The sequence below is a fragment of the Nicotiana tabacum genome, chromosome 8 (assembly GCF_000715075.1).
Source record: "Nicotiana tabacum cultivar K326 chromosome 8, ASM71507v2, whole genome shotgun sequence".
In the NCBI taxonomy this organism is placed as follows: domain Eukaryota; kingdom Viridiplantae; phylum Streptophyta; class Magnoliopsida; order Solanales; family Solanaceae; genus Nicotiana; species Nicotiana tabacum.
Genome location: NC_134087.1, coordinates 851,638 through 923,726, shown reverse-complemented (window position 1 = coordinate 923,726; position 72,089 = coordinate 851,638). Strand labels below are relative to the sequence as shown.

The 72,089-nt window shown below is 37.7% G+C and overlaps 1 protein-coding gene across 1 annotated transcript; it reads right to left on the bottom strand.

Annotated features, from left to right (window-relative positions):
* Nucleotides 1–41,484: 41,484 nt before the first annotated feature.
* LOC107760879 (uncharacterized) lies at nt 41,485–43,640 on the bottom strand. Its single transcript, XM_016578987.2, has 2 exons — nt 42,402–43,640; nt 41,485–41,946 (listed from the first exon to the last, which is right to left on the bottom strand). The coding sequence occupies exons 1-2, from the start codon at nt 43,545–43,547 to the stop codon at nt 41,620–41,622; spliced, it is 1,473 nt and encodes a 490-aa protein (XP_016434473.1). The 5' UTR covers nt 43,548–43,640; the 3' UTR covers nt 41,485–41,619.
* Nucleotides 43,641–72,089: the final 28,449 nt, after the last annotated feature.

Below are 72,089 nucleotides of genomic sequence, written 5' to 3'. Positions count from 1 at the left end.
AAGGATTCGTATCAATGAATTTGGTTTCAGTATATTTGTAATCCTTGTTTACCTTCTCAGCTGCCTGTCTGATCCTTGGGCTTTGATTTGGTGAGGAGTAACTTCCCAATATGACCTACTCATACCATTAGAGTAACTTCCCTGTTTGACTGAGTGTGAATCAATAAATGAAGGAATTGGTTGTAGCTGTAGAACTGTAAGCTAACCTGAAACCAATCTTAGGAGTTAAGTCTATATAGACTATAACCTCAAACCTCTAAGCTTAAGGGTAATACAATAAATCACAGGAGTTTCAAGGGTATTCTAGGGTTTTAAAGATTCTGAATTGCTTAAAGGCAAGTGAGCTGACAGTAAGTTACTAAAATATTAATTAAACTAATGAAGTTAATTGACCAATAGTGGGATTGATGGTATGTTAAGCACCTTTAGCAGCTGGAAATCAGTAACAACATGGGCTTGATGATAAAAAGCTGAAAATGCACATGAGAATAGTAGTGGAACCTGCTGTACAGTAGGATATCCACTGCATTTCTGAATTTCAGCAGTTTAAAGTAGAAGAAAACCCCATGCCTAGACAATCCTAAGTGGAGATGACAGCCTTTAAGGCTTATTTTAAGCCCTGGGCAGCCTGTCTTTAAAGGCAGGTTCTTCCTTTCTATAGGGGGATAAAAAAGGGGGTCAGACATCAAGAGTAAAGAGAAGAAGAGAACATAAATAAAAGGGGAGAGAAACTAGAAGGGGGAGAGCATTGTAGATCAGTTTTGGAATCAGTCTGGAGGGGTTCAAAAACAGAAAAGTTTAAGGTTTTGAGAGCTAAAGAGAAAAGCACCATTTCATTGCCTCTTCTTCTGAGTTTGTTTCCAATTTCTAAACTGAATTTCAATTCCAACATCTCTCAAAAGAACAAAAGCATAGTTTGGAATAGGCTATCCTGTCCATTACTTGTAGTTTGAAGCTATTGGATTCATTTGAACATTAGTAGCGAGATATTCGATTCGTTTTTCTGTTTCGTTTGGGTTCAACTGTAATTGCTGGATTCATTGTTGAGCATATTTGGTTTCGATTAATTCCAAGTGTTTCGGGGCCATATTTCGATTTCCTGGGCTTTGGTCGCGTTGCTGTTGGTTTGCTGTTGCTGCTGCCATTTTTGCTGCTGCTGATTTTCTACTTTCTTTTTCTTCTTCTTGTGTTTCAACATCCAGGTCCATACTTCGAATCACCTTGATGTAACTTGAATTAAAGTTGAAACGGGATTACACAGCGAATCTGTACATTTGGATGCTATTTATCGTCTTCAATTTCATAGATGTCAAATGAAGTAGATTCATCTAATATTAGTTCTGTTTTATATTTTGTATGAATATTGGAAACATGACTGTTTAATTGAAACTGTTAGGTGTGTAGATTTCTGTGACAGAAATGTAAATTATGTAGATAGTTTATAAAGGTCATATCCCGTAGTTGTTGATTTGAAAAATAAACATGTTAAATTTTGACGCAAAACTAGTAGGACATTAAGCGAGTAATTTCGCAGAATCGTTAAGTCTGCCGTATTTGAAGTTTTATTCGATGCAGCAAGGCTAAGGTTATGAACTTAATAGGCATGGGTTGTTTTCGAACATGGTTTGTCAGAGTTTCTTTCAAAGGTAATAGATTTTCAAAGTGTCGATTAAGTTTAACAACTTTCGAATGTGTTGGTAGTCAAGTTTGGTCCGTTTTCAAATAATAAAAATTAGTTCCAATGGTTCAATTTGTCTAATAATGTGAGGTTTAAACTCGTTAAAGAATAATTGGTTTGTTTTGGCGATAGCGTTTGTCAATTCTATATCTTATTTATAATTTCATTTTCTTTTAGTAATGTTCAATTATAGAATAAGGCATGAAACAATTTCCTTTTGAGTAAATTCGATTGCGATTTTGCGTTTAGCATTTTTTGTAACCCAATAATTGATAAAAGGCTCAAACTTGCCAAGCTCGTAATTTAATTAGCGAATATTTTTCTTTCTTTCATTTTAGAGACAAACATAATAGAAAATGTAGTCGTTGTAGGTTTATCCTTTCAAAAAATGAGACGAGTCTCGCCAAATAAAAATACAAATTGCGGAGCCCTCAATAACTGGTCATAATAAAATACTTAGAATTTGGGATGGACTGTTTAGTGAATTTCACTACTCTCCCCAACGCGTTATACTCTTTAGGCGCGACTTAATTAAATTACATTCTTAAATTCGGGTGCGCATTTATGTGACCCAAATTCAAATCTCAACGGAGTCGGAATGTATTAACAACCACGGGTGCATTGATTGTGACGTGGTTCGAGATGCATTTTCACAACGTTGCAATTCTATTGAAAAATAATAATAAAAGCGGGTTAAACTTAATAAAAGCACATAAGTAATAACATGTATTAAATCAGATATTTAGCCATTATAACAATTTAAGCGACCGTGCTAGAACCACGGGATTCGAGGGTGCCTAACACCTTCCCTCGGGTCAACAGAATTCCTTACTTAGAATTTCTGGTTCGCAGACTTCATTTGGAAAGTCGAATATTTTCCTCGATTTGGGATTCAAGATAAACCGATGACTTGAGATATCAAAAGCCAAACCTTTCCCAAGTGGCGACTCTGAATTAAATAAATAATCCCATTTCGAATATTGTCACTTAAATTGGAAAAACTCCCTCACGCATTTACCCTTCGGGATAGGCGCGCAAAAAGGAGGTGTGACATTAATAAACAAGTTACTTTATTTAAAATCAAGGATGTCCTTCTCCCTAATTCTCATTTGACTTTCTTTTAATGTAGTCATCACTTTGGGTGGAGATCCCCTCCAGTAAAGTTCATTATTGCTCAATACACTTACGGATTTGTGCCGTGTATCTACTCAATTAATTTAATGTTGAGATTCAATAAGTTAATAAAATAATTAAAAATGGTAATGCACTTTCAAACAAAAAAAAATTGCAAAAGAACCTAGTACTAACGGCATCCGTCTGTTACACTATTTCTTTCACTCAAATACAATAGGTAGAAACATGATAAAAAGAATCTCTTCATATTTTTCTTTTAACATATTATTATATAAAGTTCTTCTATTGTTAAAAATAATTGTAAAAAATATTTGTGTAGTTGCGTAATGTGAGAAACCAGATGATGTTACAACGGTTAAATAGACGGATTAGAGGTAATTCTAAAGTTGAATAAATGTTACAACAAAAAATAATACAAAACCCAAACAATTCAAAAATTCCAGTCGTTATAAGTTGGCACAAATTCCGTAAGTTTATTGAGCATCGTATCTGCTCAAATTCCAAACACTTACTGATTTGTGCCATGTATCTTACTCAATTAATTCAAGACCGGATTTCTTTAGCGACGACATAATTCCGGTCATTATTCATACTTTTTCACGACAGGATTTTCCCCTCCTAATTTGTTATTCGGTCATTAAAAGTCTTTAATGACAACAATGTATTATGTCAAGTCAAATGCTTTTAGCGACCGATATTTCCTTCGTTAATTATATAATTACTTTTAACAACCAAAATTCTCTTCGTTAATAGTCATTGATCTGTTTGAGAAACCTGTGAAAGAGTTTTAATGACCACATTTTTCTTCACTAATATAAAAATGTAATAAATATAATTAAGAAATTCAAATTACATGAATAGTAATGATTATTTATATGCTTTCATGCATGCTCAACAACATTGGAAAATAAACAAAATACTTGATATCTTGTTAATACAAAAGACTAAAGTATTATATTTACCAGAACCAATCCAAATTGTATGAAAACCATCTTACTAAAACAATGAAAAATAAAAATAATGCAAACCCAGCCAAGAGACAACCGGAAGCATAAAGTGAGATGAGTTAAACATCATGTTTAACAATTCCTAAAAAAGAGAAAAAGTAAAATTGCAGCATATATATGTACATACGACAGTGTCTTTAAAAAATCACGGACGAACCAAAAACCTCTTGTACTTCAACTTGCTCTACACTTTCTTCAAGGATAGGTTCTTCGGACTTCAAATTTTTGATCTGTTAAAATAACAAATTTATGTCAGTTTAGTAATAAAGAAAAACTAAAGAAGAAAAATCAGATCCATTAAAGGCTACACTGATGGCTATAAATGAGAAAGTGAAAAAATACAAAGATCATATGACATAACGGTAGATAGTATAGTAGCAAGAATACAACACATTAAATTTTCTATATCTGTAGATGATGATCATAAGACGACTAAATGATAGTTCTACATCACCCAATCTGCACAATGAGTGCGACTTTTGGGAAGCAAATCCCATTAAGGGTGGGAGTTCGGTACTTCATTTTGGTATTTAAGAACTTATGTTCGGTATTTCGGTGTTCGATTTAATAATTGTGTATACCAAATACCGTAACAAAGTAGCTCAGTACGGTTCAGTATGTCTTATTTGGTTCGGCACGGTTTCAGTTTATCAATTTACATAACAGATTTGCATGACAAATTTCCATAAATAATGCAGCAGCAAGTGCATTTAACGAGCAGCAACAACAAATTGTTGTCCGTTTTCATATAGCAATCACACCAAATTCATACAGTAAAATGAAAGCAAGGTAACAATAAGACAACATCTGGTAAATCAACGCATTATATAAACTCACAAAATGGAAGATTCAATTGAGAAAAGAAAATGATATAATTTGCCTCTGTTTAATACTTGTCGCGACTAATTGTACACTTTGACTTTTTGTTGTTGGTGCTCTCTTGCTCAAAGGATTGAAAATTCCTATGACATTGTGCAGGATATGTTTTATAGGAAAGAAGATGAAAGTATAACTCCATTAGTCCATTTATGAGAACTTAAACCATAAACTGTAAGCTTGCCAGCACAATGTTGTATAAGTGTTGGTTGTATCATCATGTTTCAGATATTTTATAAGAGCATGTTCTATTCAATCTGTAGTGTATGTTGAATTTCATTAATAAAATACTACATAACCAGCATACAAATTTATGAAGGACAAGAGGTCTTTCTGGTTTGGACTCCATATCAAAGTGAAAAATTCTCTTGTAAATCTGCTAGGAGAACTTTAAGGAAGTTCAAATCAGTTACTCTCACAACTATGAAAAGTTGGCATCCTAAACTCCCTTTAAAAGTTTGCTTTTTTATGTAAGAATGTTAGCTTACATATTACCTACTGATGATATTTTATGTAGGTTCAAAGTATTTGGGCCCTCTAGATGCTATTGTTGCAGAATTTACCAAGCAACAGTTTTAATAAATGGCTATGAAATCATACCTTAAATTTTCAGTAAAAAAATGCTCCTTGACCAGCCATTCCCACTCTCTCTTGTCTACCCCATTTGGCACATCTTTTAGAGCATAACGAAATGGCTTAGACTTAATATTCTTGTGCATCGATCCTCTCCAATTGTTCCATAACTTTCAAATATGTTTCAAGACATGATCACGTTGATGTCCTACAATATTTCACAAGTATCATTAAATATGAAATTTATCTTATAAACTAGAAAATAAAAATTTAACTGTGTATCAAATAAAAATATCGTTTTCCATGGAAGTGAGTAATAACCAGAACAGATAGCGCCACTATATTAAATGAGACAAACCAAATTTTATCAAGTAAATGCCCCCTAGTAGGAACCAAACATGGGAATAAGAATACAATAAATATCATACAGATCCATTCGGATGTTAACAAATTAAGAGAGAATAGAAGGGAGCACAGTGCAGTACATTAACAGAGAATGAGCTATCCCGGAACTTTGATGTATATCGGATCTTTATTTTCAATCTACAATCACTACTTCATGTCACACCTCCTTTTTGCGCGCCCGCCCCGAAGGGTAAGATGCGCGAGGGAGTTTTTTCCAATTTAAGTGACAATATTCGAAATGGGATTATTTATTTAATTCAGAGTCGCCACTTGGGAAAGGTTTGGCTTTTGGTGTCCCAAGTCACCGGTTTATCTTGAATCTCAAATCGAGGAAAATATTCGACTTTCCAAATGAAGTCTGCGAACCAGAAATTCTAAGTAAGGAATTCTGTTGACCCGAGGGAAGGTGTTAGGCACCCTCGAATCCCGTGGTTCTAGCACGGTCGCTTAAATTGTTATAATGGCTAGATATTTGATTTAATACATGTTATTACTTATGTGCTTTCATTAAGTTTAAAACCGCTCTTATTATTATCATTTTAATAGAATTGCAACGTCGTGAAAATGCGTCTCGAACCACATCACAGTCAATGCACCCATGGTTGTTAATACATTCCGACTCCGTTGAGAATTGAATTTGGGTCACATAAATGCGCACCCGAGTTTAAGAATATAATTTAATTAAGTCGCGCCTAAAGAGTCTAACGCGTTTATTGTCTTTGGGGAAGACAGTGAAATTCATTAAACAGCCCATCCCAAATTCTAAGTATTTTATTGTGACCAGTTATTGAGGGCCCCGCAATTTGCATTGTTTTATTTGGTAGACTCGTCTCATTTTATGAAAGGATAAACCTATAATGACTACATTTTCTATTATGTCTCTATAAAATGAAAGAGAAAAGGTCTTAATTTATTTACATGCTTGAGTTGTTATAGTTGGGTTTCGAATATGATTCATAAATTCTGAAAATGATGCAAGCAGGGAAGTCCGTTGCCAATGCGGGCTCAGGCCCAACGTTTATGATATAAAACTAGACCTGGGTCGTCTTATTCACATGTTACTACCTAGTTACATTATACTAGGCAAGTTCTCAGTTTGTCAAATTAAAAAAAAACTTAGCAATCTAATTTTAATCCTAAACCAATTACATGCTGAAATTAACCAATATTATTTAACTAAACAACATTCCTACAAATTCCGAAATGGCCTATTCGTTTGATTTTTAACTAGACGGAGTTGCTACACCATTCATTTATTTTTAGGCAATATATATAGATAGTTCATCCGTTAAGCTATCGTCAGATGTTCCACTATATATATTAAATAGCTACATGATTCTGATTTTTGTAAGCTAAATAATTTACATATACAAATAAGATTCAGAAAATAATAAAAATAAATTTAGAACTTTAACTCTTCATTTTTTCGTATTCATGCTTCCTGTTTCAGTTTACAATAATCAGCGTGTCAGTTGTGTACCTGACATTAGAAGCAAAAGAAAAGAGAGATCAGCAGAAATTTAGTAGCATACAACAACAGCAACCCCAGCAACCAGTAACAACCAGCAACGAGAAACTTAGTGACAGATTTTAAAATCAAGACAAAATCCAGAAACAACAACAGTTAACGGACAGAAGCAAAGGGAATCTTTTCAGATTTTGAAAGACTAGTTAGTGTTTAACCCTTAATTTCTGAATCCGTATATCAGAATATTTGGATTGTATATCAGGTGTATACTCTTCTTCTTTTGAGTTTCCAGAATGTTTTTCTTTTTATTTTTCTAAATTCTTAGTATCTTTCGAAATTTTCTCTCTATTAAAATTTTCTTCTGTATTCTATCCTCAAAATCTGATCAAGTTCCTCATTTATATCTCATCCCAAACCCTTTAATTCATTAATAAAACCATCATTTTCTCCTACCAAATCCACTATCTTCCCACTCATCCCCCACTACATTAAACAAATATATCAACTTCACCCCATTACATTTTGTCCCCCATGCCTAACATAAACAATTACCATATTCCCCTCCACTACAATTTGTCTTGTCCCCCATTTATATTAAACAATTATATCACCTACACCCCATTACATTTTGTCCCCCATGCTTAACATAAAGAATTATTCAAAATGTTCAATAACTACCCCTCCGACCTTATTGCAATTACCATTTTACCCCTGAACGTACTGCAAATTACCAAACTACCCCCATCAGCTATAACCAATTCACCTAATCAATCTTAACCAAAATATAGCCAATATGATCAATTTCTAACAATGTTCAACAACAAATTCAAACTAAATGATGAACAACAAAGAAACAACTAAAATTATCTTGATTGAACAAAATCTTTAACAAAAAACAAACCTACTTTCAGATTCAACAACAATAACAACAAACAAATATATTCAGATTTCTAAATTCAATAATCATTTGAACTTAAAATCTAACAACTTTACAACCAACAATTCCTATATTAAAACTAAACAAAATCATGAAGCAAACTGAAGAAATAATAAAAAATGATAATCAACAAACAAGAAGATCAAACTATACTAATTTCGGATTCAATATCAATCAAACAAAGTATGAACATAAATGAAAAGATTCAACAACAATAACAAACAAGTTTTATTCAACTTTGAATTAAACTTAAACAAAACAAATAAACATATTCAAATCACTAATCTTCAAATAATCAATTAATCTTTTTAAATTAAATCCAACAAAATTATAACAAAGATATATGATCCAAAAATTAAAAACCAAAATATAACTTCACATTAAATCACTGAATTAAAAACGAACATAAAAAAAATGAATACGAATTAAATCTATGTTAACAACAAACAACGGATTCAAACGATTTAAGCTAACACTTTTCTATATTAAAACTAAATCCTCTTAAAATTAATAAAACAAACTGAAAAATAATTTAATTGAATCTTCAACTTAAATCTATCAACAATATAATTAATCAAACTAACAATTTCTGCAAAAACAAACAAGAAAAACAAAACAACTAAATAAAAATCAAGAACAAGAATCAAACATTTAATGATTTCATATCCGAAAAATATCAAACAAATTACGGATGGGAACGAAACTTAAACCAACTAACCAGATCGGAACGATGATGAACTCGAACAAAAACAAATCTGCCCGGAAACAAATATTGCACCAAAACCATTTGACGCCGAAGACGATCACGAACGGACAAACGAAGAACTTGAAGGAGAAGTAACGGACAGCAGCAGCGCGGGCAGCAACGAGAAGCAGTGGCGCAGGAAGCAGCAATAGGAAGCAGCGCAGGCAGTAGCGTACGAAGAGAAAAAGACGCAGCAACAGTGTTGCTATTCATCGAGGGAGGCAGCCATGGGAGCTCGAGCTCGAGCTCGACGAAGACGAAGAAGATGAAGCAGAAAACGCAGCAACAGTGGTGTTGGACGAAGCAGTCACGCAGCAGCCATAGCAGAAGTGTGAGCAGCCAGCAGCAGCAATGGCGGGACGCAAGGAGGAGGAAGGAGGAGTCGTTCATGGATGGTGAAGCCGCGGGTGTGTGTGTGTTACATCGTCGTAGTTGTGTGTTGTCGACGTGGTTGTGTGTGTGGCGTGGGGATGAAGGGAACGGGAGAGGGGCAGCCATGGGAGGGGCTTTGAGCTCTTTTGGAGAAGAAGGAGAAGAGAGAAAGAGAGGGGGGGGCGGATGAGTTTAGTCTAGGGTTTTCTTTTTTTTTTTTGTTTTGTAAAAAATGAAAAAATGAAAATGAAGAGGGGGAGTTGGGTTGTTGGTACTGGACTGGGTCGACCCGGTTTGGAATGGACCGGGTCATAGGGAAGGTTGGGCCATTTTTTGGGCCTGTGACTTGAAATTGAAGAAGAGGCCCAATTCCGACTTTCTTTATATTTTTGCTCTCTTTTCTTCTTTTATTTTTCTAAAACTAAATTCTAAAACTCCTTAAATTATTATTAAGACTAAATTAAGTTATAAAAGTGCAAATTAACTCCCAATAACAATTAACGCATAATTAAGTAATAATTAAGCATAAAATTGTATATTTGGACATTAAATGCTAAAAATGCACAAGATGCCTATTTTTGTAATTTTTAATTTTTGTAAAACAAACTTAATTACTAACAATTGTAGGATTAAATCCTAAATGCAAAAATGCGACATATTGTTTTGTATTTTTTATTAATTTAACAAATAAACATGCACAAACAAATACAAATAATTATCCAAAAATGTCACAGAATTCTCAAAATTGCACACCAAGAAAAAATCATTTTATTTTTAATTTTTTGGGAGTAATTCTTTCATAGGGCAAAAATCACGTGCTTACAGCTGCCCCTCTTTGCCCGAAGACACGAAGGGTTTTCGTGCAAAGATAAAGTGAGCGATTTTTGCCCATCCGAGTACTCCGTGTGAAGCATTTTTTTTTTGAAAAAGATTTGACCGAACCTTTGCTTCAAAGGTTTCCTACATATCCCTGGCTAAACAGGAATCAGGTCAATGTAGTTCGGAAAACTTTGGTAGCTGGGACTACCCTGGGATTGCGATATTTGCTGTTACTGCTGTTGATTTACTGATCGCCTTATTACAACCAAAGGAAAATTGAAATTGAACTAACTACTTATGCGTGTCAATTGCTAGTTACAAGATCCCTATCTATAATTCCTTTGCAACTTGATCTTGGGTCTTAGCTGATTCTGCTTGTAGACTTCGATCTGAATCTTGATGCTTGCAAGTTGTAGGCGCCTGTTTATTTCTGCGGTATTGAGTGAGACGGGATTGGCAAAACTCGGGACTTTGATCAAAATTTGGAGCGACCCGCCGTCTGTTTGTTCTAGTATTTGGGGACATCTTCTCCTTTTGTCCTTTTCTTCTTTTCATTATTCAAGATTGAGACTCATCCCGTAGGTCATCTTGATCAATGCGCCTCGAGGTCAAACCTGCTGAGACAAACAAAACAAACGAACGAAATTTTTCTGCCCCAGTTTCACTAGGAAAATTTCGTGAGTTAATTGCCATAATAATCTACAGCACTGATGCGGGGATTGGAAAAACCCCTAGTCTATGAAGCGCAACTCAGGGATTGGAGCCCTAATGTCGGAAAAGGTAAAAATGCACAACTTAGGGATTGGAACCCTAATGTCGGCTTAATAGAAAAACGCTCAGTTCAGGGATTGGAGCCCTAAGGCTGGCTAAACAGAAGAACGCTCAGTTCAGGGAGTGGAGCTCTAATGCTGGCTAAATGGAAACTTGCTCAACTTAGGGATCGGAGCCCTAAATTTGGAGGATTGCTAGGTTATGTTGGAAAAGGTCCACAGGTTATGCCGGGGAAGTCATCGGGTTATGCCAGAAAATTCACCGGGTTATGTCGGAGAACTCATCGGGTTATGCCGGAAAAGGGAAAGAGGTCCCTGGGTTATGCCAGGGAGGTCCACGAGTTATGCCGGGAAAGGGAAAGAGTCCTCGTGTTATGCCGGGGAAGTCATCGGGTTATGCCGGAAAAGGGAGAGAGTCCTCGGGTTATGCCGGGGAAATCATCGGGTTATGCCGGAAAAGTCCACGGGTTATGCCGGGAAGATTCATCGGGTTATGCCGGAAAAGGGAAAAAGTCCTCGAGTTATGCCGAAAGAGTCCTCGGGTTATGCCGGGGAAGTCATCGGGTTATGCCAGAAAAGGGAGAGAGTCCTCGGGTTATGCCGGGGAAATCATCGAGTTATGCCGGAAAAGGAAAAAAGTCCTCAGGTTATGTAGGGGAAGTCATCGGGTTATGCGGAAAAGGGAAAGAGGTCCCTAGGTTATGCCAGGAAGGTCCATGGGTTATGCCGGGAAAGGGAAAGAGTCCTCGGGTTATGCCGGGGAAATCATCAGGTTATGCCGGAAAAGGGAAAAAGTCCTCGGGTTATGCCGGGGAAATCATCGGGTTATGCCGGAAAAGGGAAAGAGGTCCCTGGGTTATGCCAGGGAGTTCCACGGGTTATGCCGGGAAAAGGAAAGAGTCATCGGGTTATGCCGGGGAAGTCATCGGGTTATGCCGGAAAAGGGAGAGAGTCCTCGGGTTATGCCGGGGAAAAAGTCCTCGGGTTATGCCGGAAAAGGGAAAAAGTCCTCGGGTTATGCCGGGGAAATCATTGGGTTAGGAAAAAAAATGTAGGAAAGAATCGGGAGGAGACTTCCCTTTTGGGTTGATTATTCAGGAAACAAAAATGTAGGAAAGAATCGGGAGGAGACTTCCCTTTTGAGTTGATTATTGCAGCATAGCCATTTCTAATCCTTGCGCATTTCCTTTTGGCTGCACCTGCCTCTCGCAGGGTTGTACCTGCTTCCTGCTTAGTTCGTTTTGTATTGCAACTGCTTCAACTTCAAACAAAGGAAAATTGTTAGTTTGAAATTGTGGTCGGTTTTGTGGCCTTCATTGTTTTTCTTGGTCCCAAGCCTCATTTCTGTTGAGAAAATTCGCCATTGATTGGCTTCCAAGGCGACCTCCTTTCAAACTGATAAGACTCAATATTTCAGGATTTCACGATGATTTGCGCGTGTAAGGCTCTGTTTCTTCCGTCTCAATCTGCTTGGGGATTTTGAGGTAATCAAACGCCACGATCAGCCGGGATTGGACTGACGCATCACTGAGGCCGGGTATGTTCTCCACCTCTTGCCAGACAGAGCCCTGTGAAACCGGTCCTGCCACCTTTTCTTTCTAGCATGTTTTGGGGCTTAGGGTTAAACCGAAAAGGAATCCAAAGAAAGGTAAACAAAGAGAGAGAAAATGAATTTAAAAGAGAAGCGTCCTTTTCGGGGAAAAGAAAGACTTATCTGAGGTGCATACTGGCTTTAAATTGACATGACCTGCTTTTTGGACTGGATGCCCGACTCTTACGAACCTACATTTTCTCACGAACCAAACGGATCTATGTTTCCAAACCAGGGAACCTTGCCAGAACCTTCTGTGGTGAAATCCTCTTTTCGGCCGACAGCGCCCTTTGCGAGTTTTCGCTAGCCGACCTCTCTCATTTCTCTTCTTACCGTCGCTTTATAGTGCTCGTCATGAGTTTCCACTAACAAGACTCTCTCATTTTTATTTCTCTGCTTGCCATCGCCTTATGGTGCCTGTAGGTTTTCACCAATAAGACTCTCTCATTTTATTTCTCTCATCCTGACTGCGTCGGATCCGAGCAACTGCGTCCTTTGATTTTGAAGAAACTTTTGTCGATTGATCGGAAGGACTTGCAACAGGTTTGTGGTCAAAAGAACTTGGATCGAATTACAACTTTGGAACCGTCCAGGCGGGATTATCACCGCCATGGCCAGTTGAGGTCGACTTGATGCACTTGCTGAGGCTGGGTGCCTTTTGCACATTAGCGTGTATCAAATGAAAGCCTTGTAAATCAGTCTTGCCATCCTTTCTTTGTCTTGGTTTTGGAAGAGTGTTAGACTAAAAGGATCCAAAGAGAAATAAATAATTGAATGGAGAATGAGTTTAAAAACTAGAAGTGTCCTTTTCGGGGAAAGTAGAGAAGGACTTATCTGGAGTACATGCGGACTTCAATGAACATGACATGCCTTTTGGACTGGATGCCTGATCTGTGTAAACCGTCCGACTCTCAAAAATTTATCACAACTTTGCCTTGAATACCGAGGAACCTTGCTAGGACTTTGTTGATGCTGATGGATGTGAGGATCTTATTTTCGATCATGGGCGCCCTTTGTGGGTTTTCACGAGCGGGCATTTTTCATCTCATTTCTTACCATCTCCTTATAGTGCCTGTGTGGGTTTTCACTAAAAAGACTCTCATTTGATTTCCTCTGCTTACTGTCGCCTTACGGTGCCCGTGTGGGTTTTCACCAATAAGGCTCTCTCATTTCATTCCTCTCATTTTGTTGTATCAGACCCAAATAACTCCATCCTCCCATTTTGAACCACTTTGCCGATTGATCAGAAGGACTTGAACAAGGTTTGGGGTGAAAAGAATTTGGATTGAACTACAACTTTGGAACCTTTTAGGCGGGATCATTGCTGAACCGTTATAACTTCTGCCCCAGTTTCACTTTTGGGGGACTTTGGATTTTTATTTTGGTGTGACTGAACCCCAAGGAGAGGCTGCCTACGTATCCTTTCGGAATCAAGTCAGACGTAGTTCAGACCAATCAATGTTTTTTTTTGGATTTTTTTTTCTGCTTTGCTTTTGTTTTTCACTTTCTTCTTCCCTTCCGTTTTTTTTTCCATCATTTTTCTTTTTCATTTCAATTTCTTTCTTTTTTTACTTTATTTTATTTTTCAATAATATTTTCAGGTTTCAAAGAGGGTAATCAAAGAAGAGTAACCAGTTCAAATGGGTTTGCAAAGGGTTGATAGTGTTTGGGTAGCGAGAATGAAAGCCTTCGTCATCTCAATCGAAAAATATTAGAACTATATGTAGGATCCAACATAGTACATTTTGACTGCATTTGCATTGACAGTTATTTCAAGGGTATTTCCTTCGATGTGTCCCAAGTACAACGCACTTTTTTGGCAGTACTCTTGTTGCAATGTATGTAACTTTCCAATCTGGATCCAATTTTCTTTCAACTTTTCTAACTCTTTGTTTTATTTTCTTAAACGTATTCTTCATTGCGACCCAATTCTTGATTCATTCTTTCGAGGTCTGACAGAGTTTTAAGATCCGGGCATGAAGTCCCTAAGCATGTCATATTATTGAAACATGCATTTAACAGAACTAAAAGAGAATGAGAAAATTGACAAGATTTAAGAAAAGAGACATTCCGGGAAAATGAAATATCAATTTCATTTGATTTTTTTTCTTTTTTTTAAAATTTTTTTTTTGAAGATAGAAGGGTTTACATCGGAAAGTAAGACAATAAAGTAAAACATCTGGATCACACCCTGAGGTAATCCAGATGCAGAAAGGATAGCAAGACTAGCTACCGAGACTCCCGTCTGATGGGGAACTTTCAGGCTTGGCAATCGTTTTTTGGCTTTTCTTCTGTCTCGGCAATGGCTGCAATAGCCTTCAGTGCCGGATCAAATTCCTCAGCTTCACAGATCATTCCGTCTATTGGCCCGTTTGTGAGAGTAGACAGGGGAATGTTCATCATATTAGGAACCTTTTCGTCCCGGAGAACGATTCTTTCAGCTTCAATCAAGCCTTCAACTGCCATTTTGAGGGTCCAATGACCAACAGTCCTTTGTACCGTGCCCCACTGCTCCAGAGTGGTATTCACATCTAGTATCAGCTCGATGCGGGGAGGGAGGACTCGGTGTTTGGCCGATTTGGGGCCACTTGCTGCAGCAAACTTCGCCTGACTAGCTTTTGGAACAAGCCTGAGTATGATTCACCAATAGGGGTGAACTGATTCCTTTTGAAAGACTCTCTTGGGTGAGGATTGTACTGAGGAACATTTGATTGGGGACTATATGGAGCTTGGTAAGGATGGGCATTTCTGGGAGGTGGAGCTCAGTTTTGTGTATAATGTTGTGGCCGCGTGCAAGGCTGCATGTTCATCACCGCATACCAACAAAACCAATCACCTGAACAGAACCTGGCTAATTTACTCACACACACAACTTTGTTAGTTTTGAGGCATTTAACATATAGGAAATCGCACGTTGGGATGCAATGCACCTAAACAGTTAAACGCTTCTACCATGTGTTTGAACGGGTTGCATGTTTCATCCCGGCCTTAAACTAGTCCTCTTCACTATGTACCTCTTTTCTTTTATTCCTGCCTCTCTTTAACCACTCTTGATCTTGTTTTTGCCGCTCGTTTATTTTTTGCACTTTTTATTTTTTATTTTGTCACTCTTTTTCTTTTTTTCACTATTTTTCTTTCTCTTTTTCACTCAATTTTCTTTCTCCTTTTCTTTCAGTTTATTTTTTCACTCAATTTATATTATAGCTATGATCGAATCCGATGGAGATTGCGTACGTATCATGACCCCGCATGAATCAGATCTTGCGTAGTTCGGGACAAACAAGTGCAAAAATAAAGAAACAAGTGTTCATTTTGCATTGTGCTCATCCTGCACATTTATTAAGGTGATTTAAGCAAAAATGATTTGACTCGAAAAATGATTTGACTATTTCTTAGAAAAGAGAGATCCGATTTTCGAACACGGCCTTTCAGCACTTCGGGGATGAAGATTTTAAGGCTGTGAGGGTCAATCGATCCAGACTCTACAGGATGATCGAAAGTGGTCGTTTATGCAAAGTCAGCCTTCCGTCGTCCCTTTCGAGAATATTTGGCTATTTTTGACAAAAATAACATCACTTGATTTATTTATGACTCTTTTTTTTCAGAATGGTGACCCGACATTGGGAACATGGCCTCGCAGAGCCTCGGGGACGAGGATCCTAAGGCCATTGGGCAATTTGGTCAAAAGTTTTAAAAATGACAAAAAATGGCTGTTTATGCAAAGTCAGCCTTCTGGCGTCCCTTTCGGGAACATTCGGCTATTCTTGACAAAACAGCATCACCTGACTCATAAATTAAAATTCTGCCGTTTTGGCCATTTCTGAAGAAAGGGGAGGTTGGACCCGATGAGGGTTGCCTACGTATCTCACACCCTATAAGAATCAAACTGGCGTAGTTCGGGCGATCGTGAATAGAGTAAGTAAACTAACTTTTTTTGGAATTTTTTTTTTAAAAAAAAATGCTTTAAAAGAATAAAGGTTTTTTTTTGGATTTTTGTTTCTTTTGGATTTTTCTAAAAAACAATGCTTTAAAAGAAGAAAAGGATATTTATTTTTTGGATTTTTGAATTTGACTCTATTTTTATTTTTGAAAGATAGACTTCTAAAAATTCCTTTTCTTTTGATTGGAACTTCGAGAATTTTAGAAGTTACAAAAAAGAAAATATTTTTGTTTGAATTTTCATTTGTTCTCTCTTTTTCTAAATTAAAAAAAAATATTTTCTTTGGATTTTGGCTGTCGCCTCTGAATTTTCGAAAGAGGCACTTTTAAGAAAATATTTTGGATTTTCGAGTTTTTTTTTTTTTGAACCTTACAAAAGTATTTCTAAAGAAAAAAAATGAAAATATTTTCAGACTTTTAATTTTTAATTCAATGACATTTATGAAAGAAAGACTTTAAAGAAGGAAAGTCTTTAAAAGAACGAATATATATATATATATATATATATATATTGATTCTCTTTTTTCTGATTTTTTTTGATTTTTTGGGAAAAATACTTCAAAATAAAGGAAACCCGTATTTTGGATTTTGAGATGACTGAACCTCAGAGAGCGGAGCATTGTATCTGGGTGATATTGAGGGAAATGATCCTGAAACAGCGGTGAATGCGGATGCAGTCAAAAGGTACTATGTCTGAGTTATACTCCAGTGGTCCTGACACATTTGAAATGATGAAGGTTTTATTCCCACTACCCCAAACATTATCAACTCTCTCTACAAGCCCTTTGAGCCGGTTACATTTCTTTGGCTACCTATCAAAAAACAAAAAAAAAGAGAAAAAAAGAAGAAAACAAAACATTGATTGAGCCTGAACTACGTCTGACTTGATTCCGAAAGGATACGTAGGCAGCCTCTCTCTGAGGTTCAGTCACACCAACAACAAAATCCCATTTACCCTGAAATCGAAACCGGGGCACACCGAACGGCTTAGAAGTTGTAGTGTCATCCGCCATTCTTTACCAAGCACAAGTGCTTCGGATCAATTACCAAAGGTAGGGGAGCCGAGAGATATCATGATTGAAGGCCGGTACATTCAGAATTGAGAGAAATAAAATGAGAGAGTCTTGTCGGTGAAAACCTTCGGGCATCGCTAGGCGACGGGAGTAGAGAAACCAAAATAAGAGAGCTTGTTTAGTAAAAACTCGCAAAGAATGCTATCAAGCGACGACAAGAAGAGAAATGAGAGAGGTCAACTAGCGAAAACCCGCAAAGGGCGCTGTCGGCCGAAAGGATGGCTCCACCTCTGGAAGTCTCGGCAAAGTTCCACCAGTTTGGAAACATAGATCCATTTTGGTTCATGAGGAAAGTCAAGCTTATTAAAGGTCAGGTGTCCAGTCCAAAAAGCATGTCATGTCAATTTAAAGTCAGCATGTTTCCATCAGAAAAGTCCTTCTTGTCCCGAAAGGGACACCTCTCTTCTAAATTTGCTTTCTCCGTTCTTCGTTTTACTTTTCTTAGAATCCCTTCCATTTTTAACTCCAAGTTCCAGATATACCAGGAAAGAATAGGTGGCAGGACCGGTTTCACAAAATTCCGTTTCGTAAGAAGTAAAAACCCTGCTTCAGTGGTACGTTTGTCCAAACCCGATGGATCATGATGTTGGCTGCATTCGAAGTAGAGCCACACCCATATATATATATATTAAAAAAAAGATATATAAAAAAAAGAGAGAGAGAGAGAGAGAGAGACAAATCCCCACAGGATTTCACTTTGTAAAAATCTCCATAGAGCCTCCCTTTGTAAAAATTCCCCAAAGAGTCCGCCCAGCAAATCCCCAGCGAATCTGCTTTGTAAAAAATCCCCACAGAGTTCCCTTTAGACAAATCCCCACAGAGCCTCCCCTTGTACAAATCCCCAGCAGAGTCGCCAGAGCTGTCAAACCTCCTTTTTGCGCGCCCGCCCCGAAGGGTAAGATGCGCGAGGGAGTTTTTTTCCAATTTAAGTGACAATATTCGAAATGGGATTATTTATTTAATTCAGAGTCGCCACTTGGGAAAGGTTTGGCTTTTGGTGTCCCAAGTCACCGGTTTATCTTGAATCCCAAATCGAGGAAAATATTCGACTTTCCAAATGAAGTCTGCGAACCAGAAATTCTAAGTAAGGAATTCTGTTGACCCGAGGGAAGGTGTTAGGCACCCTCGAATCCCGTGGTTCTAGCACGGTCGCTTAAATTGTTATAATGGCTAGATATCTGATTTAATACATGTTATTACTTATGTGCTTTCATTAAGTTTAAAACCGCTCTTATTATTATCATTTTTATAGAATTGCAACGTCGTGAAAATGCGTCTCGAACCACGTCACAGTCAATGCACCCATGGTTGTTAATACATTCCGACTCCGTTGAGAATTGAATTTGGGTCACATAAATGCGCACCCGAGTTTAAGAATATAATTTAATTAAGTCGCGCCTAAAGAGTCTAACGCGTTTATTGTCTTTGGGGAAGGCAGTGAAATTCATTAAACAGTCCATCCCAAATTCTAAGTATTTTATTGTGACCAGTTATTGAGGGCCCCGCAATTTGCATTGTTTTATTTGGTGAGGCTCGTCTCATTTTATGAAAGGATAAACCTACAATAACTACATTTTCTATTATGTCTCTATAAATGAAAGAGAAAAGGTCTTAATTTATTTACATGCTTGAATTGTTATAGTTGGGTTTCGAATATGATTCATAAATTCTGAAAATGATGCAAGCAGGGTAGTCCGTTGTCAATGCGGGCCCAGGCTCAACGTTTATGACATAAAACTAGACCTGGGCCGTCTTATTCACATGTTACTACCTAGTTACATTATACTAGGCAAGTTCTCAGTTTGTCAAATTAAAAAAAAAATTAGCAATCTAATTTTAATCCTAAACCTATTACATGCTGAAATTAACCAATATTATTTAACTAAACAACATTCCTACAAATTCCGAAATGGCCTATTCGTTTGATTTTTAACTAGACGGAGTTGCTACACCATTCATTTATTTTTAGGCAATATATATAGATAGTTCATCCGTTAAGCTATCGTCAGATGTTCCACTATATATATTAAATAGCTACATGATTCTGATTTTGTAAGCTAAATAATTTACATATATAAATAAAATTCAGAAAATAATAAAAATAAATTTAGAACTTCAACTCTTCATTTTTTCGTATTCATGCTTCCTGTTTCAGTTTACAATAATCAGCGTGTCAGTTGTGTACCTGATATTGGAAGCAAAAGAAAAGGGAGATCAACAGAAATTCTGTAGCATACAACAACAACAACCCCAGCAACCAGTAACAACCAGCAACGAGAAACTTAGTGACAGATTTTAAAATCAAGACAAAAATCCAGAAACAACAACAACAGTCAACTGACAGAAGCAAAGGGAATCTTTTCAGATTTTGAAAGACTAGTTAGTGTTTAACCCTTAATTTCTGAATCCGTATATCAGAATATTTGGATTGTATATCAGGTGTATACTCTTCTTCTTTTGAGTTTCCAGAATGTTTTTCTTTTTATTTTTCTAAATTCTTAGTATCTTTCGAAATTTTCTCTCTCTTAAAATTTTCTTCTGTATTCTGTCCTCAAAATCTGATAAAGTTCCCCATTTATATCTCATCCCAAACCCTTTAATCCATTAATAAAACCATCATTTTCTCCTGCCAAACCCACTATCTTCCCACTCATCCCCCACTACATTAAACAAATATATCAACTTCACCCCATTACATCTTGTCCCACATGCCTAACATAAACAATTACCATATTCCCCTCCACTACATTATGTCTTATCCCCCATTTATATTAAACAATTATATCACCCACACCCCATTACATTTTGTCCTACATACTTAACATAAAGAATTATTCAAAATGTTCAATTCCCAAATTACCCCTCCGACCCTATTGCAATTACCATTTTACCCCTGAACGTACTGCAAATTACCAAACTACCCCCATCAGCTATAACCAATTCATCTAATCAATCTTAACCAAAATATAGCCAATATGATCAATTTCTAACAATGTTCAACAACAAATTCAAACTAAATGATGAACAACAAAGAAACAACTAAAATTATCTTGATTGAACAAAATCTTTAACAAAAAACAAACCTACTTTCAGATTCAACAACAATAACAACAAACAAATATATTCAGATTTCTAAATTCAATAATCATTTGAACTTAAAATCTAACAACTTTACAACCAACAATTTCTATATTAAAACTAAACAAAATCATGAAGCAAACTGAAGAAATAATCAAAAATGATAATCAACAAACAAGAAGATTAAACTATACTAATTTCGGATTCAATATCAATCAAACAAAGTATGAACATAAATGAAAAGATTCAACAACAATAACAAACAAGCTTTATTCAACTATGAATTAAACTTAAACAAAACAAATAAACATATTCAAATCACTAATCTTCAAATAATCAATTAATCTTTTTAAATTAAATCCAACAAAATTATAACAAAGATATAATTTCCAAAAATTAAAAACCAAAACATAACTTCACATTAAATCACTAAATTAAAAACGAACTTCAAAAAAAATGAATACAAATTAAATCTATATTAACAACAAACAACGGATTCAAACGATTTAAGCTAACACTTTTCTATATTAAAACTAAATCCTCTTAAAATTAATAAAACAAACTGAAAAATAATTTAATTGAATCTTCAACTTAAATCTATCAACAATATAATTAATCAAACTAACAATTTCTACAAAAACAAACAAGAAAAACAAAACAACTAAATAAAAATCAAGAACAAGAATCAAACATTTAATGATTTCATATCCGAAAAATATCAAACAAATTACGGATGGGAACGAAACTTAAACCAACTAACCGGATCGGAACGATGATGAACTCGAACGAAAACAAATCTGCCCAGAAACAAATATTGCACCAAAACCATTTGACGCCGAAGATGATCACGAACGGACAAACGAAGAACTTGAAGGAGAAGTAACGGACAGCAGCAGCGCAGGCAGCAGTGAGCAGCAGTGGCGCAGGCAGCAGCGACAGGCAGCAGCGCAGGCAGCAGCGTACGAAGAGAAAAAGATGCAGCAACAGTGGTGTTGTTCATCGAGGGAGGCAGCCATGGGAGAAGTGTGAGCAGCCAGCAGCAGCAATGGCGGGACGCAAGGAGGAGGAAGGAGGAGTCGTTCATGGATGGTCGTTCATGTTGGTGAAGCCGCGGGTGTGTGTGTATTACGTCGCCGTGGTTGTGTGTGTGTGTGTTGTCGACGTGGTTGTGTGTGTGGCGTGGGGATGAAGGGAACGGGAGAGGGGCAGCCATGGGAGGGGCTTTGAGCTCTTTTGGAGAAGAAGGAGAAGAGAGAAAGAGAGGGGGGGATGAGTTTAGTCTAGGGTTTTCTCTCTTCTTTTTTTTTTTGTTTTTGTTTTGTAAAAAATGAAAAAATGAAAATGAAGAGGGGGAGTTGGGTTGTTGGTACTGGACTGGGTCGACCCGGTTTGGAATGGATCGGGTCATAGGGAAGGTTGGGCCATTTTTTGGGCTTGTGGCTTGAAATTGAAGAAGAGGCTCAATTCCGACTTTCTTTATATTTTTGCTCTCTTTTCTTCTTTTATTTTTCTAAAACTAAATTCTAAAACTCCTTAAATTATTATTAAGACTAAATTAAGTTATAAAAGCGCAAATTAACTCCCAATAACAATTAACGCATAATTAAGTAATAATTAAGCATAAAATTGTATATTTGGACATTAAATGCTAAAAATGCACAAGATGCCTATTTTTGTAATTTTTAATTTTTGTAAAACAAACTTAATTACTAACAATTGTAGGATTAAATCCTAAATGCAAAAATGCGACATATTTTTTTGTATTTTTTATTAATTTAACAAATAAACATGCACAAACAAATACAAATAATTATCCAAATATGTCACAGAATTCTCAAAATTGCACACCAAGAAAAAATTATTTTATTTTAAATTTTTTGGGAGTAATTCTTTCATAGGGCAAAAATCACGTGCTTACACTTCATATCAGGATTGTGGTAGTGATTCTAGTGAATATCTAATAGTCAACAGTCACATAGTGTTCTAGTTGATGATCATAATGGTTTTAAGCAATTGTCGACGACAAGACTTTATGTAAGCATATGGGCAGAATTTTGGCAGACATGTTTTAGACATTCAGATACGATACATTAGGTTCAGAAGTCGCTTCTTTAAGTAAAAGAGTAAAAGAGCATTACCTTCCAATATTTGATCAAAACCAGGAGGCGCAACATCTCCTACAACTTTGAGTCCTACAATATTTTTACACCTATTCGTTCCTCTCACTTTTTTTACCTTTTCAGATTCACATAGCCCTGCAAATTCCAATTTAAATCAAATATCTTGTTTATTAGTACAACTTTCATCCTTAACCAAATCTTTCATTATTTCAATAAAACCAAATGTTTTTCTAACTTTACTTTAGTGAACAAATGCTCACCAATTTAATTAACTATACTATATTTTATCCAACAACCAATTCACTAACGAGTAACTGAATTTTGAGCTTTGGTTAGCCAAACTGGTCAGACAACAACAACAACCCAGTGTATTTAGGGATGGCAAATGGGGCGGGTGTCTAACCAAAAATTTGAGTCTTTGGTCAAAGCTAAAAAGAATTTAGGGTTACTGATAATGAGGAGACAAAATAAAATACTTTTGAGAATGATGGTAAAAAAGCAAATAGTTGTGTATTTCAATGAATTCTCAATAGTATTCCGTGTCCTTACAAATGATGATACTTCTTCCTTTTATAGATAATTCTAGGTAAAGGAATGAAGCCTCAGCTTTAATGATATAATTATGAGTAATAAATGACATTAAATAAGCCGTTATACAATCATTCCTATTAAATACCAATTTTGTAACGTATCAAGTATTTAATAATGAATTTGGACTCCTTTCTGTCATCAGATCTTTGTCTTCAATGCCTTCTAATCCGTTGGCTGTAAATAATTTAAATTGGTACGAGACTCGTATCTATACGTCGTCTCGTGCCTATTTAAATTCTTCTTCCCGTGGCTGTCTCCATCCGTGCCTCTTAGTCAACTGTTGCGCTTTGACCATTTAACTAATCCACGTGTCATGCCACATCATCTTTAATATAAACTCGATTTTTTTCCAATACAGATAGTCCCCCCACTTTCCATTTATTTATCAATTAAATAATTGGGAAGTGGATCTTCATGAAAAAGGAATTTTTGCCACAATTAATGCTCATGACAGTATTAACACCTCAGTAGTCTTTTCCATTTAATGTTCTGCCCATGTGTCATTTTCTAATTGATTCCGCTATTCACACCCTTTTTCGAGACTTCTTCATTCTCACTATTTACGAAGTGATAGCTGCCTTTATTATAGGCTTTCCATCATTACACTTCTAAGGTTGACGGTTCCCATTTTACACATAACTTTTTCTTCCTTTGTCTTCTTCACAAATCTTCAACACACACTTCCTTCTTAACAATGTCTTCTTCAAACCCTAACCGTAAAAAAGTTCCAATTCTAGATCAATTCCCCAACGCCCCTGTTAGACACAGAAGAGGCGGAGGAGGTAGGCTTCGAACAGGGTTAGAATCTACTCGAGGCGGCTCCTCTGGTTCTTCTTCAAGGAGTTCTATCCCAAAGGCCCCTTCTTCTAAAAGTAAAGAAATTCTTGATTCTTCTCAAGAACCCTCAGTTGATGAAATAGTTCCCAGCAATTTGTCTTTTGAAAGTGACAAAACGTCTCTTCAAAAACAAATTGCAAATTTAGAAAAAGCCGATACTTACCCCACAATAGTAACCGAGCTTACAATCCCCACCATAAGAAAAGATTGTAACTGGAAGGATAGTCTCCGAATGTCAATTCCTTCCCTAAATCAAAGAATTTCCTCCTTTAGAAGTGGGTATTCTTCTGTTTATACTTACCCCTTCACTTTAGGTTTTAATCCTCCGATTGACCCAGTTATTCTCGATTTTTGTCTTTTCTTTACAATTTGTTTGGCCCAAATCGGTCCATTAGTGTGGAGAACAGTGGCTTGTTTGAGATATTTATCCTCCAAAGCCAATGTCAATTTCACCTTTTCTCACCTCATTCATCTGTACCATCCTAACTTAATACGCCATGGGGTTTTTACCTTAACTGCAAGGAACAAAAAAGTTTTGGTAAATCCTGAAGATAACAAAGATCGTGGATGGTATATCCGTTACGTTGTTGTTCGTACGGTGGACTTGATTGGTGAAACAAATATTCCCTTCCCTGAGAAGTGAAATTTTGAACGTAGGTTTTCTTTTATTTACCGTACCTACTTTTGAGAATTTCAAAAGAAATTTTGTTTTTAACCTCGTCTTTTCTTGGTTTTTTGTAGCAACCATGGGAGATGTAGAACCTATTCCCAACTTCCGTGGTTGAGTAAACTCACTTTTGAAGATTGCTTCTAGGGAGCAAAGAACTTGGAAATCAATTTCTTCCTTACATGGCTGGAAGGTCAAAACACATGGTATCCCCCTTTTTATATGTTTTTTTTATATGTTAAGCATTTTTTCCTCAACTTTGATCATGTATATCCATCATTTAATCACGATTTGGCATTAGAGGAATGACGGCTGAAGTAGCTATGGCCATTTGCATGTCTGCGAATGCTGCTCTTGATTTGGATAAGGCTCGAGCCTTGCTGCCAAAAAGGAAAGCTATAAAGGAAAGTTCTGAAGAAGAAGAGGAGGGTACCTCCCTAATTACCAGGCCAAGGGTCAGGAGGCGAATAATCATTGATGATGAAATTGAAAACACTCCTGCTCGAACCTCCACCACCGAGCCTGTTTTGATTCATTCTGACGAGGACACCGAACCAAGAGATAATAATGAGTCAATTCAGCATCTTTTTGACAGTGGTTTCGGGAGTGGCGAGCTTAGACCTGTTTTTGATGAAGCTCCTCTTTCCTCATTTGTTCCTATTTCCTCCATTCCTCTGCCAACCGTAAGTATTTCTTTACCAGTTTTGACGACTTCCGTTCTTTTGCCAGTTTCTACCGCTCCTATGTCCGTTCCCTTGGCAGTTTCTACTGCACCTGCTTCCGCTCCTGCGTTGTTTTCTACATCTTCTCCTTCCATTCCTGTTTCTACATTTTCTCCTTCCATTGCTCCTCTTCCCTCTGTTCATCGTACTGAGACGGGTTCTAGCAGTGGAAGTATGACTATGAGAAGTGTTACTCTGGAAGTTCCTGCCAATCATAGCCTCTTAAGGAAGACTGGTAGAGACGATGTTTGGCTCGAGCCCCTAATTGGAGATTTCGAGAAGAAGAAGATGGAGAGTCGTAGCTGCTTAACTCTGATGAATGACATAGTTCATTCTACTTTGAAGGTATTTTTTCTTCTTACCAACAAGTTTTTTTTTAATTATCTTCAATCTCTCATTTCTATGAGTCGTCTCTGTAGGCTAACCTTATTGGCATGGAATTAATGGGAAGAATTTTCCTTCTGGAAAGAAAAGCCCGTGAGTCTGAAAAGACTGTCCACGAGGCCGAAGAAATAGCTAGGGGAGCCCAGCTTGAAGCAGCCAATTGGAAGGAACAGTTTGAGAATGCTCAAGGGACCATAGAGGAGTTGCAAGAAAATAAAAATCTCCTGGAGCAGCAAAACCGTGATTTAACTTCTGAGCTGGCAACTGCCAAAGCTTCTTCAAGCCAATTGAAAAGAGACAAAGAGCTTTTGGAATGCTCTTTGTCAGAACAATTATCCAAGGCTAGTGAAGAAGTTAGGGAGCTAAAGGCACTTTTGGCCAAGAAGGAAGAGTATGCAGGAGAGTTAGTGCAAAGCTTGACTCAAGCTCAGGCTGACTTACAGGCCTCTTCTGACGAGATTCATGCCTTGAAGAGTTCTCATGCCTCTCTTGAAGCTTCCCTTGATTCCCATTTAGCTGAGCACCAAATCTTAAAAAACGATCTTGCTATGTGGGAAAAGGAATATGGACTTCTGGAGGAAAACTTCAACATAGAGGTGAGTTGGGCTTTCCTGAAATCTCGCCGTGATGCTTTGACGGAAGCTGCTCAAGAAGGTTTTGACTTGCAGTCTGAACTGGCCAAAGTCGTAGATACCATCGAAAAAAGCCAACAGTCTACTGATACTCCTTCTCCTGCACTTGAAGTTCCTGGAACGGAAGAACTTTTAAATGAAGAAGTGACTACTGCAGCAATTGGGATTACAATTCCTGCTTCCGAGGGTGAAACTTCTGATGCTCCAAACCTTTCAGTGACTAGCTAAAAATGAAATTGTTGTAAAGGATCTTTTGATGAAGTCCCCAGTTAACATAATGGGGCATTTGTAAAAAAACAAATGCTTAGTTGACTAAGTTTGTACTTAGTTTTTTGTTTAAAAAAGAAGTTTTATCGGTACTTCTGCATATTCTATTCTTGCCTATTTATCTAGGACTCATGGAATAGCTTAGCATTTTTATCCTTTTAAAATGCTTTACGATTCTTCTCATGGAATATCAACATGAGGCTTATAAAAGAGGGCCCTTTTATTTTATCGACACTTAATGAAGAAGACGTCTCAACTTCATAATGTTGTTATAATACGATAAAAGAAATAGGAAAACACACGTTTTGTATGAAACAACTTTGACAAGTTTTTATTCATAAACTTTTAACAAGTGTTTGACTGTTACATGTATTACAATACATCTACAACTTTCTCGTAACTGTTTTTCTTGTAACAGATTTGTACATAACATAAAATAAACAAGGTTTTTCTTCATAACCTGTTTCATTACATAGACATGACCCTATCTTTACATATTAAGAAGGGTTTGAGAGGTGACTTTGTTTATGAGTTTGAGAGATGACTCTGTTGTTCTCGTGAATGCTGAAGACTTCGTAATTTTTTCTCAACACTTGACTTCTATTGTTCAATATTCGTATCTGCGTATCTGCATTTCTACACGTATCTGTGTACAGTATTGTAGTCCCCCAAGTGTTTGAGCGGTGAAGTATGAAGCCTCGAGCACTTGCTTATTTCTTTTACTTTGGCCCTTTTTCCTGAAACAGAAAGATATGCGGGACCCGAAGGTGCGATTATAGATGAAGACCGCCTAACTCGTGTATATTTCCATCAGATTAATTGTAACCCTGGGCTAGGAATTTAAGAATACTCCATTTTGCCTTGCAGGTTGTGACTCATCATTTGGCACGAGTTAGGATATTTTGCCTAGCATCTAAAATCGTTAGTAAAATATTAATAAACCAAGAGAGAAATTTTAACATGATGATACCTGACCGTAGGTACTTTCTCAAAAGTAATATCTTTTTAAGTGGACAGCATTCCAATGTGAGGGTAAAACTTTACCATCCATTGTCTCCAACTGGTATGCTCCTTTTCCCGCAATGCCACGGACTTTGTACGGTCCTTCCCATGTTGGACTTAGCTTTCCTGAGTTAGCAGTCTTTGCAGATTGGAACACCTTTTTAAGCACGAAGTCCCTAATTTTGAAAAATCTGAGGCGTGCTTTCCTATTGTAATATCGTTCTATTACTTGCTTTTGTGCTGCCATCCTTATCAAAGCAGCTTCTCTTCTCCCTTCAAGTAAATCTAGGCTAACCCGCATCTCTTCATTATTAGATTCCTCCGTTGCCTGATCGTATCGTGTGCTTGGCTCACCTATTTCAACTGGAATTAAGGCTTCCGTACCATAAACCATTGAAAATGGTGTTTCTCCAGTGCCTGTTTTGGTCGTTGTACGATAAGCCCATAATACTCCAGGTAACACCTCAGGCCAATTACCTTTTGAATCTTGTAACCTCTTTTTCAAGTTATTGATAATGACTTTGTTAGTAGATTCTGCTTGTCCATTCCCTACTGGATGATATGGCGTAGACGTTATTCTTTTGATCTGCCAACTTCGAAGAAATTCTGTGATTTGAGATCCAATGAATTGTGGTCCATTGTCACACACGATCTCCTTTGGTACTCAGCGGCATATTATATTTTGCCATATGAAGTCTTTAACTTCTTTTTCTCGTACCTGTTTAAATGCCCCTGCTTCTACCCATTTAGTGAAATAATCTGTAAGTACAAGTAGAAATTTTACCTGACCTTTTGCTTGTGGAAGTGGACCTACGATATCCATTCCCCATTTCATAAAGGGCCATGGGGCTATAACAGGATGTAGTAACTCAGCTGGTCTGTGCATATTATTGTCGTACCTTTGACATTTATCACATTTGGACACAAAACTGGTTGCATCTTCTTCCATCTTAGGCCAATAATATCCTGTGTGAATTAACGTTCTTACCAGTGACCGTCCTCTTGCGTGATTCCCACAATGTCCTTCATGTACTTCTCTCATGACATATTCGGTTTGAGAGGGTCTGAGACACCTTGCTAGTGGTCCGCCGAACATCTTTCGATAAAGATTTCCTTGATATAAACAATATCGTGCAGCTTTTTTGCGAAGCGCGTAAGCCTTTCCTTTGTCATTAGGCACGGTACCGTGCTGTAAAAAGGCAACAATTTCGTTTCTCCAATCCCATGTTAGATGATTAAATTTACCTCGTTTTTATCAGATTCAAGAACGGAATGAAATAGATGTATAACTGAAGCATCCGTATTGTTTGCCACGTTTGCTGCGGATGCGAGATTTGCTAAAGCATCTGCCTCTACATTCTCATCTCTTGGGATCTGCACTACTTTCCAAGTTTGGAATTGCTTTATTAACTCCCGTACCTTTGCGAGGTATTCTTGCATTCGTGACTCTCTGGCTGTATAAGTCCCCAGCATCTGATTAACCACGAGTTGAGAATCACTCTTGATTATAATCTGTGTTATGCCGAGTTCTCGTGCCAATTCTAAACCTGCAATTACAGCCTCATACTCTGCTTCATTGTTAGTTATAGAATGACATTTTATAGCCTGTCTAATGGTCTCACCCGCAGGTGGTATGAGGACTATTCCTAGGCCTGCCCCTTTTACACTAGATGAACCGTCAATGAATAAAACCCAAGTCCCCGGGTTCGCACCATTAAAAACTAGTAATTCTTTTTCTGCTTCTAAATGCATCCCCTGGCTAAAATCAGCCACGAAATCAGCTAGTACTTGAGACTTTATAGCGGTCCTGGGTTGATAAATAACTTCATATTCACTTAGTTCTATAGCCCATTTTGCTAATCTTCCTGGAAGTTCGTGTTTATGCAAAATATTTCGAAGCGGAAAAGCAGTAACTACAACAATGGGATGACATTGAAAATAAGGTCTTAATTTTCTAGATGTCATGATCAAAGCTAATGCTAATTTTTCTAGCTGTGGGTATCGTGCCTCAGCTTCCAATAAGGACTTACTTACATAATAAATAGGAGATTGTTTACCTTGGTCCTCGCGGACTAAAACAGCACTCACTGCGACTTCAGATACGACCAGATAAATGAGAAGTTTTTCCCCCACCTTTGGTTTTGCCAACAAAGGTGGTTTTGACAAATAAGCTTTCAAATTTCTAAGGGCTTGTTGACAATCTTCATTCCATTCAAAATGATCTTGCTTTTTAAGTGCAGAGAAAAACTTAAAACACCTTTCTAAGGATTTGGAAATAAATCTCCCCAAAGCTGCAATTCTTCCCGTTAATCTTTGTACTTCCTTTTTATTAGTAAGGATATCAGGGATTTCTTCTATTGCTTTGATCTGAGAAGGATTCGCTTCAATACCACGATTAGAAACAAGAAAACCCAAAAACTTACCTGATGCAACTCCAAATGCACATTTTTCTGGGTTGAGTTTCATATTAAATTTTCGCAAAATTTCAAATGTAACAGATAGATGAGAAATATGATCATGAGATTGCTGGGTTTTGACGAGCATATCGTCTATATATACCTCCATTGTTTTCCCCAAATGTTCTTGGAACATTTTGGTGACCAACCTTTGATAGGTTTCCCCAGCATTTTTGAGGCCAAAGGGCATTACTTTATAACAGTAAGTCCCCCTATCTGTGATGAAAGAAGTTTTTTCTTCATCACCAGGATCCATTTTAATTTGATTATATCCCGAGTATGCATCTAAAAAACTTAAAAGTTCATGACCTACGGTTGCATCAATTAGTTGGTCTATATGCGGTAAGGGAAAGGAATCTTTTGGACAGGCTTTATTTAAATCGGTATAATCTACACAAACACGCCACTTACCATTTTTCTTGGGTACAACCACCGTGTTAGCTAACCAAGTAGGATATTTTACCTCACGGATTGATCCGATTTTTAATAATTTTTGAACTTCATCCTGAATCACCTGGTTCTTGAAAGCACCTTGCTTCCGTTTCTTTTGCTTTATTGGTGTGAAAGAAGGGTCCTCATTGAGTTTGTGAGTCATCACATTTGGTGGTATCCCTGTCATATCAGCATAGGACCAAGCAAAGCAGTCTAAGTTAGCTTTTAAAAATTCGATTATCATATCTCGCATGTTCGTGCTTAAATTGGCCCCGACATAAACCTTTCGTTCAGGCCATTGATCAAATAACATCACTGCCTCAAGCTCTTCAATTGTCGTTTTGATGCTTTCATTTTCTTCAGGTTCTTGAATTGTGTCAGGTCTTGAGTCCAAATCCGTCCTTTCCTGTTCAGTTGAAGTTTGATCTTTTATACCTTCAACTGTTTCCTGTAATTGCTATTTTTCTTTATTTGCGGCGCTCGTACTTGTTACAACGTTGACACTTCTAGCCATCTGCTGATCCCCACGAATTTGGAAAATTCCCCATGGTGATGGGAATTTAATAACCTGATGTAGAGTTGATGGGACAGCATCCATATCGTGTATCCATGGTCTCCCCATGATCATATTGTAGGCGATTTCTATATTAACTACCTGAAATTTAGTTTCCTTCACAACACCCATAGCAAAAGTTGTTAGAAATACCTCACCTTTTGTTACTACACTTAAATTGTCGAAGCCTGACAAGGTATGCGCCTTGGGTATCATTTTGTCTTCAGCTTGCATTTCTCGTAGTACCCTTAGTAATATAATATTTACAGAACTCCCTGGATCAATCAAAACTCGTTTTACATTAGTATCATGTACAAGTAAAGATATTACCAGTGCGTCATTATGTGGAGTTATCACTCCTTCGGTATCTGCATCATCGAACGAAATACTTTCATTTTCAAGGACCTGCCGCACCCGTTTCCCGTGTGTAATCGTTACCTTAGAAACCTTGTTGGAGGCTGTGTAGGTTATGTCGTGAATATCTTCTCCCCCGCTTATGACATTCACTGTCCTCTTGGGTGAAGGAGGTTGTGGTGGCTCTTATCTGTTTTTCATATAAACTTGTTTTCCTTTCTCACTAAATAACTCAGTGAGGTACCCTTGCTTCAATAAATGATCCACTTCACTCTGCAGGAATCTACATTCTGAAGTTTTGTGCCCGTGATCGTTGTGAAATTCGCACCAATGATCCGGATTGCGTCTACTTGGATTTGACCGCATCTCTTTTGGCCACCGTACCTTATCTCCCATGCTTCTTAAAACAGCTACGAGCTCGGAGGTAGAGACATTAAAATTATATCCGCCGAATCGTGCCTTTAAACTCCTGTCATCATCTCGTGATTCTTGTCTGTTCCGATCATTCCTGAACTTTGAAGAAGAGCCAGAATCCCTGTTCCTCGATTTTTGATCATATTGCTGGCTATCTTGTTTTGACCGTGGGTCTTTTCCTGCAGGTCCCATATATGGATCGTACCTGTTTTTACCTGATCTTTTTTCGGTTTCTGACCTTCGGGTACCGCCCCTTTCTTCATGATGAAGCTTAGGTACAGTATCTTCTTTGATTCGCAGCTTCGTGCTATACCTGTTGTAAACATCATTCCATGTGGTTGCAGGAAATTCTCGAAGGCTTTCTTTGAGTCGTCTCGTGGCTTCAGAACTTTTGTCATTTAAATTACTCGCAAAGGCTATAGCAGCCCAATTATCAGGCACACGAGGTAGAGTCATTCTTTCACGCTAGAATCTATCAACAAAGTTTCTAAGCAGCTCCGAATCCCCTTGTTTGATTTTGAAAATATCTTCCATTCTTTTCTCAACCTTTTGTGCTCCCGAATGTGCTTTAATAAAAGAATCTGCAAGCTCAGCAAAAGAATTAATAGAATTTTCAGATAAAAGAGAATACCAGGTTAATGCACCCTTGGTGAGTGTTTCTCCAAATTTCTTGACCAATACTGATTCAATTTCTTGTTTGGTCAAGTCGTTGCCTTTTACGCCTGTTGTAAATGCAGTCACGTGGTCACGTGGGTCTGTAGTACCATCATATTTCGGGATGTCAGGCATTTTGAACTTTTTCGGAATTGGAAGGGGAGCAACACTAGGCTTCCATGGTTGTTGTGAGTATTTGTCCATGTCTACTCCTTTTATTAGAGGCGGAACTCCAGGGATTTGTTCAATACGCTCATTTTGTTCCTTAAGCTGTTTCTGCAAGGTTAGTACTAAATTTTGCAAATATGAATTATTTAAATTACCTGGTCCCCCTTCCTGTGGTTCACTGGGGGTTGCTCCGTTTCCAGAATTATCAAGACCAGAACGGGGATTCTCCAATGTATTATTATTAGGAGTGGGTGTGGGTGGCGCAGCAGGCAATCGACTAACAAGTGCCTGAAGAGCTTTGCCGACCTGTGCATCAATTAGCTTTTGCAAAGCTTCAGTTGTAACTCCTTCAAAATGTTCAGATTGTTCTTGTTGATCAGCACGGGATTCAGTAACAGGAGTGTCTTCACGAGATTGACGTGGTGAATTTAGAGGAGAGGGAACCACGTCATCTTGATTGTGATATATTTGATTCTCATGGTTTCCCAATGTGTTATTACTATTGTTGTCGGCGTTGTTGTTTGACATGGTGACGACAATAGATAATATATAGCTTAAAAGGAAAGATTATCAGATTTCCGGTAACGGAACCAATTTGTTTAACCAAAAATCTGAGTCTTTGGTCAAAGCTAAAAAGAATTTCGGGTTACTGATAATCAGGAGACAAAATAAAATACTTTTGAGAATGATGGTAAAAAAGCAAATAGTTGTGTATTTCAATGAATTCTCAATAGTATTTCGTGTCCTTACAAATGATGATACTTCTTCCTTTTATAGATAATTCTAGGTAAAGGAATGAAGCCTCAGCTTTAATGATATAATTATGAGTAATAAATGACATTAAATAAGCCGTTATACAATCATTCCTATTAAATACCAATTTTGTAACGTATCAAGTATTTAATAATGAATTTGGACTCCTTTCTGTCATCAGATCTTTGTCTTCAATGCCTTCTAATCCGTTGGCTGTAAATAATTTAAATTGGTACGAGACTCGTATCTATACGTCGTCTCGTGCCTATTTAAATTCTTCTTCCCGTGGCTGTCTCCATCCGTGCCTCTTAGTCAATTGTTGCGCTTTGACCATTTAACTAATCCACGTGTCATGCCACATCATCTTTAATATAAACTCAGTTTTTTCCCAATACAGCGGGGCAGGGCAGGGCAGAGCAAAATCAGGATAGGGCAAAGTCTTAATGGGGCAGGGTAGGACGGGTCAAAACACATTTTCAGAAAATTGTAAATGGGACAGGGCAGGGATAGGGCAGGATTTTAGCTGCAAACACACTTGTGTCCAGACTGCCTAAGAAATTTACTTAACTGCCTTCCATAAGTTAGCAAAGTTAGCTACTAAAGCTGCCCATACATAAAACATACTCACTGTGTCCAACCAAAAATCCAATGCTTAAGCAACTGTCTCAAATCCTGTTTGCATCCAATGTTCTCGTCTTTTGTCAAAAAGCATCAACTCTTTGTTGGCGCTGTTGAGATTCAATATAGACCATAATATCGTCTGCTACGTACTTCACATCTCATCTTCTTAGTCGTTAGCTTCTTTTACTGTCTTAACAAATGCGTTTGATTCATCTGTCAGATTGTATTATAGTTTCACTTATATATGTTTAGACTACTACCTACCACATGAATTGATGAATTGCTAGAGGAAATGGCTATTCTTCATGAAACCTTACTACGACTTTGGATGTAGAATTGAAACAAGTAAAGGGTGTATTAGCCCCTGCTTTTCAAAACAATTAAAAACAGAACTAACAAGAGTCAGCAAAATGTATGCATAGAGTAAAATCATTTTTTTGTATTATAGATAATGCCAAATGGAAAAATGATTACTACTTACTACAAAGTTGACAACCTCCAGAATTTCACACACAGACTACAAAAGCCAACAGTGTTTATTACTCATAAAAGTAGAGAGACAGACATTACCATTACTCAACCAATATGCACAAACAACTCTTATTGACATGTAAATTCTAAATATTTCAATAGAAAGTTGAAAAGGTAAAAGAAATTAAAACTTAAAAGCATAGTACAAAATAAAAAATAAAGAGAAAAAAATGAAAAAAGAGTGTAAACGGGGCAGGGCTTAATAGGGCGGGGCGGGGCAGGGCAAAATTCTGACAAAAAGCTAAACTGGGCACGGCAGGATGGGTCAAAAATTTTAGCGGGTCAAGGTTTGCCCTGCCTCATGCTAAAACTAAAAAATGAATGTTATGACTAGTAATTACCTGTTCATGATAATGGAACAAACTTATATTCCAACGAGGGCAGAAAGCATCTAAGAACTTCCTTAAAGCTCCAGGCTTCTCGGGAAATATGAATTGATAGAAAATCTCATTACTATGAATATAAGGAATAACGAGAGATTGGTTTCTATAAAATTGTAGTACATGTAAGTACAAAAAGAATATCAATACCTGAAAAACAAAGAGATAATTGGAATATAAAAAAGTGTTCAATTTCACAATAGTACTGCAAGATTAGAGCTTACTTGAGAAGAAGAAGAATGAAAACCTAGATTGTAGAGAGGAACACAAGCCCTGATGCTTTACAGAGTTCAATTGTAATTGATCTATGATAAAATAGAAAGAAAAGTGGGTTGGGATAATTATGGGTGGGGCAAAAAAAAGAGGGAAAAGTGACGTGAGTGGGCTGATTGTGAGTTGGGCAAAAAGATAGGAAATGAGCGTTATTATTTATTTATTTATTATTACCGACCGGATTTATGACTTTTAAGGACCTAATATTATCTCTTTGTTAATATTAAACTAAAAATTAACTTTAACGACCGAAAAAAAAACTGGCCACTATGAATGAATATTACGTCAATAGAGTAAATTGTTCTTTAACCTCGTTAAAAGTCAAAATTCTTGTAGTGTAAAAAACTAATGAAAATAATATTTCAAATTACAAATTCACAACAATACTGATAGTGTTATAAAATAAAGACTATAAAGTAAAGACAAGTATAGAGAGAAACTGATATATTATTCGAATTTAAACTGATGTCCATAATGAACTGAAATCTCCTCTATTTATAGAAGAAAGGAAACTGTTGTGTAACCTGCTACTGAAAGCTGCTGTGTAAGCTGCTATTATACCAGATATGGATAATTTTCTACTAAGAGTAATGTTTATTCATAACGGAGTACTGAAAGGATAAGCTCATTGTACCTAGTATGGATAATCTTCTATCGGGGGTAATATTTATCCATAACTGAGTATCGAAAGGATAAGCTTATTATACCCAGTATGGATAATCTTCTACCGAGGGTAATATTTATCTATAATCGGGTACCGAAGTGATAAGCTTTTTCAGGAGGCTTTATTTCCAATAGAGTACTAAATAGATAAACATATTTACGGCGGAGTTCCATATGGATAAGCTTCTTCAGGAAGCTTATTTACAACGAAGTACTAAATGAACATCCATAATATAATATATTCATAACACTCCCCCTTGGATGTTCATTAAAAGATAATGTGCCTCATTAAAACCTTACTAGAGAAAAAACCCTGTGGAAAAAAATTCAGTGAAGGAAAAAGAGTACACATATTTAGTAATACGCATTGCTGGTTGCCTCATTAAAAACCTTATAAGGAAAACTCTGTGGGAAAAATCTTAGTAAGGAAAAAAGAGTACAGCGCGCATTTTACTCCCCTGAAGAAAACCTTATTTCAAATATTTGAGTCTCTGCATTCCAATCTTGTATACCATATTCTCAAAAGTTGAAGTTGGTAAAGACAATCTGATGGATTGTCACTTGAACCAATTTGATGCACATCAATGTCACAGTTTTTTTTGAAGATCATGTGTGTAGAATGATTCTGGTGAAATATTCTTCATTCTATCTCCTTTTATAAATCCTCCCTTTAATTGGGCTATGCATGCAACATTGTCTCCGTATAATATTGTGGGTCTTTTATCACATTCCAACCCACATGTTTCTCGAATAAATCACCGATCTCAATCAAATGCACTCCCTGCTTGCCGGTTCGAGATCGAACTTTATGGGAATCGGATAAATAACCTACATCTCCATAATGATCTGCACCACCTTTGTTAGCATTAGCAAGATAAATAAGTGCACCAACTGTACTGAGATAGAGTATTTCAGGACCAAGAAGTTCTTCATTCTTTTCTGGAGGTCGGAACAGATCCTTATTAGCTTCAAGTGATTGAATATCCATTGATGTACTTAATGGGTACACTTTGTCCATGTAAAAGCATTTTAAGACCCTTTGGAGATTTTTTGGAGTTTCAATAAGATTTATGTCATCAACATAAATAATAAGTATAACAAATTCTGATAATATTTTCTTTATAAAAAATATATATACAAATAATATCATTTATCTAACCTTCTATCAGCAAATTTTCATCGAGGTGATTATACCATATACGCCAGATTGCTTTAAACCATACAAAGATCTTTTTAATTTGATCGAGTACGCTTTTCAAGACTTTGAATTATATGATTCAGGCATTTTAAATCCTTCAAGGATCTTCATATAGACTTAATCAAAGGAGTCATATAGGCTATGCCTTGCATTTAAATGGCATGACACATGGAATACAAGTCTGATCCTCACAATCTTTTACAATATTGTGCACTATATTGTACCAAATATATCGCCGACGATTATTTTGTATCGGTTCCTAAGCAGCATAACTTGTTAAGATCTCATAACTTTCTTTATTTTTAGGTACCTGAACTTCTTCTGGAGTTTCATGAAATGTTATGTCGTGGGCTCTTCTAGAGCTCATTTCCTCCTCATTATGATCATTTTGATCATTTTCTCCTATCATTTTACAAGGATTGTTGCCTTTCGAACCGATCGATTTACTACGCTTCATGCGTGTAGTAACTTTATCGTTCAGGGATTTTAATTTTAATAGGAACATTTGCAGCTGAAATATGATATTTAATTTTGGATCAGCAAATGCTTATGGCATTTGACTTGAATTATCTTTTAAGTGAGGTTCATATTAATGATAATTTGATTCATATAGCATATTTTTCAGCTGTTTATTCCATCCCCTAAATGTTAGAAAAACTAACATATATCCTGAAATCTTCTTTGGGAAACCTATCTTTGTGCATTGTGGTAAAGAAATTAATCGTATACCACACAAAGTTATTAGATAGTAAAAATATTTGGTTTCTGATCCTAAACCAATTATGAGGGGATGACTTATCATATATTGTTGGTCTGAAGCATACAAGTGCTGTTATATGCAATTTAGAAAATCTTAGAACAACACATGAAGCTTTGTTCTCATAAGCAATGGTTTAGCCATTAATAGAAGGTATTCAATGCTAAACCAGCTTGGATATAAACAAGTATTATCAAGATGAACTGTCTTGATTTCATAATCTGAAAATTATGCTCTTAATCGAGAAAAGCAATTCCAAATGTCAAACTGCAGGTTGACAATAATTACACATGTAACCATCTCATATATGTATCTATAAGTGATTCACATGATAGGTGAACGTGCCCATATTCACCTTTTATATATTTCAGAATAGGGGTCTTAGTCCCAACTTTAGCTGGTATAATCAATTCATTATGAGAACAAGCAACACATGAGAATTTCTGAAGAATCTTCTAGTTCTTCACTATATGCTTATCTGAATTCTCAAATAGCTCATTTAAAAATGACAAATGAAAACTTCAAGTTTATCATGACATGTGTTATCTCTTAGTAAACTTCTGGTTTACTATGATATAAACTTTTGCTTTAGTAAACTTCTGGTTTACTGTGATACATGATATAGTACAAATTAAAGAATAAGACGGGTAACTTCTCACAACATATTATTTTACCTCTTATGATTGTGGAAACATGAAAATTATCAATCTTCCAATCATTTGTAGTCTCAATATGATAGTCATTTTTATTAGTAAACTTTAGGTTTACTACAACATATGTTTTGACGACAATCATATAATATGAATGACATATTTGTATATAAGCTCTTCGAGAGCCTTCATTTATTATCCACAATCTAATATTTATCGGACACTACCGGTATCATGTGTCTTCTAGACAAACAGTTAGCTCTTCAGGAGCTTTTGATAAATTTTGTACTACCAAATATTGCTCAGACACTTCTGGTGTCATGAGAGATAATTATAAACAAATAAATAATAGAAAGACAATACTAAATTTATAAATGTAAAAGATTAAGAATTTCAGTATTTCTACCACCAACTTTGTGACAAATATCTTCCTCAGGGAGAAACACCATTAACATCTGGATATTTATATCAAATCCGCAACCACATAGTCATTACATCCTTCGGGGAAAGATACATAAGTTGTTATTTCCTTCGTGGAACTCGATAACTAACCATAACATATTAATGTGGTTGTAGTAGAAAGCATTCTACAAGAATGCTTTTGCCTTAGAATGATACTTAATAAAATTATCCAAGATGTTTTACGCACAACAGGTACGTACGGTAATGATCTTTATGCCACAAAAATAATATTTGTATCCTCTGTTATTCTAGCTTTGCAGGAGCTGAGTTGTGACATTTCTTCATTCACTCCAGGAAACAAAAATGTGCTTCAAAATAACTTTGAATAGTTTATTATTTTATTTAAGCACAGAAAAACACAATTTCATAATATTTTCCTACTTTAGGAGAAAATTTCAATTGTTTTACTACTTCGGCAACAAATTTAAAATACAAAATATTGAGTATATATATTCTCTCAATCATATAATCTCTTCTGGAGGTGAATTGTAATATATTTACATCAAGAGCGTGTTCATATTTTATTAATATTATCACATTTACTTCAGGGAATGGATTAATATTTATAAAAAATTCTCATCCTTCAGGGGAGGGAACTTAATTATCTGAACGTGCATCAATCACATCAAATTGTGATGCTTCAACCAGAGGCGAATCTAGAAATTTTAGAGCATGGGTGCACTACTAAAAAAAGTATTAAGTGAGAATTGATCCTTTTTTTGGGGTAAATTATTAACCAAGTGTGTCATTCAATCTTTATAGAGCATGGGTGCCAATACATAATATTAGACTAATTCTAGAAAATACATACATAAAAAATCTAGTTTGACGGACGGACCCTGGGTTCACATGCCACTTAATTAAAGCTGCAGATTTGCCCCTGGCTTCAATCTCTTTTTAAATATTTACTACTTCAGGAGCAAATCGAGGCATGCATATAATATAGAGAATATTTCTCTAGCCTGTTTTCAATTACAACCATAGAAAGCCTAAATTATCACGTCTGGTGGTCATATGCATATACCACTTCTGGTGGTTAGCAAAATTTAATTACACTAAAATATACAAAATATAACCACTTCTGGTGGTTGTATATTTCTTGCAAACTCTACTGGAGTTTAAGTGGATCTAACAATGTTATCCACTTTGTAACTCTTTATTAAGATAATACGAATAAAAACAAATACCAAAATAGATATTATATACATAGCATATAACTAAGCAAGCGATTATAAAGGTATTAAACTAAATATAAACAAAATGCTCAAATTACTTTACATAAATTTGGCCACCCTCTGCCTTTTGATGCTCGGAATAAATAAAATCTAACCACGTCGGAAGAACGTCGAACACTTTTTCATAAAAATATTTTTTCAGGTCCAAACACTCCAAATCTTTTCTCCAATAAAACTCACAAACTTTATAACAGAACCTTTTTCATAAGCATCAAGAATCTCATGAATAAGTTGACGGTTAGGTGATAAATCTCATTTCACCCAATAACTCATGTAACAGCTAAAATAGTCGCAGTTAAAAGAAGCTGGATGGTCAGCACCGCCGCCAACACCACCTCTCACGGCGGCAACTTTTGCACCATCACCGAAAGATGTTTCAATATCTGAGTTGGGTGTTTTTAATTTGTGGGTGTTTCGCCGATTGGTGGAAAAGTCGCGCCGGAAAAATTGCCGAAGCCGGGAGAACAAGAAATGAGATAAGCTAAGACTTCTTTATCTTCTTGAGATAAAGCAGCAGTAAGAGTTGACATAGCAGATGGTAAAAAAAGAAAGATGGCCAGAAACCAAAGGAGGCGTTGGATGAATTGTGCCTTTTCTATAAAGTTTCTTCATTGAACTGTGTCTTTTTGTGTGATACGTGATTAATAAGTGTTGCAAAATTGGGTTCTGCCTGGTATTTACATATGATTTCAGACTAATATTTTAAAGTATTTGCTCGAGATTGTAGAATCTCGAGCGGATAATGTGTTATAAAATAAAGACTGTAAAATAAAAATAAGTATAGAGAAACTGATATATTTTTCGAATTCAAACTAATGTTCATACTGAACTGAAACTCCTCTACTTATAAGAAGAAAGGAAGCTACTGTGTAAGCTACTTGCATACTGTGTAAACTACATAATCTTCTACTAAGAGTAATATTTATTACTAACGAAATACTGAAAGGATAAATTCATTATACCCGATATGAATAATTTTCTACCGGAATAATATTTATCCATAACCGAATATCGAAAGGATAAGCTTATTATACTCGGTATAAATAATCTTCTACCGAAAATAATTCAACAGACTTATTTCCAATAAAGTACTAAATAGATAAACATATTTACGGACTAAACTTCTTCAGGAAACTTATTTACAACGAAATACTAAATAAACATTCATAATATAATATGTTCATAACAGACGGTTCGAATTCAGATTCTACATTAATGAAGTACAAGAATAACTCATAAAAAAGGACGGAAAAAAAAATCATATCACAAGAACTATCCTTTTAATACATGCAATTAAAAAATCAGAAATTCACCATATTAAAAAGGACACTAGTAGTTTGGCTAGTTGCTGAGAGCTTCTGTCCGAGGTTTGCTGTGTTTAATAACTGCTGGCACGCACTAATTGGCTTAGGTAAACAAGGTGATAACTAAGAGCCACTAGTGTGAGTGCATTGAAAAAAGATGAGACGAAATTCAGCTTCTTTAGTTTCTGACTCAATCTCTCAACTTGAGGTTTCATTTTTACTGCTTCCTCAGACAACTCTCGGTGTGTTTCTGCCGGTCCTTCACTACTGGTTGCTTGTTTGCCTGTTTTTATTCCTGTTGGATCCATCAGAGCGTCCACACCTGACGTGCTTGGTTCTACGCTAAATATATCCTCTCCTTTTCCTTCCTCTTTTTCCAGCTTTATTCTCTCCCTCATCACCTGCAAAATTGTAATACCGCATCACAAAAGAACCTAAACCTATCTAGGAGGTGTAAGGGGTAAAAGCTTTGTCAGACCATGGTATTTGTGGAGTTATATGAAAAATTTAAAGTTAAATTATTTTAATTATAGAAATGTGTCATTCTTTTCCGACTAAAAAGAAAAGTGTGTCATTTAAATTGAAACGAAGGAGTAGTACAATAATTGGGTTTAACCCTTGGGGGCCATTTCGGTTCAAGAGATCAAGTGGATTATCAAAGTATAAATTTTTAAATTTAAATTAACTTTTTCCTGTTGCGGGCCATAACAAGTGACCTTTTGATTTTTAGCGTTGGAGTATCTTTCATACTTTAGGTGCATAGAACTTACTATTCTTTGTATGGATTGAGGAAGCTAATTAGGCTAGGTGAGTTCAATTCACATAGGCAGAAAAAACAGAGAAAATAACCGCATACCTTAGAGGCTCGAGGCTCCAAGACGAACAAGTTGATCAAAGTCATGCATATTGTTGCAAAAAAAAGGAAACCCTGGATTGTTTCAGCCCTGTTCGCATAATAATATCGATGCCTCTGGCTCATGAAATGGCCGAAAAACGCTGTGGCGACGCCATAAGCCATAGTCTTGAAGTAAAGAGGGTAAATCTTGCTCTGTACCATTGCAAATTGCTGCTTTGGCATTGCTCCTGCCAAAATATTACTCGAGATAAATGTCACCCAAATACACACCCCATAAGATAATGCAAAGCCAAGGAAATGAATCATTCCCATTAAAGATCTAAAATTCTTGGTTGAGAAGATGTATGCCGACGCATCAAGAAAGAACCTCCGAATTACTTGATAATCACTTTTGCCTTCCACTTTAAGCCTCTTTGCATCTTCTTTCACTGCATCTTTTGCTGCTTTCGCTTTTTCTTCTATGTAATAAAGATCTTCTGAAGCATTTCTCTTCACATCACCCTTTAGTGTCTCTGTTATATCGGCCACGTCTTTAGCTTTTCCTCTCACTTTCTCAGCAGTCTCTTTAGCACCTTCTTTTACTTCTTCCACTATCTCCTTAACAGAATCTTTGGCTTTTTCTTTCACTTCACTTGCCTTTTCTGAAGCCTCATGCGCTTTTCCAACAACTGTATCTTTCACTTTCTCGTAAGCATTTTCAACAGTCTCTTTAGCATCTTCTTCAATTTCATGCATCTTTCCAGAAAGAGTGTCTTTGGTCCCACCAAGTGCACTTGCTATCCTATGTTTGCACTTTCCAAAAGCATCACAAACAAGTTCTCTAGCAGTTGGTTTATCAATCCCACCATTTTCTTTTCCTCCTCCTTCTACAAAGGATGCAGCTTCTTTGATTTTGTCTTTAACTGTCCCTGCTGTATCTGATATTCTATCTTTGAGACCTGAAACAACCCCTACTGTTGCTTTTTGGTCCGTTTCTTGTGGGGAAATCGAGACCTTGGTATTTCCATCGTTTGGCTCATATTCAACAACTACAACTCTATGACCTTCTTTGACTATAACTTCTTCTTTCTTTTCTAGGATTGGGGAAAAGACCCCTGCTGTTAGAAGTGTGGTTAATACAAGAAAAATAGCGAAAATATTCATCATTTTCGTTCCCTATGCTAATGGATGAGAGTAAAGATATATATAGTGCGGTGGAAATTAAGAGGGAATTGCGGGGTTGAGGAGGACAGAGTTTTGAGGAAGTTGAATTTGAATGCCCACGTTAGGGGATGTTGCTGGATAAAAGATGAATACGTGTTATGTTGCATGGGAGTTTTTGGAATACTACGTGTCACTTTCTGATCTTTAGTGAGAAAAAGTAAAAAGTGCGATAACTGTAATATTCCACTCCACTTCGGTAATGTACCCGATCGACATCCTCCTGCACCAGGATTCTGTCTTCACCTTTTCTTTTCTTTTCTTTTTTCTTTAGGTTTAATCTCGATAAAAGAAACAAATAAATTCCTTATAAAATAAATAACAAAACAACTGAAGCAGAGAAAACAATATACTATTTCACTTTAAGTTAATGTGTAGAATGTTTAATGTTGTATTTATCGAAGAACATAGTTGTTTGTAAGCTACTGCCAAGTCAAGTTGACGCTGCTTGCAAAGTTACTTGCAAAGCTACTCGTCAGCTGCTTGCAAACAAAACTCTTTGTACATTATTTATAAGCTACAATTTCTTCGATAAGTTAAGAGTACTTTCTTTTCATGTTGTAGATAGAGTACTTTCTTTTTCATTTCAACAAAATAAATATTTTTTTTTCATGATGTAAAAAAGTTATTTTTTTTTATTTTAATAAAAAATATTTTCTTTTCATGATGTAAAAAATATTTTTTATTTCAATAAAATGATGTAGAAAAAGTATTTTCTTTCTTTTTAACAAAATGAGTATTTTCTTTCATGATGTAGAAAAAGTATTTTCTTTCATTTCAACAAAATAAGTACTTTCTTTTCATGTTGTAGAAAGAATACTTTCATTTTCAACCAAAAAAGAGTATTTTCTTTTTAGTTATGCATGGAGCACAAATTTCAACGTTACGTTATCTTGCGTGAAGAAGCAAAGAAGCACATTAATTTATTTGGGTTTAGATGAATTTTAAATAGAATAATTAAATTTTTGAAGAAAATAGAGTCCTGAAAATCTTGGGTATTTGGGGTATGTGTGTGTGGTGGGAGAGGGCACAGTAAACATGGGAATTTGGGGGAAGTGAGATGAGGAGAGTATCATAAAAATTATTTTCCTACAAAATATTTTTTACTCTTTAACCAATTACTAAAAAATATTTTTTAAATTTTTTTTGTTCACCAATTAAACAAGAGAAAATAAGTGATATTTTCTAGGAAAATTTTATCATAGAAAATATTATTTCGCACCAAACACACTGTTAGTCCTCTTCCTTTTAGTTTTCTTGTACGTTTGTTTTATCACGATTTGAATCATCTAAGAAGCTCAATTTTTTTTTTTTTTTTTGGGTACAATCTAATAAGCCAAATGCTAGAATAGGAATGCTAGAAGTGGATCCTATCTTATTTGACAACCCACCTTTCTAACGCCAGTTTTTAAGCTCTAAATATATACCAATAACTTCATATTATATGATAATTATAAATAAATATTTGTGATCAAACCAATTGATACTTGATAAAAATAATAAATGAAGTAGCACGTTATCGTATATTGAAGCTGACTAGTCACTAATTTGCGACCCGATAGAGAATATTTTGACATATAGGGTGTGTTTGGTATAACGGAAAATGTTTTCCAAGAAAATATGTTTTTGAAAAATAAGTAGTAATCTTATTTATTTTTCGGTGTTTGGTACGCAAATTAAGGAAAATGACTTCTCAAGAATATTCATAAATAATTTAGATATAATAAATATGAAGCTATAAACTTTCAAACCAACAACCTTCCAAACCCACATTTTTCATAAACTTCCGAACCGCTAAACTTTCGAAACCGCGGAATTTCTAACCCGTAAACTTCCAAACACATAAATCTCCGAACTCATAACTTTGGAACTTGTAAAATTTTAAACCTTTAAATCGATAAATAAAAAAAACTAAAACTGAAAAATATATTAAAAATATTTTTTCCGGGGTGGCGGGGAAAGAAAAATGAAAAAAATAGAAATTTAAAATTGCAATTAAAAAAATATTTTTTTTGCGGGAGAGGGGGTGGGTGGAGGGGTAGTAGGGTGGGTGATAATGCAAAGACTGAAATTTGGAAGAAAAAAAGCCTTTTTTGGAGAGAGGGGATGGAATGAGTTGGTGAGGGTAGGGAAAGTTGAGAAGGAGTTTTGGAAAATGTTTTCCCTTCTCTTGATACGAAAAATATTTTCCTCCAATTGGAGGAAAATGAGTTCACAAGAAAAATATTTTTCAAAATATTTAAGCCAACCAAACATAGGAAAATTGAAAACATTTTCCGAAAAATATTTTCCTTCATACCAAATACACCCATAGTGTTGAGAATTTTATATTTTATCATGTCTAAGTTAAATTCTAAAAGAAATAACAAACTTCTATAGAGAATTGTCATACAACTTGAGACATTTTGTAACGATCCGATCGATCATTTCGAGCATTTGAACTTCGCTCGTGGTTTGAGGGCATGAGTAGCTCCGTATGATGTATTACGACTTGTGTGTATCGTTGGCTTTGGTTTTTCAGGTTATTCGGAATCGATTTGGAAGAATGAATTTCATGATTGAAGCTTAAAGTTAGAAGAGTTGACCAAGTTTGACTTTTTAGTATTTGGCCTCGGATTGGAGTTTTGATGATCCCGTTAAGTCCGGATGGTGATTTTGGACTCGGGCGTATATCCGGGTTTGCATTTGGATGTTTCTAAAGGTTTAGGAACAAATTGGCGAAAGTTGGAACTTTGAAAGTTTAAAAAGTTCATAAGTTTGACCGAAAGTTGAATTTGAGGATATCAGATTCGGATTGTGGTTCCGGGAATTGGAATAGCTTCATTATGTCATTAGAGACTTGTGTGCAAAATTTGGGCTCAATCCGGGTTGATTTGATATGTTTCTGCACAAGTTTTGAAAGTTGAAAGATTTAAAGTTCATTACGTTTGATTCGAGGTGCGATTCTTCGTTTTGATATTGATATGTGTTATTTGAGGCATCGAGTAAGTCTGCATTATGATATGGGACTTTTTGGGATGTTCGGACGTGGTCCCGAGGGGCTCGGGTGTGTTTTGGATCGAATTCGGATCATTTTCCTTAATTTTGGCATTGTTGGTTCTGCTAAGCATCTGGTTTCCTTGTTCGCGATAGCGTAGAGTTAATCACGATCACATAGAGTTGCTGATCACTGGTGAAAAGTTGTTCATCGCGTTCGTGAGTCCTCAGACGCGTTCGTGAAGGTTACTGCAGTTTGAGCAATGCGTTCGCGCACGTGTACACGTGTTCGCATAGTGATTTGGGCTAAGCTGGGTAGAGGCTGGTTCCTCTTCGCGTTCGCGGTCTTGTTTTAGCGATCGCGTAGTTTGTGAGCCTTGTGTACCGTGTTCGCGTGGCTTTTGTGGCGATCACATAGAGGAATTTCTGGGACAATTCATCTTTCTTCTTCGAGACCGCGATGGCGATCCACTAATTCGCCCAGTGATTATAAAGTACTCTATTTCGGAGGTTCGACCATTTTTGCATATTTGGAGCTATGGAGCTCGGATTGAAATGATTTTTGAAGCGATTTTCACCATGTGGATTGGGGTAAGTGTTCTCTACTCATTTTTGGTTTTACATCATGAATCTATCTTCGTTTTTGACATTTGATTGAGGGTTTCAAGAGAGAAATTGGGGGGTTTTGTCTAAAGTTTCATAGAGTGGATTTTTGAGCATTGAATATTAATTTGGAGTCGGATTTGAGTGAAACTAGTATGGTTGGACTCGTAATTAAATGGGTTGTCTAATTTTGTGAGTTTCATTGGGTTCCTAGACGCGAGCCCGAGTTTGACTTTTTGGTTGACTTTGGGCTTTTGATTAAAGATTCGACCTTTATCATTTGGAATTGCTTCCTTAGGTTTATTTAATGTATTTAAGTTGCTTTTGGATAGTTTCGAGCCGTTTGGAGGCCGGTATATGCGGGATGGCATTTTTGCAGTATCGTTTGGCTTGCTCGGTATTGTATTTGGCTTGTGTAGATATGTGATTTTTTACCCTCCCCAAGATTTTTTATATTTAGCACGTAAATATTTAATTTAGGCCTATATAGCTATTTCAACTCATTTTTACTCTTTTACTTTATTTTATTACAAGAAAACAAAAATCACAAAAAAAAAATAATAAGTTCATTAATGTTTTGTAGTCATTTTAAATCTTGAAAATACCAAAAATAATTTTTTTTACGGTCAGTCTTATTTTAATAGGTACTTTGCTTACGTAGGATTAATTTATAAATAAGATCGTATTTTAGTCTCGTTCGTGGGGAAAGAATAAAATTCGGGCTCAAACGATCCATTTTTAGGCCTAATTTTTCGGACCTAGCCCATAATTCTCAAGCACATTCCCTGAGCCCAATACCCTTAATACCTTTCTTAAAAAACCTAGGGACCTAATACACAAAAGACCCAGGGGCTAATTTACAAAATACACAAAAATACACCTTTAGACCTAGACCTATATAATAGGGGTAAGCCTAATCACAAAAAAAAAAGAAAAAAAAAGACAAAAAGAAAAGAAAAGCTGCGCCGTTACACCCCATGAGCTCTTTCTTTTTCGTTGAAAGAAAGCCATCAGGGACCCCAGATCTCTTCAAAAGACCAGTCGCTACTCACGACCCCCCCATCAGATATCATCTTCCTCCTTCAGCCATTAGAGACCCCAAAACCCTAGCACCACAACGTCAAACACCCCTTCGCCAACCATCCTCCATAGCTGCCAAGCTTCATCATCTTCCTCAACCAAGATACAACAACCAGCAACCAACCTAACCTTCACTGCTTCAACCATCAAAACACCTTCAAAATCCCAACCCAAAACCAACGTCAAACCCGATCTCAAACCAGTCCCATTCGAGTTTAAATGAGGTGTACGATTCAAGGTTTTTTGTTTGCGGATCTGGTTCGTCGTGGAGGCTCGACATTCGCTGCTATATTATTTAGTTTGCTTGGAGGTCTTTGTTTGTCAATATATTGAGGTAAATTTGCTTGAAGTTCGAATAGTCTATTTGCGGTTCGAGAGGTCCGTCGAGGCTGTCGCCGGCGAAGATTTTGGTTCGTTCGAGTCCCGGTATACTGTTCCGGTTAGTCATTTTCCGTTTTTTTTTGAGCTGCAGATTTAAATTCATCAATAAAAGGTCTAGTTCATACCGCCTCTCTTTTCCCTTGTCTTTTAATTGAGGTGATTTTGCTTCTTGACCATTGCTTGTGTTATGTAGTTATGTTTCTGTTGGATAAATTTTAAATAGCTAAATTGAGACTTCATTTGCGATGCGTTCTTTAAGAGATATAGGTTTCAAGACTTTAGAATTAATAATCTGACAATAGGAGAATTAAATCTATTTATATTTTTGGTTTAACTTTCTTTGGATTGGTTATATATCTGTGCGTGTATATATATATATGCTTTGTGAAGAATGAAATTTCTTTGTAAAGAAGAGGTCGAGTTTTATGCATACAAACACACACGAGCATATCTATAATTCTATATACATATTTATGTATGTGTAGGCTAAGATCTTCCGGATTATGTTGATACAAATCCCTGGGAATAGGCAACAAAACTTAGTAGTGATAATTGCTTTTGCTGATCCAAATTGACTTCATTCAGCAGCTTTTTATTCATGGTGAAAAGAATGGAATTTCTAAATGAACATCGTAGTTTACTTTAGGCGCGTAATTAAATTGTTATAGCTACGGGTACGGTTCCCGTGACGTGGTTGTGACACTTAATTTCTAAAATTTTTGGGTGTGCATTTCATGTGACCCAAATCTAAATCTTAACAACGTTAAATAAAATGTGTCGTGGACCGCGGGTGCATTTCATGTGGCGTGGTTCAAGGCGTGTTTTAAATAACCTTGAATTTTCCCGAAATATTAAAAGCGGCTAAAAGAGTTAAAAATGCGCAATAGGTTTTAAATGTGTAATAAATCAGATAACAAGCCAATATTAAGAGTTAAGCGATCGTGCTAGAACCACGGAACCCGAAAAGGCCTAATACCTTCTCCCGGGTTAACAGAATTCCTTACCCAATTTTCTGTGTTCGCAGACTATAAATAGAGTCAAGTTCCTCGATTCGGGATTTTTAAACCGGTGACTTGGGAGACCATAAATTATCCCTAGTGACAACTCTGAATTTGAATAAATAATCCTGTTTCAGTTATTGTCACTTTAATTAGAAAAACTCCCTTATATCCCCCCTCGGGTGTAAAAAGGAGGTGTGACAGCTTGTTCGAGGTAAGAAATACTTCTAAATTTGGTGCTAAAGGTATGAAATTACGTGTTATGTGATTGATGTTGAGGTGACGCGTATGCTAGGTGATGGGCGTGTTGGCGTGCACTATGTGAATTATGATTTAGTCGATTTCATGGAATTGTGTAGCCATATTATCTGAACAGTTTTACTGTACTCTATGTGTTAGAGCACTTGAGCTGTATTTTATGCTAGAAAGCATGTTTAGACTATATGCTGGTACTATTGGGACCAACAATGGTTGTTCTTTGCTGTTAAGTTACTTGCTTAACAGTTATGTACTCACTCACATTCATAATTACATATCATATCTCAGTCTCTGTTATTGTATATTGTCACATCTCGTATCGTTGATTAGGGATGCTTAGCATGAGTGTTGTGATCCCGAGAGACTGGAGAGATTGATGACTGAGTGAGGACGAGGGCCTGTTGTGAGTGATATTTACCGGATCGGGCTGCACGCCGCAACAGGCTTTATTGATTCATGCCAGAAATTTGGCTTATTATAGCGTTTGGGCTGGATCGGCCCCTTTGGAGTCTGCACATCCACAGTGGATGCAATTGCTATTGATTTTTGGGCTGGATCTGCTGTAGATTCATTTGCATTGGAATGGATCTGCCCTGTATTTATTTATGTTTGGGCTGGATTTGCCCTGGGCTAGATCTGCCATGTACATTACTGAGTGACTGAGAATGCTGAGTATTTGGCATGATGAGTGAGAATACGAGACAATGAGATTGAGTACTATGAGAGTGTGAGTACATGAGTTCATAACTGAGGTGCATTGCATGTGACATGCATACTTGAGATACAGGCATAAAGATGCATTTCCTCATGTTACCCGGTTTTGGTGACATTTATGATTTCACTTGCATATTGATATGTAGGTATAGAGATGTATATTCCTCATGCTATCTGAAAATGAAACACATTAATTATTGTCGAAAGATTTTTGGGAAAAAATTACAGATTTCAAACTTACTCATATCTCTAGTGATTTGGTGAAAATGTCACGACCCAAACCGATGGGCCACGACGGGCACCCGGTACCTTACTCAACCGAGTACCAACGTAACGTATCTTTCTTATTACATCATCATATACACATGACATACGGGCCTAATAGGCCAACATGATCCTTTATAAACTCAAAACATAGGCTGACAAGGCTGTACAATCATTTATGTACACGACATATGTCTACAAGCCTCTAAGAATATATAAATGTCATAAAGGTCGGGACAGAGTCCCCCCATACCAAACAATACACGTCTAAATCATACTAACCAAACGAGCAACTCCGAAGCAAATGGAGCACACCAACATCTTCCGCTGAGCTAATAGCCTATTTAGAGGGCTCTCAACCTGTCTATCGGGACTTGCAGGCATAAAATGCAGTGTCCCCAGGCAAAAGGGGTGTCAGTACGAATAATGTACCGAGTATGTAAGGCACATAGATAAATACATAAGAGACATGGAAGACATATAGAGTACATGACTCAAGCTGTAAGTCTGAATAACTTTGTAAATCATAAATTACTTTTAGCGTCATGCATATGCGTATGAATGTCATGTCGTGCATAGGTACATGTTTCATAACATCATCAGCCTCTGAGGGCATCCCATCATATCATATCGGCCACTGTGGGCAAAATCATCATCGTATACCAGACATGGAAGAAATATACAGTACATGACTCAACTTGTAAGTCTGAATAACTTTGTAAATCATAAATTACTTTCAGCGTCATGCATATGCATATGAATGTCATGTCGTACATAGATACATGTTTCATAATATCATCAGTCTCTGAGGGCATCCCATCATATCATATCGGCCACTGTGGGCAAAATCATCATCGTATACCAGCTGATCAAGTGGTGGTGCGTATATAATGCCATAACCTTTCCCATATCCCATATACATATATATACATACATATATACGCGTATATAAAACCATCTGGTCATGAGTCAATGCACATGAATGCAATGCATGAAAGTATGTTAATAAAATCTTTCGGAGCTTTATAAGACCATTTTGCCTTTGAGTAATATCATAAAGTAAACTCTTTTCAACTTTCGTATTTTTTCTGAGACCCATGAACAGATGATAAAATATTATGACACACGAAAATTCAAGAACATAGATATATCTAATACTTTTATGAATAGAGTCATTCATGGAATTTGTGCATTTGCACATTTCGTTCGTATCGTATGGATCATGCCAAAAGAAAGAAGGGATAGCCTTGGAATACCTGTTCCTTGAATTATTTGACACCTGAACAAAATTACTTGCTTCTACCGCAACGTTTTTGGCTCTAAGCCAAAGGTAGATTGATGTTCTGATTATTTTACAAAGGAGTGAAAACCCAAATCTCATAGATTGATGACAGAAAGAGGGACCAACATTTTGAATTTGAAATTCAAATAGCATGAGCAATGTTCTGCTCTTAAGATTTTAAATGCAAAAAGCAAAGTCTTCAAATGCGAAGAATTGGAAAGATATCATTCATATCCAACGTATTGAATTTTTGGAAAGCAAGATCCATGTTCTGTTCTTGGTTGGATGTTCTTAAGACTTAATTTTAAGTCAAAATATGAATGGAAGCTAAAGACGTGATCATTATAAATTCTAAGACTTGTACATGCATTATCATTTCCTAAGTTGCCACCTAGGTTATTTTAATGCTTAGTCACTTCATGTGTTTTCACATATTTTTTTGAGTATAATTAGTTAAGTTTTATCCACTTATTAGTTAATCGGGTAATGTTTTGTTATCCGGTAATTAATCAATTGCCGTATAATTTTAAAATTACCACAAATTACTTAAAATTCTATTTATTTTTAAAATACTTCATACCTACTTTATATATTATACTATCTTGATCATATGGTACCTTGCATGTTACTAGTTCATAACTATCGGGTGTTATCGCTCGATTCGTATTTTATTCCAAATTAGCCACTTTCAACGAAATTCATTTTCTTCGACTTGCTTCCCCTCTCACCTTTACGAATTTACTAATCACTTGTGGAATAACATAATTCTTATAACCTCCAAATAATCTTTTACTTGGACTGATATCAATTACCTTACGACAAATCCCACGTACAATACTTCAGGGTGGAACATCGTCGTAACTTAATACTGCGAGCGTGACATCACCATAATATAATACTGCAGAACGTGATATCGACGTAATATTGCGGGGCGTAACAGAAAAGAACTGAGTTTCACTGACATCTTTGAAAAACATGCCTATTTTGCCATAACTGTGAATGAGTTGAGCATTGTACCTCTGAATTACTTCTTGTACCATTTTTATTATGTTGTTATAAAATGTTGATGTTTATTGGAGTTAGACGGTGATCATTGTCCCAACTCATCACTACTTTCAAGCTTAGGTTAGGTTGGTTACTTATTAAGTACATGGGTCATTTGTACTCATACTACACTTATGCACCTTGCGTGTAGATGTTGGATGCTGATGTTGCTGCGTACGACAGAAATTGGATCTGAAGATGTACATGCGTTCCAGTTATGGCTATCACTTATCCTTGGTAGCATTAGATTCGTATTCTGTTCATTTACATTTCAAATAGATATTGTAGTTATTTCAATTCAGTCTTGTAAAAATCTAAATCTCAGAAAGCTCATGATTTGTACTATCAGTCCTTAGGAAATTCTTGTATAAAAAAATTGTATTATCATTTCTTCTCTTAATCAATCTCATTAAATTGGATAATTTTTAATTGGCTTACCTAGCGGGTTGGATTAGGTGTCATCACGTCTAGTTGGATTTTGAGTCGTGACAATTTGGTATCAGAGCTCTAGGTTCATAGGTTTTACGCATCATGAGCAAGTGTCTAGTAGAGTCTTGTGGAACGGTATGATGACGTCCATACCTATCTTCGAGAGGCTACAGGGCATTTAGGATATACTTTCGATATTTCTTTCCTTAACGATATTGATTCGACTTGAAGCGTAACTCTTTGAACTCCTTTCACATATTCATATGCTCATGTGAGCGCTCGGTATCAGTTGTGCATCGACGGCCTGTGATTCCATGGATGAGGTGCGATATGTGATTTCTGTGTGCTGATGATGGGCCAGTCTGGAGGATTTGAGGCTGGGTTTTGACTATAGCTTGAGCACATGGATTTTGGTTGTGTGAGCACACGCTTTTGAACTTATAAGTCCAGTAGTGTCCCTATGAGTGGAATGTGTGGCTCGATGTGTGGTTGGATGGCTATATGATGAGTAGGAAGTGACTGCGGGAAGTGTTCAGATGGTTTGAATGTGACAAGAAGAGCTTGCTTGAGATGTAAAAAGGACTATTGGGTGCATGATTTCTGTCTTGATTTGACATATAGACTCGAGTTATGTGTGTATTGAAGGATCTTTCATGTTTCTTATTAATGGAATGAATTAGATTCTCATGTCTTGTTGATGAGTTCAAACTCAGGAAGATTAAGTGATTACATAGTAGTTGTGGCTACGAAAGGGTATAGAGAGATGTCAGTTTGAGGCTAAGCAGGTGGGTTATCACCTGCAGGGTGATCTACGGATATGTGATCCTTATGATGTTGTGTGGAGGGTTTCTTTTCTACCAGTGGGTTATATTTGTGCGATTTGAGTTTGGATCAGTTGTATTAGTTGCTTGGCCGTCACGATAACGAATGCGAGCTTAGAAGATGATTTGAGGTATTATGTGGTTTGTGTTACGTGAGTTTATGAAGGATTTAGTTGAATATCACTGCGGTATTATGGTTGTAATACAGTATGAGCATTGTGAGTTAGCGAGTGTTTTGGATATATGGCTTTAAGCCAAGTGGGGGAGTCTGCTATCGACGAGTTGATTGCACGGTTATGTGTTGTGTTGGTTTCTCTATGAGGTATACTTGTGAATCAGTTATTAGTTGCAGAGGTTGAGTTCAAGGATGACTCAAGTAAGAGAATTTATGTATGCAGGTTGTATTACACTTTATGGGTACATGAAAATCATGGAATGATTTGAGTTGTTATTCGTGACAGATGTAGTGCGCATGGAGTAGGGATTTTGCTTGGTTGCGTTAAGGCATGATTACTTCTTTGGGGTGTTGTTGTTCTAATTAAGCATAGGTCGTCCGGCCTGTTTGGGCGGTGCAATTGATATTTGAGCAGAATAGATGACTCTCGAAAGAGTTCTAATGGATTCAAGATTTATATGTGGCAATTGGGAATTTTCAGGATTGGTATATGGCTAGAATCTGAGATTTACATTAGATGGTGTCGAGACTCGCAGTATTTATACATCATTATGGATTATACATTTCAATGTTAAGAAGGTGAAGTTAATGGCTTTAGGTTCACAAAATGTCATTTCATAGTGAGTGTCTTGGTCTTGGTACTTTTTGGGTGCTTAAGAAGGAATACATTGGCTTATGGGCTTTAGAGCGGTGTGGTTTTGTGCTAGAATCTCTTACGGCGGGCTTTGGGTAAAGATCATGGTGTTCTGGCAAGGAGAAGTGTCAAATTGAGGGTAATTCGAAAGGAACTCAGAGAAATAAGATAGCTTAGGAGTAGGTTGGATCAGCACAGTGATAAATATGATCGGTTCTTTGGGTACTTATGATGTGGTGAGTCTCTACAAGTGTTTTGTGGCGATACTGTTGGGTTTGGTGACCTACGTGGCTTGGTTGATCCAGAGAGATTCAGTTCTGATGGCTTGGTTATGTGCAAATGGGCTTCGAAGAGTTCTCGATGGTTCCTACCATGGTTTGAGATGGATATTTTCTACCGGCGTGAAGAGCATGTTGCATATTGTGATTTTCTCCTAGATAGGATCAAATAAAATGTTTCTAACTGATCGAGTGTGTATTCTACTGGTGACTTAGAGTTGATTATGATATTCTCGTGTTTTCATATGATTGCATGATAGATGCGATATGTTATGTGGGATTGAGGTTTGCAAGGTCATAGTTCAGTTTTGAAAGAAAGGTAATGAATTCTTAGACAACATGAATGGTTTCAGACGATTAGATGAATGCGATTACTACTTGGTATTGCGTGAGAAGCGTTCGCATTTTAGAAGGCACACTATGTTTTGACTTACGGATACTTCATTGGTATTGCGGTTCTCGCCTGATTGATCGATTGATGATGTCCAGATTTTTCTATGTGGAATGGAAGAATTACAGAAGTATTTCTCTTGGATAATTGTGTATGGGAGATGTGATAGTCATTCGAGTGGTAAGAGTTTGGACCAGCTATAGTGATTCGTGTGTTCTATGGATTTGAAGATTGGGAGTTATGGACTGTGAAGGTGTGGTCAAAGTTATCTAGAGGGTAGTACTTGCTATGGTTAGTTTATTGTGGACTTTTGGAGGGCCATTTATCCATTTAGGGATGATTGAAGTTCGTTTGGGGTCCCATTGGTAGGCCCATGAGGATGTATATTCTACATCAGGTCGGATTTGTTGACTCAGAACTGTTAGTCTAGAGGGGTGTGTCATTCGGTTAGAGTTGATCTTATTCATGTTCTGAGATGTTCTATGTGTTACTCTTCTATGCTACAAGGGGTTGTGACTTGTTGGTTATATACACATGCGATGCAGTTTTGTTTGGCCCTTGTAGCGAAATTCGAGCGAAATGGTTATTAGAGTGTTGAAACATTGATTGCACCTTGGTTATGGTCTTTTCAGGCTGTGGTATATTGTGTTACACGCTTCTCCATGGTTATGGTCATGCACTTTGTGTACATAATATCGAATTTCGTGTGGTTGTTGATTTTGAGCATTGTGGCTTGAGGTATTTCATAGGACCGGTGTTTGGATGGGGCCACGCATTGCAGCGGAGTTAAGTCGGGATTTGATCCTTTGTGATAGATTCGTATGTTTTGGTTTTAGTGTGTGTGGTTCTTAGCACTACGTTTATGATGGCACTTGTTGACCTTGCAGGACTATTCTCTCCTTTGAGTCATTTTCCATGTTTAAGTACATTTGAATTGTTGCTTAGTAGTGCAAAGATTGCACGATTGTGACTTTAGGTTGTATTGGCGTGGTATGTCAATAGAATAGTTGTGTTTGATGAGATAAGGTCGTTCGACCTAGAATGAATACTATCGATTTTGATTGCGGTATGTTTGGAAGAATAGTTCCTTGGGTCTTTTCCGATGGTCCAGATAAATTTTAGGCGGTCGGGTCTGGGGGCTTGGTCCGACGTGGAAGGTGTGGGCTATATAACATACGAAAAATGGGAATCGGGCCAAATTCTCGTTTTATGGCCTAAAACGCCTAAAAATGAGGAATGGTCATGGCGGGGAACAACATTCTTTAGGTTGTTTTTGATGGTCCGGAAAATTTTTAGGATGTCCGGGTCTGGGGACCCAGACCCACACAGAAGGTGTGGGCTATAGCACATGAAAATATGAGAATCAGGCCGAATTCTCATTTTATGGCCCTAAAACACTAAAAAGGAGGAAAGACCATGGTGGGGCGGTGACCTATGTTCCTTTGGTCGTTTTCGATGGTCTGGATAAGTTTTAGGCGGTTCAGTTCCGGGGGCCTGAGCCCCCGCTGAAGGCGTGAGCTATAATAACCCAAAATATGAGAATCAGGCCAAATTCTCATTTTATGACCCTAAAAACGCTAAGAATGAGGAACAGTCATGGAGGGGCGGTGAACATTGTTCATTTGGTCGTTTTTTATGGTCCAAATAAATTTTAGGCGGTCCGGGGGCCAAGCCCAACAGGAAGGCGTGGGCTACAACACACGAAAATATGAGAATCAGGTCGAATTCTCGTTTTATAGCCCTAAAATGCCAAAAATAAGGAACGGTCATGGTGGGGCAGTGACTAATGTTTCTTAGGTTGTTTTCAATGGTCTGGATAAATTTTCAGTGGTTCGGGTTTGGGTGCATGGGACCACACGAAGGCGTGTGCTATAGCACATGAAAATATGGGAATCAGGTCAAATTCTCATTTTATGGAGCTAAAACGCCAAAAAACAAGGATCGATGATGGCGGGGCGTTGAACAATATTCCTTAGGTAATTTTTGACTGTCCAGATATATTTTAAGCGGTTCGAGGGCTCGGGCCCATGCAGAAGGCATGGGCTATTGCATGCGAAAATATGAAAATCAGACAAAATTCTCGTTTTATGGCCCTAAAATGCCAAAAACGAGGAACAGTCATGGCGGGGTGGTGACGGATGTTTCTTAGTTTGTTTTCGATGGTCCAGTTAAATGTTAGGCGGTTTGGGGGTCCGGGGCCACGCGGAAGGCGTGGGCTATTGCACGCGAAAATATGAAAATTGGGCTGAATTCTCGTTTTGTGGCCCTAAAATGCCAAAAAATGAGGAACGATCATGAAGGGGCATTCCCAATGTTCATTTGGTTGTTTTTTATGGTCCGAATAAATTTTAGGCATTCCGGGTCGGGGGGCTTGAGCTCACGCGAAAAGCGTGGGCTATAACACGAAAATATGAGAATCTGGCCGAATTCTAGTTTTATGGCCCTAAAACACTGAAAAATGAGGAACGATATTGGCGCGACGATCACCAATGTTCCTTTGGTCATTTTCGATGGTCCAGATAAATTTTAGGTGGTCTGGATCCGAGGGCCTCGGCACACGCCGAAGGTGTGGGTTATAACACACGAAAATATGGAAATCAGGCCGAATTCTCGTTTTATGATCCTAAAATGCCAAAACACGTGGAACAGTCATGATGGGGCGGTGACCAATGTTTATTAAGTTATTTTTGGTAGTCTGAATAAATTTTAGGCGGTATGGGTCCAGAGGCACAGGCCCATGTGGAAGGCGTGGACTATAACACATGAAAATATGGGATTTGGGCCGAATTTTTGTTTTATGGCCCTAAAACACCAAACAATGAGTAACAGTCATGGCGAGACATTGACTAGTGTTCCTTAGGTCATTTTCGATGGTCTGGACAATTTTCAGCGATCCAGGTCCAGGTGCCCGGGCCCACGCGGAAAGCGTGGGCTATAGCACATGAAAAATATGGGATTTGGGCCGAATTCTCATTTTGTAGCCCTAAAATGCCAAAAAATGAGGAAAGGTCATGGAGGGGCAATGTCCAATGTTACTTAGGTCATTTTCGATAGTCTGGATAAGTTTTAGGCGATCCGGATTTGGGGTCCCAGGCACACACGGAAGGCGTGGTCTATAGCACACGAAAATATGAGAATCAGGCCGAATTCACGTTTTATGACCCTAAAACGCAAAAAAATAAGGAACGGTCATGGAGGGTAGTGACCAATGTTCCTTAGGTCATTTTTGATTATCTGGATAAATTTTAGGTGGTTCGGGTCGGAGGCCAAGCCCACGCGGAAGGCATGAGCTATATCACACAAAAATATGGGAATCATGTTGAATTCTCGTTTTTATGGCCTTAAAACGCCAAAAAATGAGGAACTGTCATGGTGGGGAGGTGACCAATAATGTGTAGGTCATTTTCAATAATTCGGATAAATTTTCGGCGGTCCAGGTCCCGGGCCTACGCGGAAGGCGTGGGTTATAGCGCACGAAAATATGGGATTCGGGCCAATTCTCATTTTTTGGCCATAAAATGCCAAAATACGAGGAACGGTCAAGGCGAGGCAGTGACCAATGTTCCTTAGGTCGTTTTGAATAGTATGGAAATTTTTTAGGTGATACGGGTCCGTGGACCTAGGCCCACGCGGAAGGCATGAGCTATAACACACGAAAATATGGGAATTGGGCCAAATTCTCATCTTATGGCCCTAAAATGCCAAAAAACGAGGAACGGTCATGGCAGGCGGTGAAAAATGTTCCTTAGGTCGTTTTCGATGGTCCGGATAAATTTTAGGCGGTCTGAAAGTCTGGGCCCACGCAGAAGGCATGAGCTATTGCATGCGAAAATATGGGAATCGGGCCGAATTCTCATTTTAAGGCCCTTTAACGCCAAAAAATGAGGAACGGTTATGGCGGGGTGGTGACCAATATTCCTTAGGTAATTTTCGATAGTCCAAATTTATTTTAGGCGATCCGAGTCTAGGGGCCCAAGCCCACACGGTAGGCATGAGCTATAACACACAAAAATATGTGAATCGGGCTGAATTCTCTTTTTATGGCCCTAAAACACCTAAAAAAGGAACGGTCATGGCAGGGCGGTGAAAAATGTTCCTTAGGTCATTTTAAATGGTCCTGATGAATTTTCAGCTGTCCAGGGGCCATGTCCACTTGTCACGACCCCAAAACCAACCCGGACGTGATGTCGCCTATCATGGAACTAGGCCAGCCGACACATTTCCCAAACTAATTCGACATTTCATAATAAAGATGTTTTAAGCTATTAATTAATAAAAACTTCACAGCATAAGTCTAAATAACAAAGTGCAAAAAGAAACAAAAGCCCGACATCGGGGTGTCACAAGTCACGAGCATCTACTAAAGACTATCCGTAAACAACTAAGACTACTACAGTCTGGAAAATACTAATATAGTCTAAGGAAGATAAGAGGAAGAAGAGCAAGGCTGTGATCACCATGCAGCTACCTTGCCAAGTCCGAATATCCGCGACGGATGGAGGAATCAGCGCTCGCTATAACGCCTAGCAACCCTTGGATCTGCACACAAGGTGCAGGGAGTAATGTGAGTACGCCAACTCAGTAAGTAATAAATGTAAATAAAGACTGAGCAGTATGAAACACATAAATCCACATCATGAAATCTTAGTAAATACAACATGTGTGAGCATTTTTAATAAAGACTGAGCATTTTTACTCCCATAAATTCAAAACAAAATAATTTTTCCTATTATTTGCAATTTCGTAGATTTTTGTAGCATTTTTCGTTAATTGCTTGCATTTGCCTGCGCATGTTAATTTTGTTTAAATAATGAAAAATACCAAAAAATATGTTGTATTTACATTTTGGATTTTAATTTTTTTAGATTAATTAGCAAAATTAGTTGTTTTAAGAAATGGAAAAGTCACAAAAAATAATTTATTTTTGCACTTTTAATTTTAGTTTTGAATTTTGGTAGATTTTCCTTAAATTTGATTTTTAATTAGTTATGATAATTAGTATTTAGGTTTGATTAGTGTTTTTGATAGGTCAATTTAGTTTTAGGATTTACTTTAGGTTTTAATTTTAATTTTGAAAAAAAGAGAGAAAAAAAAGAGAAAAGAATTTTGAAGAAAAATGAATTGAAAAAAAAGTAAAGAATTGAAAGGATTTGGATTTTTGGGCCAAAAACTCGAAATTCCCCAAGCCCAAACCAAATTCCTTTTTTACCTGACCAAACCCGACCGAACAGGTCCAAGCCCGTTCCCTCACATGGTCTGCCCCATCAATAATCCAAACGACGTCGTTTGGAGTTCTCAACTCTAGCTCAATCTAAGCGTTCCATTTCCTTCTATCGAACGACCATCAAGGCCCTTCCCCAAACACATAAAAATGTCCGAAATCCTCAGAGACCAGGTCAGTTCTCAAATTTCCTTTCTCACTTCATCTTCCTCATCTTAAAGAACCCTAGTGCCGCCTCTGATCTCTCCATCGTTTTAGGGTGGTGGCGCCACCTCCAACCACCATCAAAATAACACCCCATGACCCCTTCACTCCCCTTTTTCCAAACCCCCACTTTGCACCCTTCGAATAAGGCCAGAACTCGTCGAATCTCAAAATTAGGGTTCGAGCTTTAGAAGCCAAGTCGGAGTTATGCAGGAAAGGATATTCCTCAAACGTTTCCTCAGTGTTCAAAGTCGATTTGCTCTCAAAATGACGTTGGTTGTTTGTTCTTGGCAAAGAACAAGCGAGTGACGCCATTTGGAGATCGAATCAAGGTCAGTCGAGTTCGAGTCGAGTCGGTAAGTTTATTCTTTCCTTTTGATTTCTTTCTTTTTCTTTTCTTCTTCTCCTGGGTTAATTTAGTCGAAAGTCGACCAAATTTAGGGCCAAGCCAAAACCTCGTCCATCTGTTCTCTTTCAGTTGTTCTGTTCTAGGTTTAGTCGCTGATTGTGTTTTGTTTGTTCCCCTTTTGTTAAATGGATTGATTCATGGTCTTAATTTAGCCTTTTAATTTAACTTAATTAAAGTAATGTGATAATTTAGATTAGTTCTGCATTAGCGGGTAAATTAGTGTTGGTTTAAATTTCGTTTGTTTTATTTTTGGGTCGTGTTGAGTTTTGTTCACATTTTTGTTTGGGAGTCAAAATTGTTTCTCTTGTTTTCTTGTTTCTCATGACTAGCAGGGTTGGACCTGGGCCTAAGGAAAGGGTTCAGCCCAGGTCTTGCTAGAATTAACTTGTTTTTAGCCTTTGGGTCCAACTGGACCCATTCTAGGCTGTTAGACTAAAGTAAAAATAGGGGTATGGGGGGCATGGGGTAATTTTGGTAGTCCGCTTAAGGGAATCTTTGTATAACTGAAATGGAAGCTTCCTAGAAGCTGGGATAGGGACTGAAGGGAAAAATCTGATAATTGCCTAGGGATATCTGAGCTATATTGAAAATGTAAAAAGGGTCTAATTGCAAAATTTGAATTCTTTGAGGCTGCCCTAATGCCTTACCTATAAAGGCGCCAAGACTTGCTATTCAAGTTAGAGAGGGAGATAAAAAAAACCCCTTGAAAAACTGAACGGCGAATCCTTGAAAAGAGTACTGAATTCCTGCATTTCTTGGGTCTAAAAACTGCTGAAAGTTAGCTTGATTTCTGGATTTTCTGATTTTCCCCACTAGTTAGAATTCCTGAAAACTCCAGATTCTTGCATTTGAGTAGAAAAAATGATTTTGAACTCTGGGATTTAAAAAAAGCTGGTTTTAAGCTGGTTTTTGGAGTATTATTGTGTTGCTGAATCTGAGCTGTTTTCTGCTGCCTCTGGCTGATTCTTCGCTCTTTGTTTCTCTTTCAATTTCCAGGTATCTCCCCTCTCCTTGACATGTGAGTTGGAAGAACAAGAGTTTATGTGATTAAGTTACAAGCTGTGTGAATGTAGTGGCTTACATTACTGAAAATCAAATCAGACTTCTATAATTAGTTTAGTCTTCTTGTTATATTTGATCTTTTCTGTTTAGTTTTAAGCTTGGTTCATGATTTTAGATAGACTATAGGTTCTAGCCCTTTGATCTGAATGAACTCAAATTAGATGTTGGGTAAAGGGACTGTTAAAGACATGACAATGAAAGGTTCAATTTATTTGCTTTCGAGTTCTAAACTTTTGTTTGGGTTTTGCTGAAGATTAGTTCTACTTTAGCAGTGATTTCCATTTGAGTTTGTTAAAGTAATGAATAATGGTTTGCGAAATCATGCTGAATGCTTGTGTTATGCTTTGGTGAATATACTTAGTTTTGAGGATAAGGTTCAGATTCCTAGTGTTTATTGGTTTACTTTCGTAGTATGTTCATCTGCCAATCACACATATTGAGTAAGGTTTTAAATAGCTCGGAATTGTCTTCTAAAACTAGTTTAAAAACTGAGTTAAGCATGATTACCAAACGATTGCTTAATTTTGAGTTTTCAGAATGTTTATCTGTCATTCCATGTTGGAACAATTAAAATCTGGAAGCTAAATGGTAGTTTATTCGCATGTTTCACGGGTTTCAGTTGATTGGCATATAGTTGAATTTGAGCAATTGTTTAAAGTGGTGTTATGGTTTAATAGTGCTTTAAAACGAACCTTGCTTGCTTCACTTTGATTAGAATCGACATGGGGTCAGCGTTCAATTCCCAAATTCGAATGTATGCTATTTCGTGCTAGTGGAGGGACTCGATCTTGAGTCCCAGTTGTGTGGATATGGTATGCCTGCAGAGTTGGGCTTCACGTTTGGGCCTATCCGTATCCTCCTACTTGTTAAACAAATGGTCGGCTGGCCGTTGGGCCTATAGCCGGCATGGGCCCTTTTATTGGTTCATTAGTTATTATAATTTTGGTTAAATATTTGCCCAAAGTAAATAAAAAATCCCCTTAGTTTTTTATATATTTAATTCTTAAAACTAGTTCAAAGTGTGCCGTGCCGAATAAAATCTCAAAATGCATAGCCCTCGCTTAATTAATATTTCAATCCTTAGAAATCGAGGCGTGTAGCGAATTTTTCGTGGCCCTCGCAAAGTTGCAAACGCGTAGTTGCTTTAGGCGCATTATTTTAATAATTTACCTTCCTAAATTCAGGTGCGCATTTATGTGACCCAAATCCAAAACTCAACAACGTTAGATAAAATGTGTTGCGGACCGCGGGTGTATTTATGTGACGTGGTTCAAAATGCGTTTTATATGACGTTGAAATCTTCTTAAAAATATAATATAATAAAAGCGGCTATAAAGTTAAAATTACACCATAGGTTAAAACATGTACTAAAATCAAGTAAATAGGCCAATTATAACAGTTGAGCAACCGTGCTAGAACCACAGAACCCGGGAATGCCTAACACCTTCTCCCGGGTTATCAAAATTCCTTACCCGGATTTCTGTATTCGCGGACTGTAAAACAGAGTCAATCTTTTCCTCGATTCAGGATTTAAACCGGTGACTTGGGACACCAAAAATTATCCCAAGTGGCGACTCTGAATTTTAAATAAAATAATCCAGTTTCGATTGTCACTTAAATTGGAAGAAACTCCCTTATACCCTTTACAGGTTGTAGGAAAAAGAAGGTGTGGCAGCTCTGGCGACTCTGCTGGGGATCGAACCCAGAATCTCTGGTTCAGGGTTCATAATTCGAGCTTAGAGGAATTGTTATATTGGGCTTTATTTATTATCTGGTTTTATTCACATGTTGATATTCTGTGAACTGTATATAAACTGCTACAAAACCCCTATCTTCTCTCTCCCTAGGAGTGCACGCTGGTCGTGACTTCGTTCTATTAGTGTCATATCCCAAATAGAACGAGGTTCGAACAAGTTGCAAAGCCAGATGATCTTTTGGTTACCGATACGCAGCCCCCCTCGGCTCGAGTTGTCCGCTCGGGTAAGCCAGGTCTAGAACAATACACCCAGGTTTTAAACCTAGAATAACTCAGCCTCATGCCGGATCCCTAGTAGGAACGCTTATCTACATCATGTGCATTCGACTTTGGAGACTCAACACAGGGGTTGGGTCTGTCTAGGACATGTGTACCTGAAATGAAAAGACCATCCTGATGCATCCTACTTGCTACTTGTGCATTTATTTGCTTTGGATTTGCATGTTGACCAGCTTATAGGGAAAAGGTTGAGAGAAGGAAAGTCAATGTGAGGGCTAAGAGAGATAATTGCTTGTTTTTGAAAAACCGATGTCCCAAAATATACTGAAACTCTGCCAAAATTTTGAAAAAAAGAGAGAAATTTTTGTTTTGTTTTGAAAAAAAAAAGAAAAGTTGGTTTTTGTTTTGTCAAAATTGCCCGAACTACGCCAGTTTGATTCTCACCGGATGTGAGATACGTAGGCACCCCCATCGGGTCCAACTTCCTTTTTTGCAAAAATAGCCCAAAAAGAACAACAAATTTATGTTTATTGCAAATAAGTAAGGTGATGTCATTCTTGTCAAAAATAGCCGAATGTCCCTCAAAAGGGCGGCTGAAGGCTATTTTTGCAAGAACAACCACCTTTAGTCACTTTTAAAGGTTTTGGCTGGTTAGCCGACACAGCCTTAAAATCTTCATTTTCAAAGTGCTGAAAGGCCGTATTGGCAAAGACGGATATTTTTGTGAAAATTTTTAAAAGAAATGGTCATTTTTTTGAGTCAAAGTGAGTCATAATTTTCTTTTCATGAAAATCACCCTAATAAATGTGCAGAATGAGCACGACTCAAAGTTTGCCAATAACAGTCATGAACAAGATCCCTTTGGAGTTGCATATGTGGTGGGAGGATCTGGGTAAATCAGAGCAAGATAAGGTCAATCTACATTTGGGAGGCCTCACCGGGTTGTTGAAGATCAGGCCTAGAGGAGACATCATAAAGGCGTTGGTTACGTTTTGGGACCCAGCTCACAATGTCTTGCAGTTCTCGGATTTTAAACTCACTCCTACCTTAGAAGATATAGCAGGTTATATGGGAAGTACTGAAGATCTAAGGCATAAGTATCTGATCGCTCCAAGAGCCGTTAACTCTCACAAATTCATGGATTTACTAAAAATAAGCAAGGGAGTCTCGTACTCCGAGTTGGAGGATGGTTTTTCCACTCTACACTTTATATACCAGAGGTACAGACATGTAGGAGGATTCAACAACCCGGAAAGCGGGGTTTGTAGCAAAGGGAACCGAGTAAAATGGGATGAGCATAGGCGTTTCGCTTTCATGGTAGCTTTCTTAGGCCTCGTGGTATTTCCCCGGAAAGATGGGAATATCGATCTGCGGGTGGCTGGAGTCTTCAAAGTCTTGATTACCAACGCTAAGCACCCTTTCCCCTATGGTAGTATCTGAGATATACCGAGCTCTCACAGCTTGTAAAGCTGGGGCAGATTTCTTTGAGGGATGCAATTTGCTACTACAAATGTGGATGATCAAACATCTGTGTCACCGCCCTCAGTATATGAGTTATGGGTCTGCAGAGAAAAGTTGCATTGAAGAGTTCGACACAAGGATTTCAAGGTTAAAGTTTCCAGAGGGGTTTGGAGATTGGGTATCCCGCCTTCGCTCCATCACTGCGGGGCAAATAGAATGGACACTGGGTTGGCTTCCTATTGAAGAAATTGTATATATGCCCGCCACCGGTCCTTACTTCGTCCTAATGGGTCTTCGAGGCATTCAGCCTTACGCTCCATACCGGGTGATGAGACAGTTGGGAAGGTGTCAGGTGATGCACCCAGATGAATATCTTAGTATTTATGCGGTTGAGGTTAGTTCCGACGGTCAATTTCATGAAGAAACAGTTCGTTCTATTTGGAACGAGTGCCAGTATTTGACAGCGAACACTCGAGTGCGTGACCTATCTAGAGGCGAGGTCTCACCCGCCTATCTTGCCTGGTATAGAAAGAATAACACCACAAGGGCTGAACCTGAAAAACCAGCCAAAAAGCCTCACATTCGAGAATTCGTTGAGGCATCGCAAGAACAATGGGCTTGGTTTGCCAAGGAGAATGAGTACAGGGCCACAATAAGAAAGCTGGAAAAGCAAGTCAGGGATCTCCAATTCGAGAATGGTTTGCAAGCCGCGACGGAGGAGGGTAAAAAGAAAAAGCTAGCCAAAGAAAATTAGGCCCTTCGAGCCTAGATTCAGAAAATGAAAATAGCGGCAGAAAATCCCACCAGAAGCACAAAAGATGAAAAACTTATAAATAATCTTAGGCAAAAGGTGAGCGAGTATAGTTTTGATCTGAATAAGGTTGAGGGTGAACTAGCAAGGGCTCGAACAAAATTGGCTAAGAATGCGGATAAACGAGCGCGCTTGGTTAAACAGTTAAAAGAGAAATATGATAATGAGATTGTGGGGTTGAAGAAAAGGGTTACCATCTTTGAGAACACAATGATCAAGCAGGCAAAAGACTTTAAGGCAGAAAGGGAACACTGTTACACAGCGATGGCACAGTTAGAAAGAGATTTGCAACAACTTCAAGAACAGAATCATGTAGCAAAACAAACTTTGAAACCAGGGCCCAGCAGATTGGGCGTTTGTTGCAAGAAAAAGGTGTCATAAGAGAGAGAGTCAGAAGGATCGCCGACTACATCGCGATGAAGTGTAGTAGTTGTGAGGATATGATCAGATCCATGTTCTTTGCCACTGTGATGACCTTTGTCCGCCAGATAATGGAAGATCTCTACCACCTCCAAGGGGATTTAGCGCGTAGGCCCGTGGCGAGACCGAATGATGTCTCGCGGGCCCCAGGAGTATTTGAGGCATTAATGTATTCATGACTTTTACTCGAGTCTATATTTTCTTTCCGTTGGAGTCTGTTAGTTTGTTTTCGAGTCTGTGTTTTCATCTTGCTGTTGGAGTCTGCTAGTTTCCTTTTCAAGTCTGTTACTTTTTGAGTCGTTGTAATCAAAGCATTTTCTTTTTATGAAAAATTTGAAAATCCCAAAATGTTTTATTATTTATACACTTATCCCCCAGAACTACGCTTGGTCTGATTCATGCAGGGTCATGATACGTAGGCAATCTCCATAGGATTCGACCATAACCAAAAGCAAAAAAGAAAAAAAGAGAAAAGAATAAAAAAGAGAGAGGAAAAACAAGAAAAGAAAAGAGAGAAATATAAAAAACCATGGGGAGGGAACAATGGCAAAACAAGAAGAAGACATGAGAGAATAAAAATAAAGAAAGATCAAGCAAGGAAAGGCAAGAATGAAAAAGAGAAAAAAAGAGAGAAAAGAGAAAAGAGAAGTTGCAAATGGAAATAAGGAAAAGCTGGGATGACGCAAGCAACCGATCAAATTCATAATAGAAACGGTTAACTGCTTAGGTGCATTCACTCCTCAAATGTGCAGTTGCCTATCTGTTAAAGTCCTAATCGCTAACAAGTTTGTTATTGATGAAATTCCAGTTCAGAAAGGTGGTTAGTTTGATTGGCATTCTGGCAACTCACTCCTACAACACCAAGTCCAAAAACAAGCTGAACATGGCCAACCAGGAACTTGAGGCAAGTATTGTCGATCCGTCAAAAGAGGTGGAAGAATCAGAGGTTAATCTGAAAGATGAGTTGTATAAGCTGAAGCAGCAGATGGCTAAAATGTACCAAGTATGGGTAAAAGGTCACTCACTACCAGTTTACCCCGCCAACCCTGCTTTTATCCCGCCATTGGCTCAGCCCCAAGAACCTCCCACTGTGAACTCATCTCCGTCCTTTTCCCTCTACCAACAATGCCACAACACCACTTCCCATACATCACAAGCTCCATCACCCAAACAAGTCTTGTACCCTCCTTCACCAGTCACTCATATTTTTATGGCACCCCCACCCGCTGCATTACACCGATCCTCTAGTAAGCCTCTATTCCAGACTCATGACAACCAGTATTACCTCTTGGAGCCCACTTTCAAGGTTCCAAAACCCTATTCCTACACTCCTCATTTTGACCTCCCTACAGAAACCGAAAAACCATCTAAAAATCTCGAACAGGAGGAGATGTTCAGAAAAGTTAAAAGCCTGGAACAGTCATTCAGAGACATGCGGGGGTTGGGAGGTCAAGTAAGTGTGGACTACAAAGACCTATGTCTGTTTCCAGATGTGCAATTGCCGGCAGGGTTTAAGATGCCCAAGTTTGATTTGTATGATAGGCACGATGATCCAGTGGCACATTTGAGAGGTTTTTGTAGCAAAATGAGGGGAGCTGGCACGAAAGACGAGCTGCTAATGGTGTATTTCAGTCAGAGTCTGAGTGGTTCAGTGCTGAAATGGTATACTTGGCAGGATCACGGAAGATGGTACACATGGGATGATCTGGCCCAGGCATTTGCTTGTCACTTCCAGTACAATCTCGAGATTATTCCGGATCGTCTGTCTTTGACAAAACTTGAGAAAAATCACAATGCAAGTTTCAGAGAATATGGTTTTCATTGGAGAGAGCAGGCATCGAGGGTTGACCCTCCAATGAAAGAAAGTGAAATAGTGGATTATTTTCTGCAGGCCTTAGAACCTACTTATTACAGACATCTGGTATCGGCTATAGGCAAGTCCTTCAATGAAGTGGTAAAAATGGGCGGTATGGTAGAAGAAGGGCTCAAGACAAACAAAATCATGAGCTATTCAGCAATCAAGGCGACCACCCAGGCCATTCAAAGTGGAACTGGGGGAGCAATTGGAAAGAAGAAGAAAGAGGATGTTGCAACAATCGAGTCAGGAGCTTGGTTCAGACCTAGAGGCCCATCACACTACTATAACCAGCCTCGACCCCACCACCAAACCTACCCTCATACCCCATATAGCCCACCACAACACTACTAACCACCACCATACCCCTATTTTTCTGTCCACCATGCCCAAACATACAGCCAACCTCCGGCCCATGCACAATAGCGTGCGCCAGTCCCACAAAATACATACCCAGCTCCACAAAATCCATATCCACCCCTAAGAGCCTACCGAAACCCTCATGTATTAAGTTTTTGGCCCAACCAAGCATTTAAGAACGAGAGGTTGCAGAAGAAGAAAACCTTCACTCCATTGGGAGAATCCTATACCAGTTTGTTCCACAGGTTGCGACAATTGGGTATGCTGAGTCCGATCGAGCCAAAACTGCCAAATCCTCCCCCGAGGAATCTTGATCACTATGTGAGTTGCGAATATTTTTTGGTGCTTCAGGGCATGACATAGAGAATGCTGGCAATTGAAAACAGCTATTCAAGAGCTCATTAATACTAATCAAAAGCTCCGGAGGCACCCAATATCAACCAGAATCAGTTACCGACCCATCATGAGACAAATATGATCGAGATAGTGCATAGAGGAGGGGAGCCTAAGAAGCCTTCACAGACCGTCATAATGATTCAGTCCAGTGAAGTCAGGCCGGTTGAAAAGCCAACAAGTAAGAAATCAGTGATCAGGTTGAGCGGGGCAAACAATGAACCATCTGCAGTAGTCAAGAAGGGGACCCCAAGTGATGTGGTAGTAAAACAAGAAAGAGCAAAAGTGGCTGTGCCAGGAGTGGCGAACAAGCCTATTGTAATTGTGGAGGGTGCCCGCACAGATCCTATCATTATCAAGCCGGTAACTCAATTACCAATAGTAAACAACAAGGCGGTCCCGTGGAATTATGAACGAGTGACAGTGACTTACAAGGGGAAAGAGGTTAAAGAAGAAGTTTGTGAGACCCATGGTTTGACGCGATCGGGGAGATGCTTTGCCCCCGAAGAGTTGAGAAAAGATAAGATCTCCAAAGATAACTCAGTGCTAGTGAAGAAAGTTGTGACCGAGGAAGAAGCAGAGGAATTCTTGAGAAAGATGAAAGTGCAGGACTATTCCATTGTGGAGCAGTTGAGGAAGACACCGACTTAGATTTCACTATTGTCATTATTGATCCATTCAGACGAGCACCGTCGGGCTTTGATGAAAATCCTGAATAAGGCCCACGTTCCTAACAAAATCTCAGTAAACCACTTGGAAAAGATAGCTAACAAGATATTTGAGTTAAATAGAGTCACTTTTTCTGATGATGAGTTGCCCGTGGAGGGTACTGAGCACAATAAAGCCCTCTATCTTATGGTGAAATGCGAAAATTCCATGGTTACTCGGGTACTGGTCGACAATGGTTCTAGTGCAAACATTTGCCCTCTATCCACTCTGAACAAGTTGAAGGTGGATGATGAAAGAATTCACAAGAGCAATATCTGCGTTCAGGGATTCAACGGTGGAGGGAAACATTCAGTCGGGGACATAGTGCTTGAGCTTAAAATAGGGCCAGTTGAATTTACCATGGAGTTTCAGGTGCTCGATGTGGCTGTTTCTTACAATCTGCTGTTGGGTTGACCCTAGATTCATGCTGCCAAAGCAGTCCCATCTACACTACATCAGATGGTAAAATTTGAATGAGATAGACAGGAAATCGTTGTGCACGACGAGGATAATCGGTGCTCATAGTGATGGCATTGTGCCGTTCATTGAGTTTGAAGACAACAAAGGGCCATGGGTTTATCAGGTTTTTGACACGGTATCGGCAGAAAAAATTCTAGAAGGGAAGTGCATTCCAACTCCGAGGGTAGCTGCTGCATCAGTCATAGTAGCCGTTGAAATGTTGAAAAATGGTTTTGTACCAGGCAAGGGTTTGGGTACATCTCTTCAAGGTATCGTACAGCCGGTGTGTCTCCCCAGAAACTTGGATACATTTGGTTTGGGGTTCAAACCCACAGTTGCGGACATGAAAAGAGCCAGAAAGTTGAAACAGAGGGCCTAGGTCCTCCCAAAGCCCATCCCACGGCTCTCCAGATCATTTGTCAGGGCTGGCACTAAGAAACGCCCAATAACAACAGTTCCCAGTTCTGTGGTTGGTCTTGATAAAGAGTTGATTGAAATGTTTGAGAAGTTATTCGATGATGTGAACATGGTGGAAGCTGGAGAGGGTTCTAGCAAGGCGGATGTGCAATTTGTTAAGCCCAGTGAAAAGATTAACAATTGGGAAGCTACTCCTATCCCCACCAGGAAGGAGTTTTGGTAGTTTGCTTTGATTTTCTTTCAATTTATCTAGATTATTCCAGGGTTGTAATTCAGATTCTATGTTCCGTCCGTTTGGGTGTATAAACCTTGTTATCTTTTAATTTCAATGAAATGCAATTTCCCTTTTTCCTCATTCTTGACAGTTTTATTTTTGTTTTCTTTTCTTCCTTGTACAGTTCTTTT

Coding starts and splice junctions, on each gene's coding strand:
- LOC107760879 (XM_016578987.2), bottom strand. CDS start 43,547: ATGATGAATATTTTCGCTATTTTTCTTGTATTAACCACACTTCTAACA. Junction 41,947..42,401: donor TGGAGCCTCGAGCCTCTAAG/GTATGCGGTTAT, acceptor ACAATTTTGCAG/GTGATGAGGGAGAGAATAAA.